The sequence below is a fragment of the Acipenser ruthenus genome, chromosome 20, assembly GCF_902713425.1.
Source record: "Acipenser ruthenus chromosome 20, fAciRut3.2 maternal haplotype, whole genome shotgun sequence".
In the NCBI taxonomy this organism is placed as follows: domain Eukaryota; kingdom Metazoa; phylum Chordata; class Actinopteri; order Acipenseriformes; family Acipenseridae; genus Acipenser; species Acipenser ruthenus.
Genome location: NC_081208.1, coordinates 6,805,305 through 6,858,712, shown reverse-complemented (window position 1 = coordinate 6,858,712; position 53,408 = coordinate 6,805,305). Strand labels below are relative to the sequence as shown.

The window sequence follows — 53,408 nt, the reverse complement described above, 5'->3', positions numbered from 1 at the left end:
TACTTTAGTCAGGAAACAATTGCCTCTGTCTCTGTGTTTGTTCTTCATTGGTGCCCCTGCTTGCATAGCTCTTTCAAGTGTATCTGACGCCAGGGATACCTTCCATTTCAGTGCAGACAGCGCCATCTTGTGGCAGAAGTAAAGCAACACAGTTTTTTTAGTCAGTAACACATCTTTGTTTTTTTATGAACTCCCACATTTATCTGGTTTCATGGACCCTGATTAGCAGCAAACGTGGACCACTTAACCTTAATCTAATTACATTCACAAACCAGATAAGCACAGTGAATAGCATGGCATTAAGGATAAGGTTTACTACAGTTATACATTTTAGGGTGGCATCATTAGGATCCAGTACTGTTTGGATCATTAAAATAGCCCCCAGCAATAGACACATATGGTTGATTGCAACAAACTAACAGTAGCGCTCTAACTGTGAATGATCCCATGGTTAGTACAGAGGACTGTACTAATGATAGACTGCATTTTCAGTTGTAACGAATCAAGTGCTTCCAGGTAGACTGCAGGTTTTAAGGTCAATTGCAATGAACACAGTGTATCAGTCGTCTGCCCCCTAGGGCAGTGGTTCCCAACCCTGGTCCTGGGGACCCCATGTGTCTTCTGGTTTTCATTCCAACTGTGCTCTCAGTTACTTAACTAGACCCGTAATTGAACTAATAATTTGCTTAATTAGACCTTTTTACTTGTTTTCAGCTCTTAAACAGTTGCAGATTTCAAGTCAGTTATAATATTTTATAAGTAAATTGAACTCTGCTACATTTTAGTCACATCTTTTGTTGGTGATTTTAACACACGCATCACTATACTGTATTTGAATTTAAGAGGCAGGCTATTTTTGAGAAGCAATAAATAGTTCAAAAAGTGCGTCTTAAATTCGAAAGAATACGATACATCAAATCTGGCGTTAGTTTCTAATGTGAACAGAGCAGGGAGCAAAGCTACATTAACTGCTCCTGGATTTGACCACCAGATTCAACTCATTTTGCTCAAGTGTGAAAACAGTATATGGGTGGAGTGTGTTTTCAATCAAGAAAAATCATTCTCAACACAGCTCACTTAAAGAAAGACAAAGAAACAGATGTAGGTCCCTGTGTGTTTTTGTTTCGGTTTTATTGTTTACAACACCAGACAATCGTATCTTACAAAAACAGCACATCAACACACCTTGGCACATTGTTCAAAAAAATATCTTCTGCTCCTACGACACACAGATTTATTGTTTTTATAAGAGACTAATAAATTAAATCTAATAAATAGCTTTAACTGTCACTGGTACCTGCATGCTCAAAGGTGGATTACATTCTACATTTTATCTGTTGTTTTTGATTTATTGTTTTTGAGGTTCTTAAACTATGGAAGGCAAAACCATGGTGACTATGAAGCATCTACATCGAAAACTGGTGCTATACACAAAACCAAAAGCAAGTTTACGTACACCTGTGGATGCAATAAGTTGCTATTTACAGTACGGATCTACAGTCAACACTATAAAAAATATATAAATACTTAAATCTATACACAAGAAAAGCAGGAAATGTTTACTTAATTATTTTCAGTCACCGACTTCATGATTTTAGGAAGATGAGATTTGTTTCACCATGGAATACACGTGTGTAAGAATACAGGTGCCAATAAGTTTCCCACCAAGTAGACTCATCAAAAAGAATGTCAATACAGACAGTGCCACAGACTGTTACAAACAACTCTCCTGCACTACCTTGGGGAAACACGTTTTACATGTCATGACTGTGATGTATTCTACAGAGATCCAGACTGGTATACAGTGTTTTACTTTTCTCTCCTGTTATTACACAAAACACAAACACATTATATATATATATATATATATATATATATATATATATATATATATATATATATATATATATATATATATATGAGAGAGAGAGAGAGAGAGAGAGAGAGAGAGAGAGTAGATAAACAAACACAGCCTGTATCACAACACAGGACACAATGGAGGCACACTTTGGGGAGGGAAGATTGAATACATTCGGAATACAAAAGGTTCTTATCCTGTCCATTAGATGAAATTTTGATGCCTATTTTTATTTGTAAACAAAGCCTGTTCGATTTTTGTGTTTTACTTATAGCTGTCTAACTTTTGCATATTATTTAAGAAAAAACTACAAAAACAAACCCTTTGTTACATTGTGTAGAGTATACTAGACACTGAATTTGGTGGTCAAAATGGTCATAAAAGTATGCTGTATTTAAAGGTATTATACAGTGTTTGAACTATGAACACTTACATATTACATATTAACCCTTAAATATAAAAATCATTTGTAAGCCTAAGAAATGGTCACAACATGAATAGATTAAAAGGTGTATAATCAGTAGTTAACATTAATGTCACGTTCCTAATTTAAATGACATTTTGATTGAAATTCTTGACTAATGTCTAACTGAATTCAGAATTAATGCACAGCTGCAATACCGCTGTAAGAGATGCATGTTAGTCAAAGGAATGTTTGTGTCACTCACAGCAGCACTAGCATGGAATGCAGGTTTGAAGATTTAATAAGAAACCGAACTATCCTTCATTGGAATGCAGCTGCAGTACAGAAGCGTGCTTTCCTATTTCGTGTGTTCATGCCAGACACAGCTTTATGTCTGATCAATGCCTGTTTACAAGAAAGGCAAATCCAAAAGACAGCTGTGCATTTTGAGCTGCATTAGTTACAAACACAAGCTCTCCGATTATGTTTTAATGTCAACCCCCAAAGTTTGATCAAAGCTGGAACCCACATTCAGTTTGGTCCTGATAAGATGCAATCTGTTTCAGGTTTAAGGAGATTTACATTCACTCAAATTGTTTATTTATTCCGAGATTGTATTCCTTGTTTTTTGTTTTGCTGTGCTATTGATGTTGCAAGTGTTCAAATTTCAAAGAGGATGACTATTTACAAAGAATTGTGGGAATTGTAGTCCATAATCTGGAGCTGCTCTGTCAAGGAGGGAAAGTACAATAACATTTTATATAGGCCCCACTTATAGAAACTACCTGCAACGTTTTGTAACCTATTACTTTAAAATAAAAATTAAAAATTAAAATGTACAGTCTACGATACTCGCTTGAAATATGACATGTCATTCCTAAACATGTCCTGTTTTTAATTTATCATCATTGTTATTAATAGTATAGTTATTATTATTATTATTATTATTATTATTATTATTATTATTATTATTATTATTATTAATAAAATATAATACTGACTGAACTGGAATTTTGCCATCCCTGCCCCATAAAACTCACGCAAACTTTTAGCTTTCAGTGAGAAATAGGCTGCTTTAAAAAAAAAAAAAAAAAAAAAGCCCTCATACAGCAATAGAAAATGAAATAGGATGCTGGTGCGTATGGTTGTAGGGTTTCATGAAATAGAGACACCACCAGACAGTTTTGTGGTGTGTTTGTGAGTTCATGGGATTTCTGCTGGTGTATTTTAGGGCAGCGTGTAAGAGTACTGCATGGTTTATCAGGGTTTTACATTTTTACTTTCTCTGTTTTCACATCCTGTTTATTTTTAGCATGATTTTAATTCTGATATACTATTCGTGATGGATTTTCTATTTTCCATTGTTGCTCGTTTTGAAACATTTAAAAACAGCATCGGTGCCTCATCCCGTCACTCTACCCCATGAAGAAAGTTTTCCAGACACATTTTGGGGTTTTCAGTAATAGTCAAGGACTTCAAATCAATGTTCTTATTATCAGTATTATCTTTATTATATGATATCACCCCCTCCCCATTCTGTTTTGGTACTTCACTTTTCTGCAGATGTATGAAGTTCAACGCTATAAACATGTAAACTTCTGCTCCTGCTATTGCTGATTGTTAGCTCATGGGAGTGAAATTGACCTAAAGCACAGGATATGAATCAGACAGTTTACATTTTATCCAGTGTTGTACTTATAACCCATATCACATTTTTAAAAAAGTGAACAACCAAAAGAGCACAAAAATAAGGGGTTTGAATGTATGAGATTGATTTTAGAGGCTTGGCATGGGTCGAATTGTATTAAAAAATACTCCTCACTAAAAACACTTATAAATCTATAGAAAAATGTATGGCTCATCTATTAGCACTGCAAAGGAAAGCTGGGCTGCTGCGTTTTCTACAGAGCTGCAAACGCAGCAATGCGATGAACACACTGAGGTACAGTTCCGCTGAAAGAGTCTGACGCTATCATCTCTTGCGAATTCATGCCAATTTCTAGTCCAGAAAGAAATTCATGGGGGTTCATCATAAAAGCGTATGTATATATCTATCTACATATATTTATAAAAAAATAAAAACATTAACATTCTTTTAGTTCTGCTTCCAGGAACGCAATGTCAGACTTTTGTAAAAAACGATATTTGCGCAACATGAAGCTTTAAAACAACATAAAAAACCACACCATTGCTATTAGCAGTAGGTGCCTGTAACTGTTTTTTGTAAGGCTATCAGTCCAGCCCATGACATGAAACATATTTCCCTAAAAACTCGGAATGTAACAGTTACCACGACGAATCATATGAGCCAATCGTTGGAAAGGGGCGGGGTTTGTAGATTCTTGTGAACACTCAAGTGTCCTTGCATTAGGGGGAAGGTAGAGGAGAGGTCAGCCTTTGCCTTTTTTTTAATTCTTCAAAATCTTGATGACTTAAATCTGAAGATCGACTTCCCGTAACCACAGATGAATGGACAGCATTTTTACATGACAAATTCTGATGGTTCTATAAAAGCAGCCAGCAAAGCTGAGGTTATGCAACAGCAGTAAATTGCAGTAAAAATTAGTACCCACTACACGACCCCTCTCTCAGCCTCACCCTTTCTACACATATGCCAAAAACTGGTGTGGACAAACCCCTTCTTTTCCCCAGAAATGTCATGACAGCAAGTCTCAATCTACCAGCACTGTAGACAATCACTCAGACATACAGATATGAAGTCCGCTCTTGTGTGGTTGTTTCTTGCGTTTCGTAAGCCCGGGGAAAGCGAGGGATTAAAGTTGGGAGTCAGCACCCAGGCTGTTGAGCTCTTCAGGGGAGTGCTTCTCGCTGGGGTTGGAGCCCGAGCCTTGGCGGAACCCGGCTGAGATCTCGTCGAACGTCCTGCCCTTGGTCTCCGGCACTTTGAAGTAGGTGAACACGAAAAAGCCCAGAAGCAGGACAGTGAAGATGACAAAGACGTAGGCCCCACACAATTCCTAAAGAACGAAGACAAAGATGAGTGAGGTGTTCTAGTGTTCTAATCCAATATTTAATATAGGGCTGTATGTGTACCAAGGTTATGCCAGTCAGACAGTAATGCTGCACGGCAGTCTCTCTGTTATATTACTCCCTGCTGGTACCGTCCCCTTTCCTTTTCATGAGGTTTGCAATCACTCTGAGAGCTTCTTACTGCAGTCTTTTCTTTTTTTTATCTGCAACTAAATCCATTCTGACCTGCTAAGAGCCGAATTTACTGTTTCAGATCCATAATAAAATGTGCAGTGATCAGTTTCAGTACCGTTCAGTTGGTAGCAGCATGTGTAAATGACACATGACAAAGGTCCATCAGTTAATGAAGGGGATCGTATCTTACAGGATCAGGTTCTACTGTACTCAAACACTGCTCTTTAGTCATTTAGTTCTACGCTTTAGTTACATACACCTATGCAACATTGGCTAGACCTTAATAAAAACTTTAAAAACACAGTATTTTAATAATCGCAATAAGAACCAACCATTGAAAACATCATGAAAAGGTAAGAAGCAATAAAAAAAAAAAACTGTAAACATGTAATCTGAAGGTACTATTGTAACAGCAGAATTTAGATCCACCGCTGTAAAGATCAATTGAGTAAACCCCAAAGACTTCTTCATTAGGAAGCGGGATGTACCAGCGGGCCTGGTGCCCTCCCTTACCGCGAGATACTGGAAGCCCATGCCCACGATGAAGTTGGCAGTCCAGTTGGAGAAGCCAGCCACAGCAAAGGCAGAGGGCCGGGGCCCCTGGCTGAACAGCTCGGCCACTATGAACCAGGGGATGGGTCCGGGGCCCATCTCGAAGAACGCCACAAAGCCAAAGATTGCCACGATACTGACATAGGACATCCAGGCCACCTTTTCCTGTTAAAACACAATGAATACACTGCTGTGAGCCTTCCACGTACACACACCCAAGCAGAGCGAAGAGTAGACAGTTTAAACAGAAGTAACCCAAGCTTGATCTTTTGAGATTTTGCCAAACCTAAAATTTAATTAATGGAATATTAGATCGCCATCAGAAAACTAGTATACGGTATACGCATTATAGGTCTGTCTATAACACACTTGAGGAGGGTGCTCTTAATTTATTGATGTAAAAGGTAATATATTTAAAAGGTTTATAGGAGGCTATAGAAGATTCTGGAGGCTGAAGATTCAAGGCAGTTATCACGTTCAGTGTTCACCATTTAAAGTATGACAGACAGACGGACGGACAGACACAATCACTGTCTAAGAGTCAACATTTTTAAATGAGGTTCCACACAAGCGTAATTGGGATTGCCATTTCAGAGCCAGACGTCTGATTAAATACAGCTCCAGTCAGACTCTTTATACACATAAAGAAGGCACAGGCTGCAAAAGGGGTTTGATTGATGTTGCGTTTTCAAGTGTGATTGTATTTTTGGTACGGTTTTGTTTGTATTATTTTTTGAATGAAGCCGTGCATGATTACACGTCACCTCGAATGATCCAGTCCAGAGAGTGGTTTAAATTGTAGGCTTAGAACTGAAGTTCCATCAAGCTATCAAACCCACCCAAGCATGGCATCTAGTCAAAGGCATTCCTGTACTGTACAATCACATCCTGTGAAACTTCAAAGACATTTTTACTTGCGCTGATTGATTCAATTGTTATAACTGCCAACTCTCTGCATAAGGTTACAAGAAAAAGAAAGTTCTAGGATGGGGGACAGCAATCTACAAAGAATATTGTCACAGTGGGTCGAGAGTCACTGAACTTTAAAACCATTTATCATAAACTGCTTCACTATTATTGTATACATTACTAATTCCAACACACAGTGCTTTTATTGATAATAAACTTACAAATAATGTTGCCATATTTTGGTTTCTTTTGAAGGGAATTCCATTGAGTGGCCAATTGTGACTCTGCTACTGACTTTTCAGTCCAAGTAATTCTGGGAGGGCTTGAGACTTCTTCAAGAAGGTGATGTCAGCCGCAGTGATATTGAGATGGTAGCAACTCCGCTTGATGTAATGAATGGGTTTGCTTGTAGTTTGTAATGTCATTATTGAACTTACCAACAGAGCCAGCGCTATGGTCATCAGAATTGCACAGCCTGCCATGCCTAGAAGTCCAAGGAGATGCAGAGACCTGCGGCCGGCACGCTCCACTACAAAGAGCTGGGGGGACAGAGAGAAGTGCGTTAGTGGCACTGCCAGCTAGGAGAGCTCACACAAACCACTGCTTCCTGGCCAAGGAGTAAAAATGATTCCTTCCATTCGATAACCGGAAATGTGTCTTTTGTTCGTTTCTAATTATGTAACATTAATCATTTATTTTCCTTTATACTTCGGGGGTCAGATTTATTTAAACCAAAATGGTAATTCTCACTCCCCCCCCCCCCCCCCCCCCCATAATACCTAACACACTTTTGAGTGCTTTTCTGGACTGCTTGTTACAAGTTTAGTAACGTAAGAAATAAAACAATTTGCACTCTATAAAACTAGCACTTATTTAGAGCAGTCTGATTTCAGAGGAGTGTTTTGCTAGCTTCATTCTGATAATTGCATTTGTTGGGTTTACAAAAATGAAGGCTGAAATTAAGTTTCTCCAGCAATGTGCTCGTTTTTAAAATGTGGCCATTTGACACAAATATATCACAGCTTTTGTTGCTCTAAAAGCAATTATTTAAAAATAATAATAATAATAATAATAATAATAATAATAATAATAATAATAATAATAATAATAATAATAATAATAATAATAATAAAGCTTTATCCTGGTTAATAATAAATAACCAGGATAAAGCTGGGGACTTCTTTGACTTGAAAAAAGAAAAAAGGACCAGGGGTCATAAATGGAGATTAGATAAAGGGACATTCAGAACAGAAAATAGGAGGCACTTTTTTACACAGAGAATTGTGAGGGTCTGGAACCAACTCCCCAGTAATGTTGTTGAAGCTGACACCCTGGGATCCTTCAAGAAGCTGCTTGATGAGATTCTGGGATCAATAAGCTACTAACAACCAAACGAGCAAGATGGGCTAAATGGCCTCCTCTCGTTTGTAAACTTTCTTATGTTCTTATGTTCTCATTGAGGTGACAATGCAGTTGGATTTGTAACAGTCTGAACTTACTGAAACGACGGTGAACGCGGTGTTGACGACTCCGGCACCGATGGTGGCATACACTGGCTGTGCCACTCCAGCTCTCCTGAAGATATCAGTGGAGTAATAGAACACCTGGAGGAAAGAAATGCAGTGTGCGGGTTAACGATCCACCAAACATTTCATTGGTAAAAGTAACTGGAGCTAACAAAATAGTTCCATAAAATCTCTCTGCCATGCACAGCTACTCACTATATGTGTGCTATAATATGTGTCTATTTTAAAACTACACATTCAGTACATATGCACAGTAGTTCATGCAAGTGCAAAATGGCTAAGTTTTATGGAATTATTTTGGAAACTACAATTACTTTAAAAATACACTATTCATTCCAAATACAAGTTGTGCTCTCAGTGGGATTGTGATACTATTTGTTGATGCTAGACACAGCGATGATACTAGCCTGTGCATTCTTTTTCCTGTGTGTTCTGGTACATTGATACTCAGCGATGATGCTAGCCAGTGCAGTGAATGCTGTGGGTTCTTATACCTTTGTTAATGCTATCCTGTGTGTTGATGTGATCCTGTGTGCTCTGTGACTCTGACTCTCAGGGATGTTGCTAGCCTGTGCAGTCAGTGCTCCAGGACTGGGATACTCACAGCGTTGATTCCTGACAGCTGCTGGGACAGCTGCAGCACGATGGCGATGAGAATGGGCTGCCTGTAGAGCGGCGAGCGGAACAGCTCGGGGATGGTCACCTTCTTCTCCCTCATCATCTGCCTGCTCTCCTCCTTCATCTCCTGCATGTCAGCACCCACGTCCGTCGTGCCACGCAGCTTCTTCAGAACTGGAGACAGGCAGAGTTAGAACACAGCACACACAGCAACACGCTTTCAAAACAGCATGCAGCATTTTAGGTACCACCATTCTGGCAAAGAAAACACAAACCTGATAATAACTTAAGTGGATTGTGCTTTCTTTAAGTCTGGGTCACCTGTGATCAGGAGCTGCTCTAATATGCATCCTGGACTACAACATTCTATGTAAAAGATCTGGAAAAAATACCCCAATACTGTATATGTTTATATATAAAACATTACTGGTCCAGAATCAGCTTGCTATTTCTCCCAGTAGGGATCTTGACTGAATAGCCTGTATTGCATGCATTTCTCCACTCACTGCTCTTTGCCTTGTTCTCCTCGTTGCGGTTGATAAGCAGGAAGCGAGGACTCTCAGGGCAGAAGGGGAGGATGGCACACTGCACCACAGCGGGGATGAAGGTGAAACCCAGCAGGATGGGCCAGAGGGAGGCATTGCCCATAATCACGTCCATCCCGAAAACCTGCCAGCAAAAGAGACCAAGAAAGCATCATGTTTGTGAGGCAGGAAGCAGACACAGGTATTGCAATGGAAGGGCAAAAACTGGAGCACATCAGAGCTAAACAAGCTTCAGAACGGTTGCATTTCTAGACTTAGATACATTTCCAAACTGCATTTCTTGCATAGGCGTATTGCATGAAGGGACTGGCTGTCAAGATAATGTGATAAGTACATCTTTAAAGTCTTGCTTTACTCCTTTAAGCAACATTTTGAAGCCCTTTGATAAAGTCTTATTATGTTGTTACCTGTGCCATGAGGATCCCGATGACTATGCCCAGTTGATGGAGGGTGCCTAGCGCCCCCCGGAGGGCAGTGGGTGAAATCTCACCCACATACATGGGCACAAAGCCAGTGGTCAGCCCGCAGTACAGTCCCACCACAAAGCGGCCAATGATTATCATCTCCCAGGAGGCACCTAGCTTCGAGAAGCCCATGAGAGCAGCAGCGATGAAGGCCAAAATGTTGGAAAACAGCATGGAGTTTCGCCTGAAGACCAGAGAGGGAGACACTGAGTTAGACTCACTGGAGAAAGACTCCAGATTCCATCCAGTGTAATGTTTATAGTGCAGCACCTTGTTTATTGAGCTCCTGCAGAATGGGATTTGACTCTACTTGCCTTTAAATGTAGTTTTTGTTTTGTAATGAATAGCGCCATAAAACAGGGGAACAACGTGGGTGTTTCTGGATTGAATGTGGCCTTGCAGAAATGTATGTGGGGGGGAGGGGGTTGGGGGTAGTTCTTCTCTTACCTCCCAAAGCGGTTGACAAAGAGCCCGACAGAGAAAGATCCAAAGATGCCCCCGACCGAGAAGATGGCGACAGAGACAGACCAGAGGGTGGTGAGGGAGGTTGGAGGAATGGACTCCTGGTATCGGTCAAACCAGGTATCATTGTAGAAGGATTCAATGACCTGAGAGAGAGAGAGAAGGAAAGGCATTAGAAAAATAATCACTGCACTACTAACTGTAGGCTCCTGTTCTTTTTTGTATAACTCATTTCTCCACTTGATGGAGCTATACCTCTATGTACAGTACAGTGTTTTAGAGCAGAGCTTGTATCAGCTTGGAAGTCATACTACACAGCTTAGTGTTGACAAACAGATGATGATCCACCTTGCAGAAAGGTCAATGTCCCACAATGCACCGGGGGGGAGTGTAAACAGATATGCCTTAAGCGCCAACAATCCAAATGAGCTTTGAACAAAATGAGCTGTCAAGTGAAAGCTACTGACATTTGGAAACTCTTAAAGATTAACTTTATATGACAAGGGAGGGGTGGAAAAAAGACTCCCATTGCATAGCAATCTGACCCACTTCATGTTTGAGGAAGTGATCCACTAACATCAAAAAACAAATACTTGAGCACTTCAAACTGTATTCCTTTAAAGGCAAGCTGCATGCATATATTTTTTCGTTCTATCCTGTCAATGGTTTAGGTCCACTTTCTTTGTATAATAAACCACAGCTGAAAATCTATCACGGTACGTTCTCGTCAAAATATATCAATATTGGCAGACCAACCTTTTTTAGTTACCAAAATGGACAACAGATTTGACTAAATCAAGCAAACTTCTGATTGGGTTTGGTGCTAGGAAGAACATGTGTTTTTCATATTCTTTCATTTTGAAAAACAGAAGCCTAACCCGTACCACATTACGCTAAAATAATTACTGGGGGTGTGGGGGGGTGGGGGAGTAAACGAAACCTCTTACCCTATCAAATGACCTATTAGAGAACGGAGAGAAAAGTCATGCCATTCCTCAGCATCTTTTTGATTCAGTCGTTTATAAATTCTATTGCATGAACGAATACAAAGCGACTTTTGCCACAGAATACATCTCAAGCAGTGTTTGTTGGAACAACATTCATTTAATGTTTCATTATTTTGAATGTGTTACTTTCAGTACTGTACTGTACTAGTGAATATCTCGCCTGATTTTAAGTGGTGTCTGGCTATATAAGAGTAGCGCTGCTGTGCCGATGAAATGCATCAGATAAAAAGTTGATACAACTTGTGCAGAAACTTGTTGGTCTGCATTCCTGAGAGCCTTTGAAGCACATTAATCTAATCACCAAGATTCTATTTAAAGTACAAGCGTAACAATTGTACGCTATGAATGATGGCTTATTTTGAAATGCACTGTCACCTTAACTACGAAGTAGAAGATATGAAATCATCTGAAAACATATTCAAATTGTCTTCACTCATTCCTGTGGAGCGGTGGTGAGAAACCGGAGGTATATGCAATGTAGGCTTGTTCAGCCAGTTTATATTAGTAAGGGCCATCTAGTGGACATCAGTGTATTGCAAGCAAAGCAAAAGAAAACTTGTTGCCAAAGTGGCAGATCACTAGATGACGCTGGCTCTTACTTCTATAAAGACACCTGGGCTGTTCTACATATGCCAATGACAGAGAACTAGAACTTGGATGAAAGCACCTATGAATGGACCTCAAACAATTAAAATAAAAAAACAGTACTATATTTGTGTAATTTCAAGTGTCAAAAAAAATAAATAATAATAATTGAAGATACTTTGTATTTTTCTTCCTTTGGCACGGTTTAGGGTCATTTCCACTTGGGTCAGTCTGAAATATGTTATTAGATGATGGCTGAAGTTGTTTATTTCTCAATTTTGAAAGTCTGATTTTACATTAAATTGCAGTTTTGACAAGATACCCTTACTGTTGAAATCTGAACAAGATTGTGGGACGCTACAGCTTTAAGATGTCATCACTATCATCAGAGCCAACCCCTCTGTAGCCTGGCTGGCAACCAATCGGCTGCCGCCTTCCTTTCCCTTTGTGCCTATTCCGAACCAGAAAAATGTCCACAATGAAATGAGGTGTGTGCCAGGTTTATACAACACAGCTTTGTGTGTCAGCTGCGTTGGCCGAGCTGCAGACACGTGATGACTGGTCTTGAAAGATGTGTTCTATTGAAAAATGATGGGAATATTAATGCTGCAGCATGACTCAGGAGTTTCAGCAGCGCTCTGTGTAACACTGTACATGCCAGCTCTCCCATGATTTTCTGTCTCTTTTTAAACAGTTTTGCAGTCATTCTGAGCCTGTATAATCCCAGTTGTCGTAATTCTAGTGACTTTTCAGATGTGCTCAGAAGTAAGTCATGGGCTTGCCAGTTTGTCTGATAATGGCTTACCTATATAACAAATGATTATATCTTCATTAAAAGTTGCTTCTTCAATCAGGACCCATTTCACCGTTAGTGTTAGCAGTAAGTTTGGCTACAGTAGAAACCGCAGGGCTGTGTTGCGTTGTGCTCTGCTGCTGTGTGTTTCTACCAGACCTTTATCCACTCAGCAGTGCACAGCTCAGACTCTGCCCCAGGGATTACAGGTGCGATTAGGAGGAGGGTGACCATTAGGAACAGGAGGACCATCGGGACGCGACCAGCAGCAGGGTGATCTTTCATTCCTTATCTGTCCCGTAATCAGGTTTTACGCTGAAATCTAATATCATGGTGTCTGTTGCTATTGAATGACACTTCAGTTTAGGCTTGTTGATGGTCCAGTTGGTCTACATTGTCCACTTCAATCACTTTCACATATTTGCTTGGCAGCTACTTATTCACTATTAAAACTGCAGTGTCCCACAACCAATTTTACACAATATAAATGGCGGGTACCTGCCATGTATTTCCTACTGTGGTCTTCTTAGCAAGTTTATCTAGTTTATCAGAAACCTCGTTCCCAGTCCAGTTTGTTTACATCCTCCAAATTCATAAAACTATGCTATATAACATATATGAATTCAGGGTTTATGGGGTGATGTGTTGGTGAAAATGTGGAGGACAAAAATGGTAAAAACTTAAGCTACAACTATTGACCCAGGCTTAATAAAACATTAAAAAAAAAAAACCCTGTAAGGTCCAGGGAGTTGGTATGAGACTGACCCCTGTGGTGTAAAGAGGCAGTGCATGCAGTCAATACTTTGTCTCTATAACTGCCTGTCTAAACGATCCTGGCTCTTTTGTACTGTTGTAAAGTCACTGGATGGCAAACGCATTGTATGGAATTCACACCCCAGTCTCTCTGTGCATCTCCTTTTGGAGCACTGTCAGATCGCTTCAATATATACTATTCTATACTATACAGTAGTATGCTGTTAAAAGGAAAAACCCAGAACAGCTCTTCTGTAACTCAGAATGACTCACACGCGCTGCCTCACCATCACAGCTCTATCCTCATATAACAAAACAGATTGAAAAGTCCTCGTGGTTGATGGCATCTTAAAAGATTATATGATTATTAAACTGAAACAGGCGTATCCAATCCCAGCTTGTTCTCAAAGCCTCTGTGTCTGAAAGTCCTTCAGACTTTACAGTTGCTACTGTAAGCACCAGCACGGGCCCATTTGTTGTTGCAAATGTAAAATGTAAACTTGAGACTATTTTGGTTTGCTACTCATCCCATAACAGCAATTTTGTTTCAATTTCTTCACCTGATTTCCACTCCCTACCGTTGATTTTAACCCTTTGGTGCATGGCAGCCTCATATGGGGATGGACACAAAACAAAACCTCTTTCTCGTCTTTATATGGGGACATATGGACGACACAAATGTATGACAGCCTCTTATGAGGAGGACATTCCCCCCACCATATAAAACAATGGAAAAAAATGAATGAAAATATATTTATTGTGTCCAAAATGACTTTTTTCCTGCAGCTATTTTCAACATGTCATGCATGTAGCCTGTAGAACAGGCCATTGGTAAAAATATCTCATTTATGGCCATTCAAACGCTTTACCGTCTGTGGGGCGTTGATCACTCCAGTGTTGTATCCAAACTGCAGGGACCCAATCACAGCCGCTCCTACAGCCAGCATCAGCTGAAACGTCACTTGCTGGAAAAAAATAAATAAATAAACAGGTTAGCAACTATGTTCAGATTTCTACATGTTTCCTTTCTGTGCTTGTAAAGGCAATGGCTATAGTCAGGTTTGGTGCTTGGAGACACCATGAGAGTTTCTCATCATAGCTCAATCAGCCTTGGACCTCCTTAAGGAGAGACAGACAGTTAGAAGATGTGAATTCATGTCCGCTGGCAGCTAGTTTAAGACCACCAAACTCATTACACAAGATTCAAACCCCAGGCTTAAAGGTAAAGAGAGGCTACTCAATAAGCCTGCTGTGCCCCTAATGAGAGGTGTCCAATTCCAGTCCTGGAGGGCCACTCCACTTCAGGTTTAACAGGTAACATGATATAATTAACTACTTCTGGGTCAGGACGGAGGCTTAATTGGTTCAATTACACAGGTTAGAACAGGGCTGGAACAAAGACCATGAGTGAAAAGGTCAAATATCTCCTACATTTAGATATTATCTGAAACAGATCTACTGTTTACTGTACTGGAGCTACCCAAGTAAACTAGGATGGCTGTATTTTGTGAATAGCAGTTTAGCTTGTGCAAGTGTGCGTATGTCGAAATGTATATTCATTCACATCTGCTAATCAATGACCACGATGCCTCAATAATGTGTGTTGAAAACATGACCTCTCTTTAGGTTGCATGGGCTGGAATCAGCTGGTTAAGGGAATTGATCACGCACAAGAATTAACTCAATTACTTGATAAATACTTAATTGGATACGGGGCTTTTGTTACAGATCCAGGTGTTTTATATAGCTGGTAATGGGGAGGCTTCTTTGTTCTGTTTTTTGGGTGAACTTTGTCTATGTAAAGCAGTATTTACCAGGTGCACAAGTATTAATATTAAAAGCAGTGTGTTATGTGTCATTTGTGTTGTTGGCAAGTCCTATGAAGATAGTTCCAGTGAGTACCTTGTCTATCGACTGGGATGTTTTTTGATCAAGATGCAGCGTCTGCCTGTTTTCCCAGGAGGAAATTCCACTAAGAACATTTCCTCTTGATATAGTAAGATCCAATTTGATAGTGGATAGCTGCTTACTTCATTTTGTCTTCCAGTTAATTTATTTATTTATTTATTGGTCTGTTAGTTAAACGCGTGGGTCCATGAGATTCTGTTTTGTACATCGGTCTGATGAGTTTTGAAAGGAATTTGCATGCTCGTATTTATTGCTGTTTCTTGCTGTACTTAATGCAACAACAACAACAAAATATTTATGTTGGCTCCAGTTGTTCTGTGCTATTTGATAGTGGTGGTAGTCTTTCAGTGACTTGCTGTCTAAGTTTTGCATATGGCTATGTGTAGCAGGGCGATTGCCCTGCATATGTGTATTTAGTGTTGATATCATTTGTATGGGGAAATGGGTTTATTTTGTGTCGTTTTGGGAGTTGATTTGTTTGATTGAATTATTGTTTACAGACGGACGCTCGATTGAGACTTGCTGCCTGCTAGGCTTGGTTGAGGGGAAGGGCAGCAGGTGATTGGCTGGGCTGGACCTCAATCAGCAGGTGGTCTTGATCGAGTGTCCGTCAGGTTAAAAACATCCGCGGGAGATGGTTCAGGGCTGCTGCAAGGCCTGCCGTTTTCACGGCACCTTTGATTTATAGTTTGTGGTATTGTGTTTTATTTTGCACTTTTTGTACAGCTTGATGTACTAGTCCTCTGTGCGTTACCATCGCTGGTAACGTCACATGACCACCTTTATTTTACTTTCGTTTTCTGTTTGTTTGTGAATAAAACCTGTGCGCCTGTACCGGCATTTTCAACAACACCACGTCTGTCTCTCTGTATGCTTGAACAGCGGCTACCCACACGCGTGACACGAGGAAGACCCGGTCACATAATGTAATTGTTTTTGCTATATACTTTTATTTACAGTACCACAGTCACATTTTTAAATTTATGAATGTAGAAAGTACAGATTTTACAGTTGCTTGGGTGTCTAAGAAAATGTATAACTATGAGGTCCAGGATGCACTGCTGAAACAGCTTTGTTTCCTGTCTTCCTTTTTATACAGTACGACTAGATGAAACGATTTTACTTTTAACACATCTTGATGATAAAGTGCAACACTAAGATGGAAATGTTGAGTTTCTTTTCACTGATACAATTTTCAATATCAGACTAATGTGAAGCTTTGAAAGTAACACATGTTGTGGCAAACCTATTTTCATTTTAAAACATGCAATCTGGTACAAGGCTAGGCTGAAGAAATCTGTTTGCATGTCTTACTACCACTTCTGGAGAGTGAAACTGTCCCATGCCCTTCAACAACTTCCCTGTCTTAACCACACAGCTGCTACTGAATGACCTGTTTTGCAGCCATGGAGTCCTACGAAGTGGAACAATGTATAGACTTCCTGATTTAATAAGACAAGCAAACTGAGACCTTTTCACACTAATGTATTGCCAGATTTAAAATGAAAATGTATGTTTGCTATGGCATGTGTCTCTTTCAAGAAGAGAAATCATAAGACGCTTTTAAAGGAATCTGTTTTTTTCATGAAGGTAATCTCGGGTCAGCCTAATTCTAGATGGATGAAGATAAATTCCAACAATCTGTCTGATTAGCACAGAGTGCAGCACAGCTAGACAAAGCCTTGTATTTATCCACCAGATTCACAGTTACTCAACAAACCTGGCAACACGCTTAAGCTAATGTAACAATTTCCTGCTTGTTTTCACTGTCCGTTTGCAGAGTAGCTATTGGTCAGCAATCTGAATGGGCCAATTGCATAGTGCCAGTAATTCACTAATTCTGGAATGCTCCACTACAAAACCAAGCATTAACTTAAGTTAATGTGGCTTAAGCTGCTTTGCAAAATATTACAAATATAAATCTGCTTCCAGCTATTGATGAAGCTGGATGACTGCTAACATTTTAAACCACAGATGATATAGCGGAGCTGGCTTGACATTCATGGCCAGTGTTGCAGTTCTCAGGACTATAACTGGCTGCTAGAATAACCAAGTGTAGCTCAAACTACTGTACATGCAGTTGTTTACATTCCTGTTGAGTAGAGGGCTACTATATATGGGTTATGGTGAAGCACTGTATCAATACTCTGACAGGCTTCCATAGTGGGCACTCCCCAGGGGGATGGAGGGCAACAAACAGCTGCTGTGTCCTGCTAGCTCAATGTGCTCTCTAGTTGCCGTGGACAAAGCACTTCTTTTTATATACGACACGTACAATGCACCACTGAGTAAGCGACAGGGCCTGTACTGGGCTATAGGCTGCTGCTATTCTCATCTTGCTGTATCTCAATGCTGTGGTTTCAGAACAAGCTGAGAAAACGTCTTGGACAAGGGCCAGCTGCCCACAAGTCTTCTCCATTCCTGCAAGATACACGTCCTGCCCTGTAGCTGCTGTATTGCTCCAACACGCGGGTCTGAGCCGATACTGCGGGCTAACTCGCTCGTTCTCATCTCCTCTAGAGGCCATCGCCAGTTTAAATTGCAAAACAAGCTTCAGATTATTTGGTGCAACTGGCAGCCCAGTACAGAATGGCAGGCAGGGGGTGTTCAGGTCAGGGTTGTGCTTGTTTGATCATTTTAAAATACTTCATTTATACCATACGGTCACATACAAGTATTACAATGACACTGTTAAATATTTAAGAAACGTCATGGTATTTGATAACCACATGGATTCTTCCAAAAGTGTTGATTGCAGGCAAGAAGTAGCAGCTTTTAATCTATTGATTTGTGTACAGTATGAGCACTCCTTTTAAAATGAAAATAATGGTAATCCTTCCTTTTACAGAATGCCTGTTTTAACTGTAGGCTACAGCTGAGGGCTAACATTTTTTTTTTAAACTGGTATTTACTTTAGAGTCCGAATGACGGAATGACTGTTAACCACTCCTTCAAAGTGCCTGGCAACGGGTTCTGTTCTAACCCTGGTGTGTGGAATTAAAGCTGGAAGACGGCACAGTCTCTCCTTCTACTCTGTCTGAAGGCTATAAGATTTATTTTATTTCTGGGCGTGACCTACATTCGGATTGTTAGCAAGGGTGAGGTTTCCAGAGAACTGGTCTTTGTGTTTCACATATTAAATGTGTTGCATTAATTGTTGCTATGACAGCACAACCCAGAGGTGTCAAGTTCTCTCATGACTCCTTTCTTAATTTTATAATGGCCATGGCACTGCCTTTTTTTTTAATATATATATATATATATATATATATATATATATATATATATATATATATATATATATATATATATATAAACTCACTTTTGTAAATGCTTAAAGGTGAATCCTTTTAACGTTTTCTAACTTGTTTCCCTATCCTTCATTAACTCCATCTTCCCCATGTTGGTCTTCAGGTTATTGGAGTCCCTCAGTGTGTTCTGTGCTGGACTGGACCCTCTCTGTTTCAGTACAGAAGCAGGAAGCCACAGGATGCACAGAGTGTCATTCTAACAGACCATGTAACAGGCTACATTTAAGCAACTTGTAGTAAGGGACATTTTAAGCAATTTTCACTAGGTAGCTCAAAATGTCACCATAGCCCTGGTTATATACTGTCTGCATATCACACAGCAGGTTACTGTCAAAGCTACGATTTACGTGTCCCTCCTATCCCCTCTAGCTAACATTATCACCACTAGCGAATGCAGACTGTATGTGTAGCCTATTGGGAGGGATGACACCAATAATGTGATTGGCTCCAACTTTTTTTTCAAGCTAGAGATAAGCCAATCAGAACCCAGCAGAGCACCATTTTAGGTCCTCCTCTGTCTGGTGAGTGACGGACCCAGCCAGGTCAACGAGTGCATACAGCCTGGGCTTGTGCAACAGGATGTGAGACGCACACGCACACATTCACACAACCCCCTCCGGATTTAAAGGGCTGAGTCTTAAAGAAACACTACCATCTCTTTATTTGGGGACAGTTTATCCACTTTATTCGCTCTGAAATCGCACATGTAACGACTACTTTTGTTTAAGGCAGCTTTAAGTTGTTTTTTTTTTTTTTTTTTTTTTTTTTTTTTTTAAACAGTATTAACAACTGTCGGTAACAGGGCTGTGTGTTCAAAATGACATTTATCAGCATGACAGGTGATGACCATGACTACATCTCCTACTCATAAGCAAAAAAAAAAAAAAAAAAATTCACTTTTGCATCTGAATCATGTCTGCCAGAGTAATAGCCAGCTGTATATTTGTCTGTGATATCTATCTATCTCTCCATCCAACATCAGTGTAATTTTTTTTCTATTTACACACTGTTTCACCGCTTCAGCTCAGTCAGTGTTTACCCAGTATAAATTAAGCATGGAATGTAAAGGTAACCAATACAGTAACGCTGTACATTTTGTGTACTGTGTCTAAAATTGAAACAAACTGCTATGTGGTACTGGCTAGCCTATCAAACTGCAAGTGTGATTAGTGTGGTCCTCGTGCTAATCAAAAGGCTGCAAGTGAAAGGTAAAAATGAAATGCAAGCATCATTCTGCCATGCCCTCATTGTTGTGGGATTACAAGTTTAACAACTACTGGGTCAGTCAAGCTGTTTCTATATATATATATATATATTTTGTGTGTGCTTAACACACAAACCCATTTAAGGCTTTACTCCAAATTGCTATTAAAGAAACACCAATCAAATATTTTAAAACCATTTTAGACTTGCTTTTCTTTTTGACTCTGTCAATGAAAGCCTGGTTATTAAAAAAATAAGTTTAGTCTTATTTGTAACTAAAATAGTTTATTAATGAAACTGTTCTAGACTTGCCTTTGGCATGAATAATGACAGCTTGTCAATTATTACTCCTGGGTTTGAGCTCGGGGCTTGCAGTCGAGCGTATCTCTGTTTAAGTGTGTGTGCATAAAGCTTTAACACTGAGGGTGTGTCTGCTTCTAGACCAGTCATAGTTTTTTTTTTTTCTCTCATTTATCCTTGGAACAGTATACTGTGACATATTTTACCTTTAACCCAAATAGTTTGCAGTGCAGCCCATAGAACCTCCCCTTCTTGAAATGCCCAGCTCCTCCGACTCCTTGTCATTGAATGAGGAAATGGGTAGACCCTTGGACAGTGTGGAGGAGGGGAGGCAGACTCGCACCCATGAATACTGTGCAATCTTTTCCAGTTGGTTTCACCACTTTTCAACAACACTTTACCCCCTCAATCAAGTGTGAAATTTAAAGGGAACAAAGAACACTGTCTAGAGGAGCATAATGCCATAGTTTGAAAAATGTATTTAGAATCGAGTCCCCTTGTAAATGACACAGCTTTTTATTGATCATGTTTATAGTAGGGGAAAATATATGGTTGTAGCTTTCTATACCATTTGCTTCCTGAATGGTGTTGGGGAGAGCAATATAACTTAGAATTAGTACCAAGAGTGTAAGTCAAGGGAAACTGAGCTGAAATTATACTGTAGAATACTGTGTCCATTCTGTCCACTCGCTACAAAAAAAATGCACCATTAAGTGGTGTAATAATTACAGTCTAGTAATCCCAGTACATTGAACCATTTTGGATTTTAAACTTCTAATTTTCTGGAATGTTGACTAAAGACACTAATGAATGAAAGGACTGGATATTTTACTAAGCTGTAATGGATCAAATATCTCATGATGTTGTTTATTTAGCAGATGCGTCTTACAGAGACTAGGGTGTGTGAACTATGCATCAGCTGCAGAGTCGCTTACAACAACGTCTCTCCCGAAAGGAGGTTAAGTGACCTTCTCAGGGTCATACACAGTGAGTCAGTGAGGTGAGATTTGAACTGGGGACCTCCTGGTTACAAGCCCTTTTCTTTAACCACTGGACCACACAGATTTTCAAGCAACTTGTAGTTAGGGACATCTTAATTTTTACTAGGTAGCTCAAAATGTCACCAGAAAATGTTGCTTGAAAGTGACCTGGTGTTTAACGGGCTTAATGCGTACAGGATACTTGCATATACAGAACGTAATACTTTTCCAAGTGCAAAAGAAAAACAGATTTGTTTGTAATCTTATGCAGATTTTTTACAGAAGAGCACTGGAAAGGCAAATACCGTATGTACAGTAATGCCTACTGTGTGTAAAAGGTAGTTTTTACTTGGAAATAATTTCAGTTAATGTAGGTCTGAATGGAACGATTCATTGACTAATATAAAGCACGCTGACACCCCCCACCCCTGCAGACCAGCTTGGAAAGTACAGTTTGAAGTAATGGTTTATACAACCATTCAATAGCCTGGACGACAGCCATCCCAAAACGAGTTATCCTTACTGACATTCCATAATAAAAGACCTGGTAGGGTAAAGAAACCACAGTGCGTGTCCTGGCTTTTCAGTGTGCTAATCTCACTAATGTGGGGGGAAATGTACTGGCTCTTATGAGCCACAGAGATTAGTGGTACATGTGCACAGGAAAAAGGAGGAAACCGAACACTGCAGTAAATGCTTTGAGAATATTGCCTATTATGTATTTGTGACGATGTTCTCAAAAACTAGGTGGGATGCTTGCTGATTTGCTGACACTGCACCACTAGAGTTCTTGCAAGCCTTATCTAAAGCCAATATCCCACTACACAATTTAATCACTCTCAGTTATTTGCCTGGCTATACGGATAGGTAAGAGAAATGCACAATGGGTTAGGGGAAACAAATTTGAAGTGTCTCATAATCGCGTTTTTCACTGACATTGTATCTTTTGGTGTGTGTTTACTGCATTGGTCCACTTTTTGCCTGTAAATAGTTTACTTCCTATCATGTCTGAGCTATGTCATGTCTGGAGATTATAAATCACATTTCTCAAGCTCTCAACGGAAATTAAAGGGTCACTTTTTTTCCTTTCCCCTGTCGGTTAACGGGAAGAACGAATCTGAATTGTCAAATATTTGTAAAATTATATGGGGCACTGCTGTACATGGTTTTTAAAATGGCATAAAACAATTTTTATAGAAGTCTGTTTGTAAACGACGTGCCTGCATGAAACTAAGTGCGTTGGTTATGTTTGATTTCCTAGATGTTTTAAACCTTGATGATATTGTACTGGGAATTTTTTGTAAACCGAAGAAAAATCCATCAAGAGAAAACCTCCAACTGAGGGCAGTGACTTTAAGATGCACTGCACTACAACATGACTGTGGATGAGACTACACGTGTTCAGGCTTGCAGTATTTGCCCTGTAATGCCACTGCACTTTCATCTCGTTATGAGGCAGAACACATAATGGTCTCTTGCAGGAACTATGGGTTGTGACTACAGCGTAATAAAAAGGGGAGCAGTGTGTGTGGAAATAACTTCATTAAATCCAATAACTAACCCTGCACTGTGTACATCCATGTAAAACAATACAGCAGACTTCCAGAGGTTATACCTGAAGTCTGGTGATGTTCATCAGTTTCCAAGGCTACGGGCCCAGTAGCATCAAATGCAACTGCAGGGAATTTTTTAATATATTAACATTTAATGTACTGATGTAATTTGTAGTAAAACAGACGTTGACGCTACCTATGTGCAGGCTTTTGGAATAGTTGCATTGGCGTTCGACTGTGCCAAGCAAACAAATGCTTGTACGCAGCCGACCTCTTCCTGTTATTCTTCTTGTTACCCAGTACGCTGTGCTCAGTGTCACGTCTCCCAAATGTTTCGCCCATCGTGTTTCAACAGGCTCATCAAGGAAAAATGATCTCTCTGTAGCTGGCCTTGCCAGGGTACAGCACCGAGCATTGATTGGTAGATCTTGTGAAGGAGGGGGGGGGGGGGGGGGGCAGTGAGGTGTCTGTTCCATTTCCCTATTCTAACAGAGCGACATTATCGGGTGTGATTAAGGAAGGAAAGAGAATTAAAGTCTTGAAATAAATAACAGGTGTAAAGCCTTTTGATTTCTATGCTTAACCCCATTCTAAAGTGAACGCTGTAGTACAGTAAATTGATTTTACTTCAGCTTCATACAAAAGTCACTCATTTGGAATTGCAGAATTAGCTACAATTACAGTACAATGTCATTTTATGTATCATACAAAGTGTTAACCAAATTTACAAAACACGATCTTCGTGAAATATTTGGGTAACTGCATCATTTGTTGTGGCTACAGTCTTTAGATTAAGTAAGCTGTGCCTTGTATCTTTAAAAAGCTGTGACATTCGTTTTGCATCCCACTGTGGGAAGGCTATCTAAGGAGCCGTTCTGCTTTTCCCAAGCTTTAGCTTTGGAATACTCTGCGTGTTCCCACTCCTGGGAATTGCAGCCACTCCTGGAAAAGTTTCCTTCTAACTCCGCTTTCTCCCTCCCATGTTCTCCCATGCCTGTTTTTAATCCCCAAGACCACTGCACACCAAAACAAGATAAACAACCTCATTGGACCAATCGGCCAATTTCAGTATGTTCTGTATTAAATGGGGAGCACTGTTCAGCAGGTTTTCAATTTCAGAATGTGCCCATTGATGATGCTGGACACCCAGGCTAGTCAGTGTGCTGTTGGCGGTTACCTCACTTGAGAATGGGGTACATGTTTACTTTCTGAACAATTATCCATTTTATGACATCACCTATCCATCTGACATGACTTCATAATGACGTAACTAATGTTACCCTGAATTTCTTAATCTTTACCCAAAAAAATTTAATCTGCCAGTAAAACAATATGGTATGGAAACTTGACAAATGGATTTAATACATGCTTCTGTATGGACTGTAATACTCCTGGTCTTTTTACTCTTTGCAAATTGTGAATAGGAAATTAAACTCTTGTAACGTTATCAAACTAGTAACAAATAACCTGGGCATGAGTTTTGAAGGAGGTGCTTTGCCCATGGAAGGCTATCTGCAAAATGTAAAAGTTAACTCCTTTTTTTCTGTCTAATTTGTTTAGTTTGGCTTTAACAGTCTAGTGAATAATAAAAAAAAAACATTACTGTAAAGTCATGTGTTAATTTTAATAGCATACTTAACCCTTTCAGTCCTGAATAATTTGTATCGCTGAAGAATATGAAATGAAGTTATACAATTAAAGGAATTCCTTTTTAACTGGACAAATCTTTTTTTATATTTTTGGTAAATGAGATTTCAGTCCTGTCGGTACTCTAAACCCCACATGTTGTAAAATACCTTGCGTAATTACAGTTGAGGAATCTTTTGGCCTCCAAATGTCAAAGCACGTTTGTACTCTCTTGTATAACAAAACAGCTGTTATCATTTTCCATACATGCCTTTTATCGCTACTCTACAGAAACCTTGGTTGCTTCTCAATGTGTCTTTCCTTCTCGCAGGCCATGCCATTTCGTTAAGATAAAGCAGGACCTTGAGTTTCTGCCAGGACTGAAAGTGTTAAATTGCATAGAGAAGTTTGGGATAGTGTTTTTTTTTTTTGTTTGTTTGTTTTTTTTAAACAAATTGGATTGAATATCTAGCTGATATTGCCTGATTTTAAATAATTGATACATTTGTATTTAAATTGAGTCATTGTTTTTAGATGGAAATACTCCCGTAATCAGGTATGTTGGCTCAACTTGGCAAGATTGATTGATGAAAGGTAAGTTAGTATAATACTGTAATAGAATGAGCTAACTGTATGCCCATTAGATTTAGCAGCATATTAGATGCATACTGTTTTAATATGGGGGGGGTTGGTTCCACTTAGAGAAAATATAGTAGTCTGTGAGCGCTCTCTCTCTCTCTCTCTCTCTCTCTCCATATTTTATATATATATATATATATATATATATATATATAATGTATGATCTTTACAATTGTTTTAAATTATCTAAGTTGGAACACGGTTTCTAACACTCTGCTTTATTTTAAAGGGGAAAATTGATCTTAATTGATGCAGTATTAATGTTTTTCCATAATAAATTGATTCCACGCCTATTAATGCTATCAGTGATTTAATGACCTTCAGTTTGGGTTCGGAGGTTCAAAGACTGACCACAGTCTATCTTCCGTTGAGAACCTGTGATACTATGCATGTTGCACAATAACCTTTCACTTCCATCGACATCAGCACCAAATAAACAACCCTTTTTAATGTTGCACTAAATTTGAGGTTGAACATCAGACAGAAGGACTCTTCCAAACTACGTTGCTACACACACTTTTACCCTAGAAGTAATACTGGAAGAAACCGGATTTATTGTGGCCAATAGCAACTCCCTTTAAGATTCTCTCCCTAAACCCTCCTGTGATGCTTAGTCCCCCCAATGTGAATGAGTTTGCTGTAGTTGATTCTACCTGGGTGCACAAAACATCTGATTTGATTTGCTGTTTATGCTATGAGTTTGCCGTTGTATTGCTGTTTTCCTGAGACATGCAATTTGTGTCAGTTGTGATGGGGGTTTTGGAACAGGGCTGAAAAGCCTGGAGTACAGCGACTGAACTGCAGTCTGATGCAGAACAGAAACTCTAGCCCTGTCTTCATTGCTGTATCTTCACAGAACTGTGCAGACAGAGCTGGTAAACCACTGGTGACGTGCAGCGTAGACACAACCACAGACATGAAAACTGCCGCGCCGAACACCTTGGCAGTCACGTCCCACTCTTCTCCGTAGAAGCACCTTAAATAGGCAAATGTTTTTATGGCTAGTCTTGCATTGCTAGTTAATGCAAGCACAGTTCTGCACCTTGTAAAAGAAATGAAGATTACACACAATATACTGTCACTGTCCAGCTATGGTTTGATAGCAGATCTTCTGTAGCCTAAAGAAGTGATGCCAAACATTACTCTCCTAGTCCTCATAAAAGTGGATATGTTTCCCTACCCAAGTACAGTAGTACAAAAGTCTTATATAATTTCTATACTACATTAATCTCTACCGATTTTTAAATATATCTCCACACAAATGCAGGACAGTCACAACTTGAACTCGGCTCAATTAACTGATTCATGGTATTTGCCTAGGTCTGTATATTTGTATGAACTCCTGAGGTATTTAAAAGCTCAATGTGCAGCATGCACAAATGGGGGGAGACTCAAGATTTGTGATGTATATTTACTGTATAAAAGATCAATGCAAATATCTCTCTGGAAACCTATTTGTAAACACAGCCACACCTGGCTACAGTCACGGGTTCACAAGTCGCTAATCTATACACTACAACATGCTATTTTGGTTTGCTAACCAATTACATACAGCTATAGATTTCAAACAATTATCTGATGCACAACAAATATTAAACAGATTAATAACCCTGATTTTTTTTGTTTTGTTTTTGTTTTATAATCGGGTGTATTCCATTCCAAGAACTATTCTAAAATAAATCAAATTCAGTTGTGTGTTGAAGCATAACCATTAGGTGTTGTTTTTTTTTTTTTTTCCGGTGTAAAATGTAAAGCCTACACAATAATAGGTCACTTTTTTTCTTTGACTCGTTCAAATGCACTGCCGTTTATAAAAGTCAAATTCTGTAACGTATTTTACATCACCTTGCACACTAGTATAAGCGAGCCTGTCGTGCCGCCCTTTGCCTGTAAATGTTCACCAAAAAAAAAACATTCTTGCATTCCTGTATGTCTGGTACTGCATACATGTAATGGCAATATTCACATTTTTGGACTGCCAAATATAATACCAATAGGCATCCTGTATTTAAACTCCGGTATATATAAATCATTTTAACCTGTAAGTTTGTTTACGATTCTGTAACAATACCCTAGACTGTTTTAAATAGTTAAATTTAAACTTAAACAGACACCTAAATTGCCAAAACCTAATTTTGTAAAAAATACTGTGAATCCGGCTACTTTTATTTTTTAGCTTGATTCACGTTCATATTGCACGCAGTGGTGTAGTCCTATATTTAGAAGTGAGGGGTCTCTGCTTACGGTTGTAGTATTATTTGCTTATTTGTATGGGTTATACACGTGTATAGCCCCATATATTAATAGGAGCAAAACAGTTCAATATTCTACACGTGAAGTATGGAAGCGGTGCTCTCACTACCCAAGAAAGAAGTGGGGGAGCGGGGCTATCCCGCGACCCCCCAGCACTACAACCCTGATTGCACGTACACACGGCGTCACTAAGATTAAACCGGTGTTACTGGCAGCTATCTACAAGTAAAAACATTTTATAGTCGCAATTCGTAAGATCTTAAAAGGCACTATAGATGGGGATGGGGATGCAAAAGAGCACTGCTTCCTTAGCAGGTTGTTGTGTGCGGTAGTTATTAACCCAAATCGAGTATTCACGGTCTATGCGCTTTGCGCAACCTGTAAATACGGCTGTAGCCTACATTAATAATCAACTTCAATACTATTACCTTGCCGCCTGATTCCATCCTTCCTGACGCGGATGTCCTCTTCAAATTACTTTCTGTAGAAAAATCTGAAACCAACGATTTTAAAAGTCCGATTCTTGTATGCTGATTTGTATTGGTGTCGTAGCCTATTTGCTTAGCTGAAGGAAAAAAAATAGGTTAAAAGTGATTCTTATAGAAGCGATCCCCGTTCATAGTGTCCTTTTTTCCCCGTTTAACATACACCCACTTTTTGATAAAGGCTGAAAGTTACAAAGCTGTGTATTTGATCGCGTCCTGTCGTTGTATCAACGTGTACCCTGCCTATTCCTCGATGTCTTTCTCGCTCTGAAACTGATCTTAGGGGGAATAAGCCGGTTATATTTGTGATTGGCTGTGTGGTAGCGTCATTGGAGGTGTGCGAGGGGGCCTGTGCAGCTTTTTCACCTTCCTAGAAACCCGATTGGCTGTTCTCTCTGTCCCCCACCCCCGCCCCCACCCCCCGCCTTTCGTGTGACGAAAATCTACCCTTTAGAGGGGCAGAGAAACGTTCCTGTAAAACAGACCAAACTCGTTTAAACTATAGACAAGTCCTCTTTTTTTTTTTTTTTTTTTTTTTAATTTTTTTTATACATTACTTGAAAGACGGCTGCTACTGTTGGGCACACCCCCACTATATGTAAAATTCAATCTCCATAATTAACACATAATATGCTCAGACAGCGATTTTAACTCGCACTGTACTGTACTCTCGCGTTAGTCCGGCCTTCCTGACCAAACAAATCAGGAGAGAGATTTAACTTCATAAAGTGCCTCCCGTTTAAAAATGCATACCTCAGGCATGCACAATAGCTGTCGCTCATATGGGCAAGCACAATACCTGTTTTGGCAGTCGCCGTCTGGTTATTTTTTAATCTAAATTTGAGTGGCGCTTTATTTTTTAGACTAGTGAGCTTACTTTGGAATAGCTGTATTTCCACACGTTTTCTACCGTCTTGTGTTGCAGAATAATTTTATTTTATTTTTTGATAGTTTTGCTAGATTATTGCGTTAGGCAGTAAACGTCTCTCCGTGCTCTCTCAGGTAGGTAAGGGCTGGATACGGGTACATTGTTTTGTATTTGACAGACCACACTGGTTTAAAAACAACAAAACCACGAAATATTAATTTCAGTGGACAGTTTGTTTGTTTTTTTTTTTTTTTAAATAGCAATATACATTCACACATGTTGCTGTTTTATACTTGTAGGGCGATGTGTGTTTTTGTGTAACGTCAATAAATAAACCATGCATAATTTTACGTATGGGGGTGCAGTTTCCTGGTATGCAAAATTAAATATATCAATGTCAACATATGACGTTACACTGGAGAGGCTGAGTGTCGCAACCTTTCCCTCCACCTCCCGGTTACCACTCCCCACCCGCTGCGCTCACTATCTTCTCTTTTTTTTTTCCCTTGACCTAGTCTATGGTGTCACAGGACCCCTTAAATGCCATAGAATGTGTATATAGCACGAATATTGTTTATGTGTGTACGTACGTATATATATATATATATATATATATATATATATATATATATATATATATATATATATATATATATATATACCTGGGCTTAATTTCTGTATTTAAACCTATTCAGTACTTATTTGTACTCGCTACAGGCTCCCACAGCATAGCTCACACAGGGTAGTGCTGCGTGCGCAACTCGTAATTTACGTGGTGATTCATTCACCTTCAACACCCCTACCGCGTGACCATAATACCTCACGAACCTCAGGTTTAGGGTTAGGTTATTGTTATGCATGAGAGAGAGAACACGTGACTAAACGGGCACAATTGTACACGTCTCCGAACGTTGCCTAATTCCAATGCAAATATGGAATTTCCCTCTATTCTAGACTGGATCTGACCAAATCTGGAATGAAGAGGGAGAGTTTTTACCTAACCTGTTCTAGAGCCTCAGGCGATTTTGTAGCCATTCCAGAATTGGCTGCCCATTTTGAGGAATTCAAATTCATGTTACAGAAATGCAAGCCACATTCTCGCCTCCACCCCACTCCCTATAAAGATAACAAAAGCCAGTCATTTTCTATTAAGTTTGTCAAAATAAATGACAAGCAAACATATTTTTCTAAACCTTCATTATTCTATTTTATTTTTTAAAAGCTGTTCATACTTTGGGAGTTTTTGGAATCCAATACATCTATGCAGATTTAAGGTTTTACAGGGAGTCTAAATATGGACAACCAGCATGGTTGTATTTAAATGTGGCATGTCATTTCTAACATAAATGCGAATATTTTCATAAAAGTACACTTGAATTAAAATAACCAATGCCAAACAGTTATTCCATGTTTTATCAATGAATGTTTTAATGTATGATCAAGTACAACTCAACATGTGCCTAAAAACATGAAAACAATTGAGATTAAGTTTTGTAACTATGATCTCTAGTGCACAAAGTCGGATAATATGTATCCTTTTTAGTTATCTAGAGCTGGAGTGTACCATTTTTAAATGACAGCCAAGAACGGTTTATTGAGAGAGTGTGTTCTGGAATAACTTTGACGCATTTTATTGACCAGCAACAACCTCACAGACGAAGTGCCACTGATAATATGAATCTGTTTTATCTGCAAGCAGTATTGTATGGGATTATGTTGGTGTTTTTAACTGACTGCTTACATTCTTCATGAAAACAGTAAGATCGTCTTAACTAGCATACAACTATTACTGTATAAACTACAGTTTTATAAAGAGCCTTTTATACAGCGATATGGTAGTTCTATAGTAATCGTATTACTGACTCTTATAAATTCTATTGAGAGTATATATTGCAAGGCTAGTGGTCTGAACGTGACTAAAGGTCACGAGAACCAGGATTTCAATCTCTGTTTTAGTGCCCATTAAATCAATCCCTGACCTAGGGGCAAGTATCTTTTTGTATTTGTGCACAGATTTAGTTGTAAATCCAGGAGCGAGCGTGCGTGTGTGTGACGCGCACACACACACGCTAGGAGCACCATAGATGTATCTCACATTAGCTATGCAGGCCTATTTGTACTGTGAAGTTGGGCTTAATATTGGGCCCTATTTTACACTGTGCTGTCTCTTTAAAAAAAATTAATTAATGTTTCACATTTTTTCCTTTTTGCGCCTATATTTTCATATTGGATGTGCCTCAAACTGGACTAACTTATTGAAGTACCATTTTCTTCCTAGTAAGAAATCCAGTTGCTTGTGGCCTAAATATTCTCTAGAATCCTAGCTAGATTTTTACATGACAGAATTCCACTATTTAATGTTAATTAAAACTATTAACAGGAAATCTCACTTTAAAGTACAAGTTTACACAAGTGTGCCGACATGTTTCAGATGTACTAATCCATTAGTATATTTTAAATAAGCTAATGCCAAAAAATAATCCTTTAACTGCCCTGCTGTTATTGCTTAAACCACATGAACCTAAATATATACCTTTATTTTATTTTTTTTCCCCAACCCAAACTAACTCTCTGCCTCCCGATTTTTGTTCTCACCCTTAAACACTACTTCAACAAGACATACAAACATTTTAAAACATATAACCGGCAGTGTAACTATCCCAATGCATCACTCTTTCTTTATTTACTAGAATGGTTTGTTCAGAAGAGTAGCACTGCCTTTTTTATATTCGACAAATTGGCCTGCTCCCCCGGAATATGTTTGGAGGGGGTGAGAGAGGTACTTGTGTGTGCTTGAATAGCTGTTTTCAAAATGTTTCGAATTGTGCATTCAAAACTGCAAGTTTCCAAAAGTGCTGCATCATCCCTGATCCAGTTGTGCACTCAAGGGGACGCACAGCATCACACTGGGATCAAGAGAGCCTTTTCAACTTGAAGCCCAGGCTGGTAAAACTGCAGACAATGCAGGCATGACTTAGCTACAGGAGGTACGTGAGGCTGCTAAGCAAGAAAGACTTAATTTGCAATACAATCAGAAGCAACCCAAATAAACCCTCCCACCCTCCTGTCATCTGCTGAAGGCACAGATTCAAACCACATTGTTCCTTTATCACTAATAATCTTGGTATCTTTAATACTTTAAGCAAGCCTTTTTGAAATGCAGATAATTTTTAAAGGGTTAACCAAAAACCAATACAAGAAACCTAGTCCATGAAATAAGAGTGCTTGCTCGCACACTGACACAATTGCTGTCCGCAGAGCAAAGTGTCTGTGTAACTCCCAGTTGACTCGTGACCGGTTCAGATAAAAGCTGTATCAGGTTGGAATCTCTTTGCAGTCAGGCACAGCCCTGAACCCCAGCAAATAATCCATTAGCCAACCCTGCATTGTACCAACACTCCTTGCTCTGAATACCTAAAGTTAAGTGATATGATTCATTTTGTTGTATTAAGACTCTGACCTTTGGAAAACCTTGAGTTCAGAGCAAATTTCAAACATTGGTGGACTTAATGACCTCCTAAAGGTTCAGTTATAGTAAAATCAAAGATGCAGATAAATTGTAGACATTTGGCTCAAATCATTTTATTTTATTTTATTTTATTATATATATAATATATATGAGAAAATAATCCTCCTTTTTTCCTATTGCTAATAATAATAAATAATAATTAATAATGACCACAATAGACAATGGAAAAATAGCTAAAGTTATGTGTTGCTTGTAAACAGTAAAGTAATTGAACACTTTAGAGATTAGACATAAATCTGTGACCCCTCCCTTGTAGACCGCCTTGGCACCTGGGGAATCGCTTGTTACCTGTTGGATTATCCCACCTGGAGCAAGCATGTGTTTCTATTTATAAAGGAGACGCTGACCTAGAAATAAAGCCTCTCTAGGATAATACCTCGAGACATTTCTTCTGGACAGCCTGGACAGCATGGACAGCACCACATGATCTGCCTGCTGTGCCAAGATGTTTAACCACATTAACAGCTTCACAGTGGAGGGGTCATGTTGGTGTGGCTGGAGGAAAGGGGTGCACTATTTGCTAAAGTGTTTGGTACTGGAAGCTGTGAAGTTGCTGGCAACTCTAGTTATTGTTATTATGCTCATTACTTTGCTACCTGATTTTATATGTACAAATTGTCCATTGAGGACAGTGAATTTGTGAAAGAACCTTGCATGGTATAGTACCTGTACAATTTCCCGTCACTAAACTGATTTTTGATAACAATATTTATTGTGTCATGCATCATCCATTATTATTATTATTATTAGTAGTGGTATTTATGATACCACACCAGTGTCAAATCTGAGTTTGTCAAGTCATCCTCACACACGCAGTTACTTATGTGAAAGAATCACAACAATTAGTGTTATTTCTACAGGCGATAAAGTTGATATTTATATAATGGTACAATTGCCATATACATATTAAATACTATTATATAATATTTGACAATAATATAATTTGTTGGATGCATAACATAACCTTGTTAACGGATATTGTAATTGATTTATTGGCATACTGACTTGGCACATCCACAGCTGAGTGACTGAGCGATCCAAGTAGTCATTTTCTGGACAGACGTTTTTTTCAGGTGCAGATTACAGTAAATTCAGACACAGGGGTGCTGTACACTGCACTAAACCTCTGTCTACTGACTGAGCTAGCCAGTAAGCACATTCAGCTCTAGTTCATACACAAGAACAGCAGGCCTGGCTAGAGTTAGCTTTTACCCGCATGTACTCCATGATCTGATCTCCTCCAGTCCCTTGTGTCTACAGTGTGGTTTACAGACAGACGGCTTTGATTGTAAAAATACTCTACCTCTCTCTGTTGGCACAGATTCTGCAGTACCATGCACAGCCTGAATTTGAGTCTATGAACCAAACAGACAAGCTCTGCAGCTCAGGCAATCCAAACAGATTACCTTCAAGAACAAATAGATTCGAATGACATTGTACATTTTCTCTTCTTTTATGCCCTTTCACATTCTTGTATTTAAGATATTTGCAATGCTGTTGAAGAAATTACTTTTTGTTATATGCCCTGGTGCTTTTCACTGTTTTTGAAAAGCTCAGTTAAGTTGCTAGGCTTTTTTTTTTTTTTTTTTTTTTTTGAACCAATTCAAAACACACTTCCAGATGCTGTTACCCCCCCCCCCCCCCCCCCCCCCCCCCCCAATTACTTTTTGTGTTATTCCCCAGACTATAAGGGGTCTCTGAAGCCAAATCATCCCTGGTTGTTTTTGCTGTATGTAGAAGGAGAGAAACATGGGAGTAGAGCTTGGGACTCTTCAGAAGAAACTACTTTTGGAGAATGTAAACAAAACAGGCTGATCTGCTGTCTGATTAAACTAGAAAGCCCTGGAGGCATTTTGTTTCTTGTAATGACATTCCAACATGTTTTTTATATTATGCATATCTTTCAGAAATGAAGCCATTTTGATCTTTTTGGCTATTTGACCTATCCTAACAGCTAAGATCTTTCTAGAAATGTTGTGCAGTAATCGGAAAAGGGGGTTCAAGTTAATCCTGAAATGCTGGGAAGGAGAGAAATGTCCAACTTTCACACAGTGGAAACATCTAATGCTATATGCATTACAGCTGGAGAGGCTCTACCAGACAAAGGAAAATGTAATTGCTTCCTTAATGTGGGGACCATTTAAATTAATTACACAGTGATGTGTGTTACTGTCGGCTAACTACAGTGACATTTTACAAATGTTGTAACATATGCTGTCTTATTAGTCCTATTATGTAATTATCACATGAAGGTATGGGTTGCAGGCTTAATTATATACATGTATGAGTGTTCATTTGAGTGTTTGTTTGTATTATAAGATTGCATGGGTTATTTAAAAATATAAGACACAAGAATAATTCTGTGTTGAACTGGACCGATTTGATGGCCATTTCAGCTGTAAACTAATTGAGTATCCTTGGAGCAGGCAAGTCCTGTATAATGTTTCTTCTAGTTTAATATCTTGAGCTCTGTTAGACATTAGAAAACATTTCTTCCGCTAAGGGGGAGCTTTTGATAATGTCAGAAAATAGAATGAGCTGGCTAACCATTTGACTCGTTCAAATGTTTGAGTGGAGAATTGCAGTGAGGTTGATATCTCCACACCCGGTACAAAGTGCTACTGTGACTGAATGGGCTGTATGGTGACAATTTACAGAGCCTTTTTAAACTTGTCATGGTGGCTGATCTACACATAACATAATCAGCCTACTGCATGAATTGAGTTCTTGGGAGGCCCTGTTGAAGGAAGTTGTTAGCCATGTTGAAAATATTAAAGAGCAAATGTCATTTGAATTAGTTATGTACATTCCCCATACTATTGTATGGTGGCTGCCATCATTATTGGTGGTTCTAGGTATGTTCTTTTTAAACTTCCTCACTCAATTCAAATCGGTTAACAATATAACCATGCCCACTCATATGTAAAGTAGGTGGAGTCGATTTTCATCTCTAGGACTACTTGCTATACTGACTTTTGAAGGTAAAACTACTTCGAGGGCATTTGTTGAGTGGCTTTGACTGACTAACCTCCTATTTAAATTAGCTGTGTAGCAAGGCTTGAAATGAGCAGTTACAATGCAAGTGGGAAATTTGTCATCTAGAAGAAACCTTCCACTTGCATGAAGTTTTCAGATTATGTAAATGCTGTACATTATTTTAAATTGAGAAGACTATTACAGTGATGGAAATAAGACTCCTATTAGGAGGTAGAGGGTACCCATTGATGTAAGGCATCACAAAGATAAGCAACGCATTTAAAACGGGCACAGTGAATAAAGGACATTCCGAAGGTCATTTTCCTGACCTGCCTTTTCAAATTCTGACGAGTTCCAGCAGGATGGATCAAGAACTTTCCAGCCCTTGACCGCTGCATAGAGAACTATCAAAGTCTTGAATTTTTCAACTTCTGACAATCTACAAGGTTGTACACAGGAAGAATGATTCATGTATCTTATGTTTTCCTTTATAATTGGATTCAGTCTAGGATAGACACTTGAACATCTCAACAACTGCCTCTGCTCTGCCCACTAGCCCACTCTGACTCCCACTCTGTCTCCCAGTCCCAGTTCTCTATGCAAGTGCAAGCTAACTTATGTTATGTAGCGACACAGCAGAACGCTCTGCCTATTTATATATAAACAAATGCACATGCATGTAGGTGGTTGAAGCTTGTATCCTACTCTGGCATGTGTAGGTCTTATTGATTCTTACAGCTCGGTGAAAAGGCAGCTCTGTTAATGCAATATCGATGATCAAGGCAAGAAAGTAAGGATTTACACGATTCTGTCCTGAGCCCTCTGCATGTATTGAGTTACCAGAATTGCTTCAATTTCATTCAATTGAATTCCCTCTTTTGTAGTTCTTGTCCCTCTCTGTAAACCATACTGTTCAACTGAAATATTGAATGCTGGCATCTGGACTCTACCACTACCATGAAGCCTCATGGAGAAACCCAACAGTCCTACCCTTTTTTAAATGACACAGGAAAAAATGTAGTTGTATAACCACAACACTGGCTCATCCCAGCCCTGGTTCACAGAAACAGGAGTTTATGAAACTGTTCAGGTAGTCCCCCTGTTGGCTCTTTTCAGTCCATACCAAGTGATTCTTGTGGAACAGCAATGGCTTCAGCTTCTTAACAGCCTGTGCTCTAAAAGATTGTCCGGTGACCCAGTAACTCGAGCTGTGGAAACGTGACTGCAATAATTTGCACAGAAAATGAAAAGTGAGAGAGGAGCAACTGCTGATGCACTGATATGCTTATGATTTGGGAGCAGAGTTGTCACAGCGCTCCTATAATACAAATGCATTCTGACTTGAGTATGAGCTATGTGTAGGAATGAGGAGACAAATAGGCCCGAGACCTAAGATTGTAGGTCTGTAATAACGTATTTGAAGCCGCTGTAATGAAAGATGTCTGACTTTTAATTAAAGTATGATTACAGGGGCCCATTTTATACCAAACCAGTGGAAATCTAGATGTCGGTGGTTTCATCTGAAACAAATATCCCTAATTTCCTCATTCCTAATCAATTTGTTTGGAAAATAACATTTTGGAAAAATCTAATGAGAATTAGAGCTGCACAGACTTTTTAACCTGCAAACCTCAGAAGCTAGATATCTTTCGCAAACAGGCTCCTTTTGAGCTCGGTGATACTCCTATGGGGATTCAAGCTTCAGTTAAAGACTTAATGATTACTTTTCGCACTGTAAACAACGTCCAATTGATAAATATCAATTGTTCTCCTAATCACAAACTGTTTACGTTGCTTGGGCAAACCAAGATGAATTCAAGTTATTTATGGCTACTTAAATAGAAATCTGTTTTTTTTGTTTTTTTTTAACCCACCAAGTCACTTATTTACACTTAGTCAGGAATAATAAACAATGCTTTAAAAAGCTAGAGAAGTTATTTTGACCTTGCTTATTTATAATCTAGTTTGAAATGTTGACCTTTTTTAGTTTTTCTTTTAAAAAATAAAAAAAATAATTCGGGGGCAAAAAAATGCTGCTTCTGTTGAGGCCAAATATAGACTCCTGGTCTCAGTGTGGGCACTGTGCCTCTGGCCTTCCTATAGAAAACTCTTTGGCCATAGTGAGCTTGATCATGTGACACACCTATCGCTGACGCAAGCTCGTGAGTGGGCCCTGATGAGATGGGCAACCTGCTTTCAGACCTCCCTGTGACCAGTCACTGGTGCCCTTCTCATTTGTCCTTTCTATGTGGTGTGACGCATCTAGAAGTGGAATTCAGAACCTTCCATTTTAGGCCTTTTGTTTTCTTAGAGTTCATGGTATCTAATCCAAAATGTATTATATTAAACATGTGTGCATGTTACTTTGAACAGACTCCACTCCTTTAGTAATCCTATATCAGATAACAGTGGTGGGGAGTACTGTATTACATGTAATGCAGGGATGGAAAAAAGATTCCTATTGCATAGCAGTTTTGCCCATTTACAGGTTTTACTAGTTTGATTAGCCACAGTGTATAGGTAACAAGTTCAGGTGTGTCTGATTTAAACTCATAGTAAAACCTGGAATTGATCTGAAACTACTATGCAATAGGAGTCTTCTATCCATCCCTGTAATGAGTTACTGTAATCTGATTAAATTCTTCAATAACATTGTAAATTGGGGAGAAAAGCAGGTGTAAAATAATTGGGCACTCAAATAAAAAAAACTATGCATAACGTCAACAGTGCAGGTTAAACCTTGTATATCCAATGACGGCATTTTTCATATTAGAGGAGGGAATGAGTGGGTTCAATAGCTGAATATTTGGAGCCGCAACCTGACCAAATGGAACAAATAGTTGTCTCCCTAAGATGTAAACTGTTCCTGTTTTTAAGTTAATAAGTTACTGTAACTAGTTGCAATTTTATTTTTTAAATCTTCCCCAGAACTGGCAGATAATAACCCAAATTATACTGACACCCCTTTTAAGATGGAAATGGTACTACTCTAAATCCAATAAACTATTTCCAAAATATGTGGCTAGAAAGACCAGCAGGTTTAATTTGGTGTCTTTTCTGTCCACATCCCAAATCCTCCACACAACTGATTGAGTTTAGTAAGTCTGCCACAAACACAAGTTTCCTATGCTTCAAGGAACTAACTTCAAGTTACATAAGCAAGCAACAATGCACCTCTTTCATTTTCATAGTCGAGTATGCTTGTATAGCTTAATAGGCTTCACAATCCAGTGGCACTGTATGTTAACGACAGTACAGTGAGCCATTATAATGAACTTCCTAATGAGGGAAGCTTGCCCCTGGGGAAATGAGTTCACAGTTATGCAATTAAAGAAAATTGGTTGGAAGAAGTTCTTATGCTTGGTGTTGAATATAAACCTGCAATGCCCCATTCTCTTGTCATGGCAGAGGCTGGCAATTACCGGTGTCTAAGTTGTTAAAATACTAGTTTTTCTGAGGTTTTCTTGTTCCTAAGGTCTGTCGGTTACTGGTGTTGTAATACTGGAGACAGGAAGGACAGCAACAATCATGTACTGATGGCGTATTTGAAGTGGCTACGATGGACAACAAATCCAGTAACCAGGACCAAAACATTTTGGGATACCCAACAAATGGAATAATAATTGGGGCAGCAGTGTAGAGTAGTGGTTAGGGCTCTGGACTCTTGACCGGAGGGTTGTGGGTTTAATCCCCAGTGGGGGACACTGCTGTTGTACCCTTGAGCAAGGTACTTTACCTAGATTGCTCCAGTAAAAACACAACTGTATAAATGGGTAATTGTATGTAAAAATAATGTGATATCTGTATAATGTGAAATAATGTATAATGTGATATCTTGTAACAATTGTAAGTCGCCCTGGATAAGGGCGTCTGCTAAGAAATGAATAATAATAATAATAGAAGTATGATTACTTCAAGATGACTTATTCCTAACCCTGCTTGTGCCAGTGATTTGAATAAAATATACTAACAGTTTCCTCATTCCTAATCTGCTTTGTTTGTTTAAGAAAATGAACTTTCCCTTGAAGCTAGCATAGGTGCACGCAACCTTCCCCAAGCATTGGCAGCCATCATCTGTAATGTAGCTTGAGAAATGCAAGACGTTTTATAGGACCTCCTGTAAAACTCACAATCTGTCATAAAACAATGAAACCATCTAGCAGCAACATACAGCAGCAGCCAGACAACGTCTGTGTCCTTATTTACATTTCAAAAGTAAACAATTAGTTACCATAGCTAATCCTGTCTACTTATCCTGAAGGTCATATTTTAAATGGATACACACATTAGATCTGTAGATTTGAGGCAGCTTAGGCTCCCTGTACATCACACTGCAATGCATTGGCATGAGCGTCGCTCTGCTGCAAGTTGTTTATTTGTTAGTATTTTAGCTGATCAGGAAAAAGCCTCTGAGATGACTGGAAACCAGTATATCCTAATACTTTTAGTGTGCTAAAATACTAAGGCACACTGAAGTGATAGACACCTCTTTGAGTTCATAACACCCATGTGGCTTGCTCCTGTGACCTATTGACCAGTTGAAAAACTGAGCAGGTGCGGACCATCAATTAGAAGATTACATTGCTGTCATCACCTGTCCCAGAGGCGCTCACAGATTTGACTATTCATTAACTTCTTTTAATGCAAGAACATACACTGGGGAGTAGTGTTAGGCGCTTGTTAATATTGCATTATCCTTCTTTTCCATTCTTTACCAGATTTACCACAGAAATAATAACTAACTGCTACATATACATACATCAATTAAATGTTATCTTAACTGAGCTTATCTCTATTAATCAGTGTCTATTATTATTATTTATTTATTAGCAGACGCCCTTATCCAGGGCGACTTACAATTGTTACAAGATATCACATTATTTTTACATACAATTACATAATTTTTTATACATTATTTTTACATACAATTACCCATTTATACAGTTGGGTTTTTACTGGAGCAATCTAGATAAAGTACCTTGCTCAAGGGTACAGCAGCAATGTCCCCCACCTGGGATTGAACCCACGACCCTCTGATCAAGAGTCCAGAGCCCTAACCACTACTCCACACTGCTGCCTAAATGGCACGATCCAGTGAATGGCAATCATTGGTTTCAACATGTTTATTGCATTTTATTCAGGTAGGGTACTGGAACTGAAATTGGATAAACTTGAAGGTACAGGAGGCCTGGATCGCTCTGATGAAAATTGATCAGTCCTTAAGAACATGCATGGAGTAAAATATTAAATGCAATTTACAAGGGGTTTGGGGAAACTAAAATGATTTTAACCAAACAAATAAAAACCTTAATGGTTACCCATAGAAAAAGCACAGCAAAGTGCAATAAAGCATAGCGACAGAATGGCAAAGCATTGGTAAGCATTATAAAGACCAATATAAAACTGTAAAAACACCATGCATGATTACTGGGGTAAACTTTTATAAGTGGGTGGGGGGGGGGGGGGGAATCAGACTTTAAATGGAAGACCTATACAGATTGTACTAATGAAAATTCTTGAATTGATTGATCTGCCCAGCTATACCATAAAGGGTAAGGCAAGTTTTAGGTGTGTCAATATAAGCAATGGCCAAAAACACTTCCTCAAAGCTGTGCCTTCAAGACTAGAATGCTGTGCCTGTGATGGCAGTTCATCTGGAATAGTTAAATACTGATGTATTGCTCGGGGAACTAGGGGATAGGGAAGGACTGGATATAATATATAATATATATTCTCTCTCGCTCTCTCTTACTGTTGAGTTCTCTCTCCCAGCACTTAATATCTGGAGCCCCGTGTCCATAACAACCCCTGATTTTTAAAGTAGTACTACAAACATGTTTTGAAATAAAGAATTTTAAATCTCAACCAAATCAGATCCCATGGCTTTTTCTTATATTTAAAAAAAAAAAAAAAACAGTTGACTGCTGTACAGTTTACTACCAAATTAAGTAAACTATTAAAACTTGAATAGGATTATAGTCCCTTTGCAAGCATGGACATGCTTAAAGGTTAAATCCAGCATTTCAGCTTGATCAAAGTGGACTGGCAACCTTTTGCAACCCAAATACAAAAACTGAACAACAATTGGCCAATTGTGTGCCACCCCCTAGGAACCCCCGGTCATGGTCAGCAGTGACACAGTCTGGATTCAAACCTGTGATCTCCAGGCTATAGGGTGCATCCTGCACTCCATGTGGAGCGCCTTTACTGGATGCGCCACTAGGGAGCCCAATTTTATCATTTATATTTTAAGTTTGAGTCTACAGTAACCTGATTCCTGTGACCAAAAACTTGCTATATGCATCCAAGCTACATCATACTGGTCGGTGTGAAAGTTCTCATCATGGACACAGAACAGGTTAAAGTCCTGCAATACAGTGCCATGAAGGACTCAGCACTCATTTCAGAACACCAGCCTTGTTGCAGGAGGCAGCATCTCTAATACACGATGGTCCTTATATTGCACTAACCGATTATTTGGATTGAGATCTCCACAGAAATCAGGAGCTGTCTATCAGGTGGGGGGCATTGGTGTTGATTGGGCTAAATTACCATTCCAAGTGAAACGCTTGAAGAATCGTCTGTTTGAGTTTGTGTTTGATTGCTGCTTTTCTCAGTCTGAAGAACAGTGATCCACACAAACCCAAGCAGCTTTTCCTCACTTGTTTCACTTGGAATGGTAAATTAGTCCAATCAACACCAATGACCCGCTCCTGTGGAGAGCTCACTCCTTTTAATAGGTTCGTACAGCCCTAATATAGTAGTGGCTAAAACACTGTGGCTTACTATAGTAAAGAATTGGATCAGTGGTTTAACAACTCTTATAATTAGTGACAAGACTCACACGAGGCAGCATATCAACATCTGTGCACATCCAAAAAAACTTCAAAAGCAAGTTCCAAGCCAAGAAGCATCGCTTATACATCCAAGCCTGGGAACTGTGTCCTTCCTTGGAAATATGTATAGAAAAGTGCTCCTTTCAAGTAGTACAGTATGTACTAGTGGAGCCATGTAAAAACCTGTACAGTACAGAGAGTATATAAGCAACTTTCTTTTGGCTGTAGCAGATGTTCCAGCATGAATACCTTTGCAGTGTAAACTCACTCTAATCCACAGAACCAATCTCACTTCTACACAAATTAATCCAAATCCTGAAAAACCAATTAGATTAAATATAGAAGATACTGCATCTTTGTAACGAATGGAAAAAAAAACACTTTAAAGCTCATTATGATGTCTGGAGGTAAGAATCGATGGCTGTAATCTAGAGCATCACTCAAGCCTGGGGGGGGGGGGCACTCATCAGGAAAAGGGATTGATTTGAATTTGACAAAGATTAGATTGAGCTTGCTTCACCCCAATCAGACTAATGGCTGTGCTGAAGGCAGACCTTGAAGAGACAGACACTCCTTTACCGCAACATGTTAAGAAACAGTGGTTAGATTTAATCAAAAAATAACAGGGGTCATGTATGACCTGAGGTGTTGCTATAATCTATATAGTAATGATCAATGAAACTGTCGGGAGTACTGCATTGCTATACAGACCCAGTAAAATGAGGTGGTACTGTATTACAGTCTGATTGAGTTAAATTAGGCTTGTCTTGCTGTATTACTTGGTGAAATAAGAGTTACTAAATAATGCACGGAGCAGCTGTCATTGGAAAGGTAACTATGGCAATGAAACTGCACTATCTGAAGCAGTAAGCATGTCTCAGAGATGACAGTCAGAGCAGGTATAACATATTCCAGTGAGGCTTTTCATAATGCTACACCATACAACATGTACAGCAATCCTTCCTTGTTACAGTTTGATCTTTTTAATCCTGTGAGGATTGTCTTCAGGTTTTTAAAGGTATTTCTCATATTCATCATTAACTGTTGATCACATTATGCTATTCTTGTTCCATTTCCACTCCACAAACACAAAGTAAAATGCCAAGCACTGGTGATTTGATAATTATAGAAGATAATGAACAATCTTTCCAAAGTTAATTTTTATTGGATGACGGGACAGACATCTGTACCAAAGCTTACAGGGCTTGATCCTATCAAACAGTGAGATGGCAAATAGTTCAAGGACAAGAGAGAGCGTAAGAAAGAGCATAGCCTTTTTTCAAAACTATATCTATGTTGAACACAATGAGTTGCAGAGTCCCTTTGACACTGTCCTTTTTAGAATGAGGCGACAGATTACAGTAAAACATATCATACAAGATTCACATGTGTATAAGTAAACCTCCTTATTGGGATTTCAATAGAGATCAGAAACAAATTTACTAATCGAATATTAGGCAGGTAATAAGCAACCATAATTGCATGTTATTATATATAGTAACTTTATTATTAAAAAGCAATGCACATGTAGTCTCTTCACTAAGCATTCAATTACAACTGAAAATAAGCATGTGCTGTTAATATACTATAAAACGATAGGGCATGTTGGCGATTTGATCTATCAGTCGATGTATAATTGAGGTTGGCAATACTTGCGTGCCTATTTACATGTATATAAAGCACAGACAGTTTCCAACAATTATTGCGACAGATGAGTAAATACAGATACCTTCTTCCCTACATTTCTTGGCATCCCTGAAATATATAATTGAACAAAAGATCGTAATGAGCAAGCTATCCGACAATGGTAGCCTAAAATGTTATACATTTTCTAGGAAGGTAAAATGACAGAGGATAGGGCATTAATTACCCAATTTACCCCACTCAGACCTCAAATAGCTGCATCCAAACAGTGATTGTCAAGGCTGGTTCACGATTTAATAAATGTGCAGGTCCTTGGTGATCTTAATAAGAACAAGGATGTCAGGAGCAAGTTGGTGGAAAGTCATCCTATAACTCCGCAAACAGATCAGGCAACATTAATCAGAACCAGTCAGAATTTCATCAAATAGTATAAAAAGGCAAGGATAAACAGAAAAAACAACTGTCAGTAAGTGCAATTTACTGTTTAGCTTAAAAATGAATTGTTAATTGATAGCTATGATATACAGTAAGTGTGACAATATTCCTATTTAGCCCAGTCAAGCGTCCAGCGTACAGTAAGGCCACACTAAGCGTTCTGTACATGCCCAGTCACAGGAGCAGGTGGGTGGGTTTATCTCTCTCCCTTTTGCCTGATCAACCCTGTTATATTCCTCAGCTGATTGGTGTTCTCACAGATTCGCAACCTCAAACTAAATTAAAACGCATCACACCCACGGCTTTGCGAGGCTAAATCCTTGCCCTTCTCAGAAGCAGGGAAAGCCATCAGGCCACTGGAATTAATGCTAAAGCCGTGGGTTTCTGCACGTTGGCACGTTAATCTGTCCTCTTGGAGATCAGAGGCCTTCTGAACTACTTGAAACTTGGGAAGTTATCCAAGAATTCCTTAATAGTCAATACCAAGCATTAACTGTTTACATTACAGTGGAGTTCAAATATCATATGAGTTTTATTAGCGTTTGAGGTACACTGACACCTGCTTTTCCATGTTAACTGTCTCATACAATTTACTTTATGTAATATTTCAAATCGGTGCTCATTCCACATGTATGTTACCATGAGCACTCCTTATCTGCACGTCCAAGGAACCAGTAGCCATTTAAAAAGTTGAAAAAAAAAAGACATTTTCATTTAAAAAAAAAAAGGGTTACCAAGGCTACGAGAGGACCTCCTGTACGCTTTTAACAAATGCTTAATGCTGATTTGCTTGATTTGTCTCATGTGATTTTTAAAATTTCTATTTATGACAAATTATCTGACCACGTCTTCCACAAACTTCCCATTGCAGCTGAATTGCCTGAAGGCTGATTTCCTTGAGTTACACACACTTTTATTCACTGTCTCAAGCATATCAAATATTTGCAGTAAAATAAAGTTTGTGGCAATAAACTGAAGCCATTTAGTGCAAGTACTTGATGAGTCCACTTTTTTTTTTTTAAGGTCAAGAAAGTTTCACGACTGACTGATATTGTAATAATGGCTAAGAACCAAAATACTGGTCAGGTGTTTAATTTGCAAATTTACCATTGAGAGAAACAGCTGCTTGGATTTGTGATTGACACTTCCTCTGGACTCCATGGAGAACAGAAACCTAAGCAGTGGTTTCTTCAGTTTCACTTTGAATGGTCGATCAGCCCAATCAGCACCAATGACCCTCACCTTATTGTCAGTCTGATTTAATTAGTTGGTGCAGCTCTATGGCTTACTGATAAAATCTCGACTGGTTCCCTGCCCTGCTCTCAAAGTTAACTCCTTCAGTGGACTACAATGATTATTTCAGACAGAGGTAAATAAATACATTGTAATATAATAGTGATCATGTCATTTCTGTGGCGTGCTCCTCTGTAATAAACTCCCTCGTTCAAATTATGGATTCAGGATTTCTATTTATTACCTTGTAATATGCCACAGCAATGCCATTAACCCGTGGGTCAACAGTCAGAATGAAGGTGTACCATCAGGATTACATGCATAGGTTTTCACTGTGCAACTGTTCTAGTGGATCCAAAAGGCAAAACTGTTGATTTTCCTGTACAAAGCTATAGTAAATTTCCACTTTGGGATGCTATTCTTGGTGCTGCTGGCTGACTCCAGTAGATGAGATTCCCCAACGGGGTTTTGCCGCAGGTCAGTTAGCACCAGTGCATCCCAAATCGAGGGCTGAGGAAGCAGCTCTGCTAACTAGACCCTCGTCGCTTGCTTGTACAATTCATTTTTCATATTGTGTTTACTGCTATCGGAAGTAATGAAGTGATTATCAGAGCTCCTCTCAAATAACCAAAAGGCAATCTGCAGAGCCAGGAACTAATTAGTTAACATCCTATTTCTGCTAGATTCCTAATTAATGTTAAGTGGTCATCGGTATTTAATTGATTCCATAACACCAGCTGTGCATCATTTCCTATCTAGATCTCTTCCATGTTTTGAAAGAGGCACAAGTAATATTAAACAGGTATTTTACATAAAATGATATCTGGTACCATACAAGGTTAAAGAAATTTCTCGATTTGCATGCCTTACTTTCAGGTACGTTGAAGTTGCACTTCCTTGGTTATTTCACCTCAGCAGTGCCAATCGCTGGCTGCAATGTCAGTCATTAGAGGAAGCAGCTGGTTGGTTAATGACAAATTAAGCTGCTGAAGGGGTGAGGGACACCTCTCCTGGTGAAATGACTTACTTGGATTTAGTCTTGCACTTCTTACTATAGGACATGCAAAGAAGGCTTTCTTTAACTAGTATTGTAGCAGATATCCTGTTTTTAAATGCAATGCATTTCTTTTAAAAACTGCAATGGTTACCTATATAGCGAATGGAAATTCACAATCAGCCAGGTTTATGGAATTAGTTAATTAGCATTCAAATGCCCTTTTAATGTTTCCTACTACTTTACAGTTTTTCAATATTTCTTGCCCTTGGAAACCAGGTTATTGCTGTAGCTGTGAATAGGGGTATTTTATTCATCAGCTGGTCTTGAACTTTGGAATTGCTACTTTTAAACTCAAGAGGATTACAGCTTTTAATCGTTAAGGGGAAATGTCAGCATTGCTATTCAACAATGTTTCAATATAATCGCTGTTCTCCTGGTATATTTATTATTGGATTCGCAAAGGTATTTTGAATTGTGTGTTTTTTGCCTTTCCCGTGATTATCCTATGGCTTTACCATTACGATGCTTTCACAATGATTAATGGGATGTTAACCAAGATTTTAAAATCTATTCCTTTATAAGCACTATCTATTATCTGAAGATATTTCTATGTGTTTTATACACAACATTGGAATACACAGATATTGGATAATGCTAAAGTAGAGACTGCTTCCTGGTACAAAATCACTTCCTGTGATGTAGGTCACATGGTTACTATGACTTATCTAGCCTACCTTAGTTTACATATGTCTGTGGCAGACAACAGAAACTGAAGAGCAGCTCCTGAACGTGTAGTCAAAGCATCTTAACACACTTACATAAAATACATGTAAAGCAATTTGTGGATCTCTAATCTTTCAGGTTATCCTAACTCTAACCCCTAACCATGATCCTAAGTAATTCAAATAAACAATGTATTTTCATAGACCTCCTTTTTATAAGGTTTTTATAAATTAATACACTACTGAAATGTCATTATATTAACACTGCCCAGCTTTTATTCTATGAAAAATAAACTCCCTTGTTAGTTCTGTGTAGGATTGTATACTCCCACAGTTCTTTGTAATCGTTATTGCTGTCGGGTGCACTTGACCTCAGTTTATTAGTACTGTATCTAACCACCTTATAATTCTGTTATCACTTTTGCTTCTTGTCCAATACAATTTGAAAAAATGCAAATTTAGCATAACACTGAATGATTTAGCTGTTCATCTACCTGATTAAGTTTTCTACAGTTTTGAGTTTAAGTTGTAGACGACTGTATTAAAATTAATTTAAAAAAAACAAACAAAAACTGTACATTATTGATAACGGTAATGCTAATTACCTAATTTATTTGTGTCAAAACAATCACTTTCTGAGACGTTGCCTTGGTGGAAGTTCATTCCCTGTGAATTAAGAGCCTGTGGCAGTTTGGCAGAGCTGTAAGATTCGGGCCCTGTTAAAATTCTGAGCACGATTCTGCTAAAAAGAAACCCAGGAAAACAGAGTGAAAACCCATTAGCAAGCGCCTCAGCGAGTCCAACTCCCTGCACCTTCTGTACCTAAAGCAGTCAGGAAAACTTATTAAAAATGGTCAGCAGTCTACTGTTTTATTATATAGTACCGTGACTGAAAGACCCCTGCAAACACGAGGAATGAGCTTGAGGTTTACAGGCATAATTGTCTCCAGGAGTCCTGCAGAAATATTGTTTTTCTGTTTACCATTATCCCCAAATGCCACCCAGTGATTAAAAGTCCTAGTTCCAAAGGAGATTAAAGCATTCACATGAGGATAAGAGAGACTCCATGCGTGTTTCTTTTTTTCCCCTGTAATTTAAGGGCACAGTGTACCATTTTTAAGCCAGGGAAGTCCGTACTTCTATAAAATCTATTATCTTTCTTTCTGTACTTCCTTTTGTGTGTCATTTCATTTGAGCTGAGTTCAATAAGTCCTTTGCTAACTGAAATGGCTGTAACAAATCGGTGATGTTTTTACCTTTACCTCAGTGATTCTTTTAAGGTCAAGCTTACAGTAAACAGATGCAAGCACTTTCTTGTAAGTCTGATCTTATGATCGTAGTGTGTGTTTGTTTTTTGTTTTTTTTTATTGCTGTTAATAATTTGGTTTAGTAGCTTTTTGGCAGTGCCTCCGGCTCTCTAACTACTTACCCACCCTAATAAGCAGCATGGCTTTCCTTGATATAGAGCAGTGAAATCAACAAAAATGCAAGCTCTCTTTTTAACCCAAGCAGCAACGGGCAATTGGGCGACAGAAGAACGAACGGAAATGGCAGTTACAGGGGATTCCGTACAGTGCTTTGAGCTCTGGCCTCGGGAGGCAATCATCTGTGCATGATGGAAGGAGATGTGATTGCTCTGGCGAGATAATAAGAACTGACTCTAAGAGAATGGATTGTAGAAACTCAGAGAGTGTGTTTTTCCTCTGCATCAGCACCAGGAGTCCTCTCCCCCGGCTGGGACTGCTGCCTGCATGGCGGACGTGAGCGCCGGAGCCCCCGGAATGGACGCCCAGTCTGAGCTGGGAATGCAAATCACAATCTACAGTGATCTGCGGTTGGGAACGCAAAGAGCACAAGAACTGAGGCAGGGTCAGAGACAAAAACAGGGTAACGGAGTGCATGACCAGAATGGTGCTTAGAGAGCTTCTATCTGAGGACTGATTTCAGGGTCTGTGATATTCGCACCTACACTCGAATTCCCTTTTTAAAGAACTGTTTATCTTCAGGTATTAAATAAATCCATGTTTGAGAAAGTACCTGCCAGGAATGTTTATGAATCGGGTCCTTTGATTGGCTGAGAGAGACTTCATGATTTTTTTGACCAAGTAAAAACGAAAACGGTTAAACACATTTCAGTTTGTTCATTTCAGATCTAAACCTATAAAGATGCTAAACTAACTTATTCCAGGTCGCTTACTTTTAATCAAGGTTTGGTTTGTTGTATAAACGCAATTAATTAAAATTGACGTCTATTACAAAGCGAACAAACTTTAAGCCCCTAGTCTTTTCAGCTGAAATGGGAACTGCACAATTTCCTTTGTCTTTTCTTTTAATTTCATTGTAGCAGCAGAACATAAAACTGACAGAGGACACTGACATGAATAAAGGACTAAGTGAGTGAATAGGTGCTTCAGTGGAACTGCTGAGTCAGCACTGCACAAAAAATACACCATCTCTGGGGCGGCTAAACAAATCTAGGACATGCACTGCCTAAGTGTGTTGTTTAGGAAAGGTGGAATTTACTAATTTTAGAAGTTGTGTATAAACCGTATACAGAGAGGATACATCAGTGTTACTACATGAACATTTAGATGGATGGATAAGTTATGTATGGCCAGCCTCATGTAGTATTCTGGTTATATAACAAGGACTGTACAATGTATGGAAAAGAGAGTATTTAACTGAATTCAGAGAATTACCTAGATCAAGCGCCGCACCTGCTTAGCAACGCAGTGTCATTTGCCTGGTCATTCTGTCAGCACCATCGAATAGGCTCTCTCAACACTTAACCTGGGCTCCGAAAACATTTGGACACACCACTACCATACAAATGATTTTGTAGAATATCATATGTAAAGTAATGGCGAATACTATGACAATGATGCTTATACCTGAAATTGACTCATTTTGTGTGCATTTTGTGGTACCCTTCTATCACAATAAATAAATGCAAATTGAAAAATTCCATTGGGATACAATTTATAATCTCAGTGTAGATGAAGAGAAATTAGCAGAACTATTAACACAACACAAAGAAATAAATACTGCTGTATCAGGGTGTTGCAATGGATTACCAGTGTGTATTGGTGCATTGCCATTGAAGATCATTTCAAATCATTTGGTATATGCGTGAGAGCTGTCACAGCACATTATGAATTTGAATACAGTGCAGCTTGCCAGTCAGTTAAATAAGTCAGTTTTAACATGGGTATCGAAACAAAATGAGATATCCTAGATCAATCTATTTATCTTGGGCTCCAATGTGTACAAGTGCATTTGCTCTATTGTGCTGTCACTGAAGTGGATTGGTTATCTCTAGTTCTATTGTGCTGTCACTGAAGTGGATTGGTTATCTGTATTTGAATTAGGAACCCCACAAGTTTGGGTTTTTTTTTGGTTTTTTTTCACGAATTCCGTGAAATGGACCCATTGCCATGTTATGTAGTTCCCTGCGAAGACTCCCATTTTTGAAGGAATAGTGTAAATATACATATTTTTTTAAGCACTTAAATAAATACAGCAAACCTTTTTTCTGTGTTCTGCTTTGACATTTTAAACATGACAATTACATGTGAAACTGTAGACGTCCCAGCATTGAGCAAAACTTGAGTGAATGAGTTAGCCTCCCAGGCTTACTAGCCTAGGAATTTTAAATCTGATGGCATTCGGTGAACACACCTCTTCAAAATCTATTGTGTTCTCTGGAACCTCAACAATGTGTTGGCTGTTGAATCTGATATTCTCCAAGTCCCGGGACACCATTGACAAAACCCCATTCCCCCCCCCCCCCCCACAGATTTCAATAAACAAAGCTTTCCAAGTTCAAGGGTGCGACTAAAGCTGAAGCAGCTCCAAAAGTAAAGTCTTGTCTCGCAAACCACAACACAACGTAGCTATGCTAGATTACAGGTTACATTTAACCTTTGCACATGAAACTGCTGTTTTCCAGCTTGTGTGTTTGTTTTTTACAACCTTCTTAAATTTCCATCTAGCGTTGAGTGACAAATAAAATGATAGGAATTTACAGAAATAAGCAACATAGATTCTGCATTGCCTCAACCAGCCACCACACTCAAATCACAAAGGCATGACCTGGTCACTAACATTTACCAACGGTTTGAAAACCACAAATATTGGCCTACCTGCTCCTTGCTTGCTTTTTACTTTTTAAGGCTATGCAGATTTTTCTACCTCTACTGTATAGCTTTAGAAAACTTTTACAGCTAAAGCCATATTCCTACTTGTGTCAGACTTGCTGGTCTAAACAATGAAGACTATTTTACTAGTCCATCAAAGCAATCAGATACCAGGATGAAGGAGACACAAAAGGGCATTACAAAACCAGAGCCCTGTTCACAGCCCTAATATTAACTGTTCTTGAAGCAAGACGCCCTGCCTCCAAAGATAAGAAAGGCAGCTGGCACCCTCTTCTATACTTTACAGCACTTGGGATGTGCACATGGACTTGAAATGCCAGTATTGGAGAGGTCAGACTTGAGAGGTTTTTTGAGCTCAATGGTGCCAGCGTGACAGTAATGTATTACAGTAGCTGTTGGAATTTGTTCTACTTCTTCTTTTTAAATGTGTCCAAGATTAGTTTTCATGTGCCTGCTCAAAAGCGTTGGGATTTCAAACGATCACAGAGGTCACAAGGTGTGGAAGGTTGAATGTGTGTGGTGTTAAGAATGGGTATAAAGCAGACATCCCTGACTAATTCATTAAAGGTAAAAAGATACAAAAGCTAGCACTGAACGGAAACACTTGAGCTTATCATTCGTCAGCAACTTGGAAAATACCGGCAGGATCACGGCAAGTGCTCTAGATTTTAAAGTATTTTGTCATGCGTAATGTCAATACACAATTGACCCAAATTGTGTGAATGCTGCATATCTTAAAAGAGAATTGAGCAAAAACCACAGTGACTTGGATCAGAACTTAAACAAGTTGCAGAAACCTACAGGGGTCTGCACAATTAAAACTATACTGTAGCACTAATGTATAGAATAGGATTGTAGACTTTCTGCACATATCATTTTTGATGTTGTAGAGATTCTGGAGCAGAACAGGAACACTCACTTTGAATTCAGTTTTAAACGGTCTACAATTCCGTGTTGTGAAACCATTTTATTTAGGAAATTGTGAACTAAATAGTTGCACACAATCCAGAATCGTACTGTACTTTTTGAAGCCTTAATAGTTTTCCAAACTTTATTCTAAACTTAAGGATACATTTAAATAAATCAGCCTTGTTCTAGTCAAGGCAAAAACAAAGTTGAGAGACTTTAACAAAATGAAAAGGGACCCCTTTTAACTTTAAAGAGTGTTAAGCACAACCAATACAAACAAGTTAATCAAATCATGAGAAATGATTCTGGATCAATTTATACCTTTTTTGTCAAATGTGAGGCCTCCTAAAAGCAGACAGCTGACTCCACTGTGTATTAAAAAAGAAAGTGAATTTCACTTCAGAAAAACAGTGATGGTAAAGGTCAGTCATGCAAAGCGTTGATCATGTTTGCACACATCCCAGTGCTATTGCACAGTAAGCAAATATTTAGAGAGTTTCTATTGTTATACTCCAGTAAATAAAGAATAAACACTGTGAACCAGGCAAGTTAGTTTGAATCCCTACTAGGACTCTTGATTGGCTAGAGAGGTAAGAGTGTGCTAAAAACATGTAGATAAACGTTCTGTGTTCAAAACAAACAGATGCAACTTTTCAGAGTGAGCGCACACACGCACACACACACACACACACGCACACACACACACACACACACACACACACACACACACACACACACACACACACACACACCTCCACTCTTACACAAATGGACTTCCTCTTTCTGGAGACTTCCACCGCCCTTTTTTATTGGTCTCCCTCCTTTGAATATCTGCCTAGTCTTCTCAGACTCGTCATCGTAAACCAGAATAAGGCAGATCCCTCTGCAAGCTGTACCTAGGGTGTGTGACTCGATGGAACGTCTGACCCTGACATTCAGGTAATTCCATGATAGTGCCAACACAACCACAAATGCCTTGTCACAAAGTACACTCAAAATAAAGAGAATTCATATTGTCATCTGATCTAGACTGATTATGTCAAACTATGGAGTGTAAATAGCTTCAGATTCATCAAACTTCTTAAAAATATTTGTAGTCCATTCTGTGTGGTTCTTTTTGCAATTACTCAAATAGGGGGGGGTTGTTTTCTTTTTATAAATCAAAGCTGGTCTCCTGTTCTGGTTGCCTGTCCTATACATATGT

At 38.9% G+C, this 53,408-nt stretch overlaps 1 protein-coding gene across 1 annotated transcript; it reads right to left on the bottom strand.

Moving 5' to 3' along the window:
• Positions 1-1,102: 1,102 nt before the first annotated feature.
• On the bottom strand, positions 1,103-28,186 carry LOC117425557 (solute carrier family 2, facilitated glucose transporter member 1-like). The gene is made up of 10 exons (XM_058993358.1): positions 27,842-28,186; positions 14,510-14,605; positions 10,488-10,648; positions 9,984-10,224; positions 9,538-9,700; positions 9,018-9,205; positions 8,387-8,491; positions 7,325-7,426; positions 5,940-6,143; positions 1,103-5,239 (listed from the first exon to the last, which is right to left on the bottom strand). Exons 1-10 carry the CDS (start codon positions 27,857-27,859, stop codon positions 5,036-5,038), a joined length of 1,482 nt encoding a protein of 493 aa, XP_058849341.1. The 5' UTR covers positions 27,860-28,186; the 3' UTR covers positions 1,103-5,035.
• Between the last annotated feature and the right edge of the window lie 25,222 nt (positions 28,187-53,408).

What these genes read in the sequence shown, in the direction of transcription:
- LOC117425557 (XM_058993358.1), bottom strand. An exon ending in TGATCAACGCCCCACAGACG is followed by an intron (nt 10,649 to 14,509) that starts GTAAAGCGTTTG and finishes TCTCTCTCTCAG; the next exon opens with GTCATTGAATCCTTCTACAA. An exon ending in TGGGCTTCCAGTATCTCGCG is followed by an intron (nt 5,240 to 5,939) that starts GTAAGGGAGGGC and finishes TTCGTTCTTTAG; the next exon opens with GAATTGTGTGGGGCCTACGT.